Below are 72,089 nucleotides of genomic sequence, written 5' to 3' on the forward strand. Positions count from 1 at the left end.
CAAACAATACCATTTTTTTTTATTATTGGTTGTTCAACAAATTATGTTTTTATCTGGTTTAAAAATTCTAGTGCATTATCCAAACTTGCATACTTATCTGTTATTTAGATGAAAAGCAGTAGATTAGAAGTATCTTTTAGTACAGTAGCCAAATGATTGAGTTTCTTATGGCCCATTGTTTGCCTAAACCATGTAATGTAGATATTCCAGTGCACTAAATGACCGCTCACAGCTGGAACTGCTTACAGCTATTGTAAGTTCTGCTTGAAAAACCAAGCCCAGTGTAGAAAACATAAGATCAAGAAGTTTGTAAGCAATGGTCATGTCAGAGACAACACCCTCTTTCTTCTTTTTTGCCTAGAACTGTTTTGCTACCAGAATTTCCTCTTTACAAAGTTGGATTTTTGTGATGTGTTGCAATGTTTAGAGATTCCTCATTAAGAAAGTTATCAGCTGCTGAATTTTTTACTATAATAAACTCTGACATCCCACCCTTCAAAAACTAATTTTAGCGAGGTAGTGCCATCCCCAAACAGCGCTCAACAGCCTTCATTTACAAACTTTTCTTGATCAGTGATGTGGTTTACTTTGCAGATTTGAGCGTTTTATTGGGTGGCTCAACATCATACCAGTCTGTGTTCATGACTTTATTAATTTAGCATGAAATATGAGATAACTGTTTGGTCTACTTAGCACACATGAGACCAATCATCAGAGGATGCTCATTCTGTTGCAATTCAAAACTTACTATCATGGTCGTAGCTAGGGTTCGAAAATTAGTGAGTAGTGAGTTGTAATATTTTACATATTGCATTGTCATTCAAAATGACAATTGTAATAATATAATCTCCATATTCATCCGGAAGAAGGAGGCGGGAACCGGCGGACAATCAACCAACGTTTTAATGATTCAAAATAAACACAAAACAGCGCACCAGCCCCTCACGGACGACTGGTGCGCTCAAATAAAAAGCAAACATAAACTAAGATCCCAGTTATTATTGCCCCTCGTTCCCACATCTCTCGGCCCCGCCCCACTCGTCACATACCCCCATCGCCCCTCGCAGGCCGGGGGGATACTCCCGAGACTGCGCTCTACTATATATATATATATATATATATATATATATACACATAGACCTCACATGCTTAAGAACCTTTGTGTAAAGGTGCAGACTGTAGTCTAAGACTATCCCATGTTTTGAAATTAACTCACCGTAAATGTTCTAAAGGTTTTTAAGGATGCTTTGATATATTAAAATGTTAATGCTGTTTTACTCTGTCCTTTCATCTCCTTTTACAAACCAACATTTTACAGTTTCATTCAGTTCGCAATCCATCCCTTTCTGCCACCTGGCAGTAGTTTCGCGAATGATTTTAACACACGATTTACTTGCCGTTAACATCACAGCCCTATGGTGGCGGTACATGCGATGGTATTAACCATTCTGGTTGTCTACCTTCTGTATGTTTTACATTTGTTTATTGCATAACATTTTAATTATTTTCAGTTATATCAACTTAAGCAAAGCGATCAAATTCAACCACACCTGATCATATTTGTTCTGTGGTTCACAAACATTTCACATATATATTTATGGCATAACATATTATTTTTAGTTAAATCAGCTAAAGCAAATCAAGCAAATTTAACACAATTCTAAACATTAGTTCTAACCGAATTAGCCAGATCATGATTAGCACAATATCATCATCTTGGATCTGTCATTTGATCTCGGATGTAATGAGAAATATGTGAAGAACGGCAGGGCTCCAGACTGCGACCAAATGGTTGCATTTTGTGACAATTTTCTGCCTGTGCAACAAAATTTTGTGAATGGTGAACTCACCACAGTGTTCTTCAACTTGTAAGCGCTGCCGATTCTGTTGCTTGTGAGAAAAATCAAATGGCAAACAAAACTCAAAACTGCATAGCGCTTAGAGTGCAGAGTTTGGGTTACACTTACTGCATCAGCAAATATGTGCGTAGCAAAAATTATGCAAAACAATGGATTGTTTTAAAGCTTAAAACTTAAGCTTATTGCTTATCTTTGCAATTTACCTCACATTACACTATGGAGGCTCTCTCTTTTTTTAATCAGGCTATATGATTCCTCAATGTTTGCTAAACAGTCTGTAATTTATTAGTCAGTACAGTATATAATAAAGCATGTGGTGTATGCCAAGCCTCATCCTATTCATGTTTGTTAAAGGGATAGTTCACTCTCAAATTAAATTTTGGTATGTTTTAGCTTACCTCAAGGACATCCAAGATGTAGGTTTCTTTGTTTCCTCAGTATTTCCCATTTTGATATTTTTAGGTCAAACCATTCTTGTCTGTGACTCATTTAATGGAGGTCTATGGTCACCACCTCAAAGAGCATGCACAGAGGAGTCCAAATTAAACAATTCCCGATCATAAGTACACACTGATGACCTAAGACATGAAACAAGCGGGTGGTGTAAGAAAACAGTATTTATATCGTTTTTATCTCTTGTACACAACCACGTCCAACTGATCTGAGTGCGCGAGTGCTTTCTGATGTGACGTGCGCGCGCTCTGGCTTTAGTCTGCACTAGCACGGAAAGCGCCAGAAGTGATCTCTCGCGTGTGTACGTCACTCATTGTTTACACTTACTGTCTATGGTTTACACAGATTTCGGAAGTATTACCTTTCACTGTGAAGATCTAAACATATTTAGATGTACAGGAATTTGCAATGGAAGACGATTTCAATACATCCATAGCCAACGTTGAATTTTTTTCACAACCATATTTTTTTGAACCAGAATACACAGATCAAGTACTCAGGAGCGATCTGCTTTAGCAGCACGTCTTCAAGCCTCAGAGAGACAGAGATATCTTCAAAATTGATGGTGTTTTAGTACCAAGTAGTTTTGCACGGTGCACCGATACTTCAAAAGTATCGCGATTCTCGGAAATTAAAAACGTAACGATTCCTAAATTTATTAGTATCGATACTTCAAAGAATGACTGCGTTCCAGATTTGTAAGTGACGTATTTCGTGTTGGTGTGTGCAACGCACGCTTCCAGTGCCTCCCTATGGACGGCTGTGTTTTTTTCTCCTCATGCAAGCAGCAAAAAAGCACTACAGCGATTTGTTTGGTCAGACGGTTCATATATAATATTCACATTAATCGGGGATTAAACGTGGAGTTATGTTCTGTATGCTAAATATGCTGATTGCTGATCGAGATTTACATGCTTGGCTCACTGACCCTGTATACTCATTCATTTCGTTCATAAACGAGATGTATCAGTTCATTCAACTCATTCACGAATGAGAAGATCTCTCGATCTCGTTCAGTGAAGGGTGGATTCGTTCACTACATTCAACAAATCACATGCCCCGTCACATCTTGAATAACTCTTTGACAGAATGAAACAGTTCACAGAGCTGTTCACGAGCTGAGCATGCGCTGCTAATAGCGCCGAGCTCACGCTTCTCCGCTGAGTCCGCTCGGACGCTTCTGTGGAGGGAGGAGCTTCAGTGAACAAGAAATATGAGTCTAGTAGCAACGTATCTTCCGTGATGTCCCCGATGCGCGGGTCGGGGTGAGTAAAGAAATGTTACTTTATTTGCGGGCTGGGACGGGCCAAATAATTTCATAAAAGCTGGACCCGTGGGTTGGAAAAAAAACCTGACCCGCGCATCACTAGGCTGCACGTGCGAGCAGTGACTGGTAGAAAAAGATGACTCTCAATAAAGATGATGCTCATTAAAGCTCACTGGAGTTTTCTCCTCTGAAAGAAAAGGTTGAACGACTGACTGAATAAGTTACAATATCTGAGATATTGCTGTTAAATTTTATTTGTTTTATTTTGTTTTTTACTTGAATGCCATTGCTTAAATTGAAAATCTTTTGACATTTAATCTTCTGAGTTCAGAAACATTGTTTAATATAATCGTTGTTCATATTTTTATTCAAAGTTCAGAATCAAGATAAATTTATTACGCTTATGTTTCTTATGATAACTGAGATAATGCTGCTAAATTTATTCTTTCTTTACCTTGAATGTCATTGCTCTATTTTATTTTTTATATTTTGGTATTTCATATTTTGTTCTAATGTTTAATATATCTGCTGTTCATATGTTCATTTATTAGTGTGTTATATGATTTGAATGTTTCCCTGGTTTTAAAATAAAGCACAGCAATGATATTTGAGTGTATTTTCCCTTTTCAGGAAAAGTATCGAAATCGCAATTCTTGACTAGGTATCGGTATCGAAACAATAATTTTGGTATGTGAGATGCCAACAGAAGTGGAGAGCATATGTTGTCACAAATGGAACTAATTACGAATTAATTACAATTACTGCATTATATTTCCTGTTCACAAAATAAAATAATACTACTGATGAAAAACAGGTTAAACACTTTAGTTTCCATATAACTATATACTATGATCCAAGTTCATCAGAATACATTAATTCCCAACTGAGAAGTTAGTCGCAGAAAAAGAGACCAGTGGGAAGAAAATAAAATTAATACATGATTCCTGTTTGACGAAACTCATTCCACACTGATGACATATAATAGTTCTCTCAAATTAATCCTTGTGTTGATCAAGATCGTGTTGAAAATATGCCGTGTAATTTTCTCATGTGACAGTTACGGTTTGATCTTTGAGTAAAACTTTTTCCACACTGTTGGCAGGTGAAGGGACTCTCTCCAGTGTGAACTTTCATGTGGGCTTCAAACCTTCCTTGTAGATCGAAACTCTCTCCACACTGAGTGCATGTATAAAGTTTTTCTCTTGTGTGAATTTTTATGTGTTTGTTAAGGTTTCCTTTCTGAATGAAGCTCATTCCACACATTTGGCAGATAAAAGGACTCTCTCCAGTGTGAACTCTCATGTGCCCTTTAAGGTTTCCATGTTGACCAAAACTCTTTCCACACTCAGGACAGATGTAAGGCTTGTCTCCAGTGTGAACTCTCATGTGAACTCTAAGGCTTCCATGTTGACCAAAACACTTTCCACACTGTTTGCAGGTGTAAGGCTTGTCTCCAGTGTGAACTCTTATGTGCCTGTTAAGGTTTCCTTCATGAGTGAAACTGAGTCCGCACTGTTGGCAAGTAAAAGGCTTGTCTCCAGTGTGAATTCTCATGTGCACTTTAAGGTTTCCATTATGATCAAAACACTTTCCACACTCCGGGCAGTTAAAAGGCTTGTCTCCAGAGTGAATTCTCAAGTGCCTGTAAAGATTTCCTTTTTGAGTAAAACTTTTTCCACACTGTTGGCAGGGGAAAGGCTTTCCTCCAGTGTGAACTCTCATGTGGACTTTAAGGTTTCCATGTTCATTGAAACTCTTTCCACACTCAGGACAGATGTAAGGCTTGTCTCCAGTGTGAATTCTCATGTGCACTTTAAGGTTTTCTTTACTTTCGAAACACTTTCCACACTCAGGGCAGATGTGAGGCTTGTCTCCAGTGTGAACTTTCAAGTGCCTGTTAAAGTTTCCTTTTTGATTAAAACTTTTTCCACACTGTTGGCAGTTAAAAGTCTTCCCTTCAGTGTGAACTTCAAGGTTCCCATGTTCACCGAAACTCTTTTCACAATGAAAAGGGGTAAAATAGCCTGTAGTTCCTGTTTTATGAGCAGTCTTCTGTGAGAAAGTCTCTTTAATCTGTGGCCAACTCAAAGATTCTTCTCCGGTTTTAAAATCATGATGAGTCTCCTTTTGTTCATTCGCCTCCTTTTCACTTGGTACCATGTGCTCCACTTTCAGCGGCATGAGGTCTATGGTGGGAAAAAAAAACAAGTTTAATAGAGCAAAGAAATTATATTATAAAACATAGTTCTGGTTCTTGATTCGGATTGGTTGAGCCGTATTCGAAGCAGAGGTTAGCTTGACACTGGTTCTCTCAACAAAAAGTCTATTGTATTTTCTCTTAGACTTTTGGATTATCACAAAAAATATCATTTAATTTCATTATATATATTTTTTTACATTGAACATTACAAATAATTAAATTATTATTAATTGTGAATTATAATGGAGTTGTAAATAAAATATAATGAAGTAAAATATTAGGATTTAAAAACAATAGGTAATGCTATCAAGATTTCAAAGAGCAGGGTGAATTAAGGTTGATTGTGACGCTTCTCCAAGCCATTTCAATGACCGAAAGTGTGCCTTTCATATGATTTTGTAAACTATTCGATACACACAATAATAAAATAGGCTACTGTATAGTTATGGAGCTATATTGCATAACTGCATGTAAGTAGCTACTCCCCAACACTGCCAAGCGCTGCACGTTTCTGAAGCTCCAGGGATCATACAGTGGCTCCCTCAAGAGGTTTAAGAAAATGCTAGGTGTCATGGCAGTGTGTCCAGTGCTACAGTTGGGCCTGCTACCAACTGCGCCTGAAATGGACGCCTGATTATCAGGGTAGATCAGGCCTGTGTAACAGCAGGACACCTTGGATGAACATTCAATGGGTGGACCAGGGATTTGCCCTGGGAATGGTCTACAGAAGGAAGGCAGTTTAGACAAATGCTTACAACACAGGTTGAGGAGCTCTGTGCAAAGGGAAATTGATGTTCAGTCACTGGTCAAAAGCAGAAAACAGTCTGCACATCAACTACCAGTAGAGCACCTCTTGTGATGTGCCCAGCTCAACCTACCAGGCATACTGAACCAAGGAGTGGCCATGTTGTTACAAAACAAGGTCTCCTGAGAAGAGTAGATACACAGACAGTTCAGAAAATATTAGAAATGTTCGGAAATAGACCTCTTCGCCTCAGAAGACAATTCTCTCTGTCAAATCTATTATTCCATGGACAATGAAGTGCTGGCCTACAAGCTGGCTCAACCTCCTCTACGCTTTTTCCCAGTTGCCCTGATTCCACAGGTAATCAGCCAGATCAGTGAACAGAAACACAAAGTGCTCCTGGTGGCCCTGGTCTGGAGAAACCAGCATTGGTTAACAAAGCTGTCAAAGCTGCTTATAGCAGCCCATGGCAAAAATTTAATTTATTCTGAAGCGGTCTCATCAGTGCTCTATTGGGTATTACTTTTGATTGCTGTTACACATTTTAACTTTATGAAGGACAATATTTTCCTAAACTGATTAAATATAAATGTCTCTATGTCGAATTCTGACATTTGATCAAGATCAAAATCACTATCAACAAACTCCATCTGGCCACTGCAGAGGAAACACAGTAGCTGCATCAAAGTGCCATTTATATGTATTTACTCACTGTTAAATGAAAATAGGTTCCATTAATTCATTTACTCAAATGCATACGGTATTTTCCGGACTATAAGTCGCACTTTTTTTCATAGTTTGGCTGGTCCTGCGACTTATAGTCAGGTGCGACTTCTTTATCAAAATTAATTTGACATGAACCGAGAGAAATGAACCAAGAGAAAATATTACTGTCTACAGCCGTGAGAGTGGCTGTAGACAGTAATGTTTTCTCTTGGTTCTTGGTTGTAAATAAATGCGACATATAGTCCAGTGCGACTTATATAGGTTTTTTTCCTCATCATGACGTATTTTTGGACTGATGCCACTTATACTCAGGTGCGACTTATAGTCCGAAAAATACGGTAAATAATGTTATTAGATTAATGTTTTACTTTGTTGACATACAAATACGAAATGTTGGAAAAATGCAATGACACTTTCAAATATGAAATTAAACCACCAGTAGTTGGTGGCAAGTCACTGTCTTAATGAGTGAACCATTGATTCAAAAGATTTGTTCAAACAGCTGATTCAGTCAATAAATCAAGCTAATTACCATTTTTATAAATGGCTCACTGAGTCATTGACTTGTTCAAAAATGAATCAATTTAGTATTGAAACACTGTTGTGTGTTGCTCGGAGATGCACAACTGTTCTGCTGTGGCTTTGCTTAAAACTATTTACATTAGCGAAATGGAGCAAAAACGATCCATAATGCGTTTAAAATGCAAGTCCGTTTTTTTTATAACATTGATTTTATACAACTTTAGTTAAATAAATATCACATCTGCAATCAAAAGCTGAAAGTCAGAGAATATTATATAGAATATTTATCTTTTTTTCAACCGTAGTATTTTTGTTCATGTTTGCTTCTTTGTGTGTTGTGTTGCAAATTTTCCAAGTTCTTTAGATTTATTTCTCATGTCTCTGAGGCAAGTGAGCCTGGTCTCATGAAAATGTGTATCAATAGCTTTGATGCACAACTTTTTTTTTTTTACTGTGCATAAAATATGCACCTACCCCACAACCCTGTTTCTGTCAGTTTCTGCATGTAAATAGTACACTAAATGGAAACACACAGTCATGAGATCGGTTTCGGCAAGTAGCAGGTTCATTACTCCTACATATCTTAGAAGCAGCTGTGATAGTGATGTGTCGTTCGTGAACGAATCGTTCTTTTTGAACGAATCTTTTAGGTGAACGAATCGTTCTCGTTCACGTAATCCACTGACTTATATTTCTCGTTCAGTGAAGTTCCTCCCTCCACAGCAGCGCGGCGCTATAAGCAGCGCATGCGCAGCTCAGTGAACCGGGTAACTGAACCATTTCATCCTGTCAAAGAATTACTCAACCTCGAGCCAATAGCCTTCGAGTATGAGATGTGACAGAGCATGTGATATGTTGAATGTAGTGAACGAATACGCCCTTCAATGAACGAGTTTCATATGAGTCTGAACTAGATCTAGAGATCGTTCGTGAATGAAATGACTGAACTGGTACACATGTCGTTCGTGAATTAAATGAAATGGTACACAGTTTATCTCGTTCGTGAACTAAATGAATGAGAGTAAACCGGGTTAGTCTGCCATTTAGCATGTCAATCTCGCAAAATGCAAAGTGCACATACGCTTGTTTTGATATTTAGCAACCCCACGTTTAATCCCCGATTTATGAATGTGAATATATAATATACAAACTGTCTGACCAAACAATTAAAATGCTAATTAGGCAAGAAAACCTTGTGCTTTGTTCATCTGAACAACTTAATCAGACTTTATATATTGAATGCGATTATACACACATTCTAATAAAGCCAGATCAGTTTTTGTAACAAGTGAATACGTTCGTTGACTTAAGACATAGCACATAATACACTCTTTTTTGCCACCTGCTGGCATATTTTGTGTAATACGAAGAAATGGTCACTGAACGAATCAGTGAACGATTCTGAACGAATCATTTTGGTGAACGAACTGAAAATGAATGAATCTCTAGAATGAATCATAATTTCCACCACTAAGCTGTGACAATACCTAAAACACCAGCATGGCACATTTGGCATTAATAAACAGAGAGCAAAGTAAATATATCCCCAGAGCTTTTTGATGTCATATTGCCTTGGACTCGTAAAATTAAGGTTGAACCTCTGATATCACATGGATTATTTTACAGATGTCCTTGCTATGTTTCTGGACCTCGATCTGGTAATTACATTGCTGTCTATAGGAGGGTCAAAGATTTAAACAAATAATAATTAATCTGTGATCCGAAGATGAATGAATGTTTCACAGGTTTGGAACGACATGAGGGTGAGTAATTAATGACAGAATTTTGGGGTGAACTATCCCTGTGTATAATGTGTGTAAGATGGTAGAAATAGTATAGATATAGTTATATAGATAAAATGCAAAATAAGTTACAAGTACTTCTTAGGTTAAAATTAAAATTGTAAGGAGTAAAATGTATTTTTTCCTTCGGAAATGTAATGAAGTACAAGCATAAGAAGTTAAAGTTAAAACTACTTTAGTAAAATACAAATCCCCCTAAAGTAATCAAGTTAAGAAACTAAGTATTTTACACTCTTGAATGTGCTTAATTTTTATGCATTTTTCTGTAAAGCTTGTCATTTTAATAAGAATCAAGCAAGAATGAAAACCAACCTGTTTGTTCCTCAGTATCTTCTTGTTTGACTCTCAATGTTTCTTCAATCTTCACGTCTTCACTCTCCTCTTTAATAAACGTCATCTTTGTAATAGTGAGTCCAAACACACAGAAAACTCCTGCTGAGATCCACACACTGTCATGTTTAAGATGAGAATAATTCAAGATAAATCACTGGCTGTGTCTCAATCAGCTCTAGTTCAGTAGTCAGCACACTGGGAAGGGACTCAAAAGAGAGATAATGGCTTCAGCTAGTTCTGGTTTCACAGACGAGGATGAAGACTAGTCTCAGACAGAAATGCAAGTCTGAACTCTTTCAAACACAGTGTTGGGCAAGTTACTCTTAAAAGGAGTAATCAGTAATTTTATTACATTTTCAAAGTAATCACGTTACTGTTCTGATTACTTTATTTCAAAAGTAATTCGCAATTAGTTACATTACTACATTACCATTTTTCCCTATGAAATCCCAGCATACACGCTCCAATAAATCTTTATTATTAAAGCATTATCATTCACAGAACACTGTTATTTTTAACTCAAGCAAGCACAGGCTGCTGCATGCATGATTTGGCAGAATGCAAGCAAAGAGTGCTGCATTTATAATCTCTAAAAGACATCTCAGTTCATCACAATCTCACAAATCTCTGTTATAACACAATACATATATGCATAATTAATATTTCATAATATCTAATATTCGTGTTATAATGAGAGGAAACGTGAGCATGCAAAATTTCAGCACTGCATTGCTCAACGCTGCTAACACGTTATAGCCTAAACAGAAACTAATCGTTTGTGTTTTATACTAGTTCATGTTGCTTTTGCGCAATAGATGAATAACAGTCTATTTGTTTTAGATATGTTTAAATATTTCTATTTTACTAGAGTCAAGTGAATCATTTATTCTCCTGACTCCGGCACATATACGAGTCTCTACACTCGCCTAAAACCAGGCAATAATAATCAATTCTTCTCAATGAGTTCGTGTGGACGCGCTTTACTCTCTCAAAATAACGAGCATATAATCATTAGATAAAGCGCTACAATGTCACAGTCAATCTATTTTATGAAAATATTAATGAAACAGCTTTAAATCGCTTGTAAAAACTATTAAAAACCCCAAACGGTTTGCATTGATGTAAACACTCTTCATGTTTTAAAAGACAAACCTTTCTTCATCCGAAAACAAAACAGATGCAGGAGATCGACGCTGCCTAATGACGTCACAGCGCCGTACCAAAATAAGTCACAGGCCAAACACACACACCCCACACACAGAAGTCAAATATTGAAATATATTGATAATAAATTTTTTTTTAAATAGAATACAAATATTTTATAAAGTAAACGTTTTGAAACATATCAAAAACAAATATTTAAATATTTTTCACATACATTAAACATATGTAAATATATTTTTATCAGAAAAATGTACATATATTTATTTCCTTTATATGTAAATACATTTAGATATCAGATTATGCAAATATTTTAATTTGCAATATAGGTCCATATATTAATTTCTTATATTTGTTAACACATTACATTTTACATGAATGTACAGCACTCTCTTCACCCTCAATATTATGACTGATGTACCCTTGAGTTCGGCACCAAACCCCCAACTGCTCCCAGAGGGGCCGCAGCATAAATGGCTGCCCACTGCTCCGGGTCTGTGTTCACTGCTAATCAGTGTTAAAATAAATTTTGAATTTTCCTAAACTGATAGTCATAACCATCAGAATAAAATAAAAAAACTTTTGAAATTTTTCAGTTTTTGTGCAATAAATTTAGAATATAAGAAAGTTAGCTTTAAAAAAAAAAAAATTACTAAATAAATAAACTTTTCCATGGTATTTAATTTTTTTAGATGTACCTGTATAGTGCTGAAAAAGCAGATGAGTAGGTACTCTTGTTCAGTATTCGTGACTACGCCACTCCGATTTTATTTGGGTGGGACATCTCAGGCCGAGTAAAAGGGTTTTTCCACACGGCTACTCAAATAAATGAATATCATTAAAGCAGAATTACTATGAACACAATTTCAATTTTATTAACCAAATAATCAGGTAATTTTACTTTCAAACTGGCTAAATTTACTCAGGCTAGAATGGCCCATAACTGTAGAGGAGAAATATAAACTTCAAAAAAAACTCATTTTCATACATAGCACCTCAAGCATGAAATACCAAAACCACAACACACATGTGAGTGATGGTAAATATATTTCCTCCCTATATAGTTACACTGAGTAAAACTGCCAGTAATGGCCTAGTGTGCATATCAAATAAAAAAATAGTAATGGGACAAAAACCAAATTGAGAATAAACAAATAAACGATTCACAAAAACAAGAATACAATTAAGGCAGGGAAAACAGTGATCAGTTGAGCTGGACCGAAACAACTCTAAACAGAAAACATTAAACAAAACAATTTGTGAAGCCATGTTATTCAGTCCCACTTTATCAATCAGGACAACTATTTTTATTACTCCAATATAAAAAAAGAAAACCCACCATTACATTTTGAAATAGAAACCACGATCTATAAATATATTAAATAGATGTATTTGTAACGAAGAGGCTGAGGCAGAATGTGAATCCATTTGGCAGGTGAACAGGTCAAACACAAACATCAGTCCAATCAAGCAATATATCCAAAGGGGCAATCCAAGAGACGTGAACGAGATAACAGGCAGAATCATGATCAAACCGGCAGTCAGAATACTCACAAGGAAAATGCTCGGTAAGGCAGGTTAACTGGCAATACTTCGCAGACATGCTAAGGGACTGTTAAATAGTCCCAAACAGGAAATGACTGTAGAAGCAGAGGGAGTGGTGAACAGTCAATACTCCGGTGAGGGCTCCCTCTGCTGGCGTGGCGTTACAGAATCCCCCTCCTGGCACTCAGCGCGGATGTCCCCGTGGTCGTGGCACTGGTCGATCGGGTCTGGCTCGATGGAACTCCGCCGTGAGAGACGGATCAAGAATGTCACTGGCGGCTACCCATGGTCGACGTCGCTTGTTAGCCTGGAGTTCCTGTACTCTGACAGCTCGTTGTAGGCGGACGTGTCTCATACCCTCTCGCTCTGATGAATCCAGTCATCCATAGCGGGGCTGATGATGGTTCGCCAGACCGCGGGAACATAGGGGGTTGGTATCTGAGGACACACTGGAAAGGGGTCAGACCTGTTGATGAGTGAGTTAGCGAGTTCTGTGCATACTCTGCTCATGGGAGGAATTCTGACCACCGATGCTGTTCTCTGCTGCAATATGACCGTAAGTATCTGCCTAATTCCTGATTTAGTCTCTCCAGCTGACCATTAGCTTGGGGATGATAACCAGAAGTGAGACTGACATAAATATCCAGTTGTTTGCAGAATGCTCTCCATACTTGGGATGTAAACTGGGTACCTCTGTCACTGACAATATCCTCCGGTATTCCATAGTTCCTGAATACGTGGTGAAACATAGCCTGTGCCGTCTCTATGGCGGTGGGGAGTCCTTTCAATGGGACTAACCGGCAGGACTTGCAGAATCTGTCAATGATAACAAGGATTGTTGTGAAACCATGCAACAGCAGTAAATCAGTCACAAAGTCTATTGATAGGTGAGACCAAAGACGTTGTGGAATGGGCAGAGGTTGCAGGAGTCCAGAGGGTAATTCCTTGGGGGTCTTAGATTGAGCACAAATCTGACAAGCTTTGACGTGATTAGTGACATCCTTGGACATTGAAGGCCAACAGAATAAGTTACGTACTAGGTGTAGAGTGCGAGAGATACCTGGGTGGCCAGACCAGAGGAGTGGACCCACTGAATGACTCTGGGGCACAGAATTAGTGGAACATAATGGAGGTTAGGAGGGCAGTTGGTAGGAGCTGGATCTTGAATCTTTTTTCATTGAAACTCCTCCATGATATCCCAAGTAATTTGGGCAATGATTACTGATGGAGGAAGAATGTATTCTGAGGTTTTGTTGTCTATGAGGAGATCATACTGCCTGGATAGAGCATCTGCCTTACTGTTTTTGCATCCTGGGCGATAAGTCACTGAGAATTGGAAGCGTGTGAAGAAGAGGGACCATCAAGCCTGGCGAGGGTTGAGTCGTTTTGCATTTTTTTTACGTACTCCAGGTTTTTATGATCAGTAATCACTTGGAACGGTAGGACTGCTCCCTCGAGCCAGTGCCTCCATTGCTCTATTGCTGCTTTCATAGACAGGAGTTCCTTATTCCCTACATCATAGTTTTGTTCAGCTGCCGTTAACTTCCTGGAAAAGAATGCACAAGGGTACAGTTTACCCGGTTGACCATGGCGCTGAGAGAGTACGGCCCCAATGCCTTAGTCCAAGGCATCTACTTCCACGAGGAATGGTAAGTTGGGGTCAGGATGCTTGAGGACAGGAGCCGTGGTAAATTAAATTTTTAAGAAATTGAATGCTTGACTAGCCTCCTCACTCCACTTCTCAAGGGGAAACCTTCCAAGTTCAGATGATGTCAGTGGTGCTGCAACCATGCTGTAGTTTCTAATGAACCTTCTGTAAAAGTTAGCAAATCCCAGGAACCTCTGAAGTTCCTTGATAGTGGAAGGTTGGGGCCACTCCGTTATTGCCTTGACCTTGACCTTGGCCTCGTCCATCTTAACACCTTGATGAGTAATATGATAACCTAGGAATGATGTCTGCTTGACGTGAAACTCACATTTCTCTGCCTTGACATAGAGGTGATTCTTCAGGAGCTTAGTGAGGACGGTCTTGACATGAGAATGTCATCAATGTAAGCAATTACGTACTGGTTAAGCAAGTCTGAGGAAGGCAGTCTTCCACTTGTTGCCCTCCTTGATGCGAATGAGGTTGTATGCACTTCGTAAGTCTAATTTGATGTAAATCCTTGCTTCACGGAGCTGTTCCAGAGCTGAAGGGACCAATGGTAAAGGGTAGCAGAATTTTACCATGACGTTGTTTAATCCCCGGTAATCAATACAGGGCCTGAGTCCTCCGTCCTTTTTCTCCACAAAGAAGAACGCTGCTGCAGCTGGAGAAGTGGAAGGTCGGATGAGTCCTGAACTCAGGGCCTCCTCAATATAATCCTCCATGGCTTGGGATTCTGTACGAGACAAGGGATAAACACGACTTTTGGGAGGCATGGCATTGGGGAGTAATTCAATACTACAGTCCCAAGGATGATAAAGTGGTAGCTGTGTTGCCTTAGTTTTGCCAAAGACCTCTGCAAGGTCATCATAACAGGGGGGAATATTTACAGTCTTGGTACTCGAGGGACTTGGTACTCTAGAGACGTGAACGAGATAACAGGCAGAATTGTGATCAAACCAGCAGTCAGAATACTCACAAGGAAAACGCTCGGTAAGGCAGGTTAACTGGCAATACTTTGCAGACATGCTAGCACATGTTAAATAGTCCCAAACAGGAAATGACTGTAGAAGCAGAGGGAGTGTTGAACAGTCAATACTCCAGTGAGGGCTCCGTCTACTGCCGTGGCGTTACTGTATTAAAATGCTTAATATACTACCCTCACAATAAAATATAAATACCTATAATATATAAATAATATAATATAAATAGATTTTAGCAGATCACACACACTATTAAAGGGCTACAATCATCACCATATACTTCCATAGATTGTGATCGCTCACGTACATTGTGCGGTTCATTCAGCATCTGCCACTCATCCAGCCCAAGGTAACCAACATGAGAATTTAACACCTAAAAGAGCAATTGCCTAAACACACACCACTGACCTCATCCCATGCCATTTACATGATCATAGGTCACTGGCTTTTGACCAGCGATACCGAAGCCCGCACTAATTTAAATACCTCACCAATACAAAGGACCAATAAATAAAATGTTGATAGTCTCTTAAAAATGGATAACCTTAAAAAAAAAACTACCAGTGATTGTTCTCCCAGCGATCGACAACAACCTGCACGCCAAACCATTGAACGCAACTCATCTCCTAATTGGAAGTACGTGCGTATTTAAAGGTAAATCCTACATACCATAATAGGAACATTAGCACCTCCCCGTGGCTTGGCTACACTCAGGGTAGGAAACATGTCGGGATCAAGAAGTTTGTAAGCACTGGCCGTGTCTGAGACAGCACCTGCTTTCTTCTTTTTTGCCAGGAACTGTTTCGCTACCAGAATTTCCTCTTTACAAAGTTGGATTTTTGTGATGTGTTGCAATGAGGTTAAGAGATTCCTCACTAAGAAAGTTATCAGCTGCTGGATTGCAAGCTTGAATGCCCTTCATGAGCTTTACCCCAACACCAAAAAATCTGTTGCTCAGTTCACTTATCATGCGGTCATGACATGGATACTTAAGATGATGTTTAAGTTGGTTGCCATCACACAGTCCTGGTGCCTAAAGTGGAATCCAATGCATAATCATCCACCCGCCTTTGGTTACGGCGGTGAACAGGCAGGATCTCGGAGATGTTGTTGGACTCGCAAATTACTTTTGTCTCTTTGTAGAACTGTTCTGCTGTTTCTTCACTGGTCTGCTTTAAGGTTTTTTAGTGTTTCAATGACAGCTTCTTTGTAGTGTGTAGCTTGTGCCAGGACCACAGATTCTTTCTGGAGATACTTATGGAGCCTCTCTGTAACAGATAGCAAACTCTTGAACATTACAAGGACGTACACATTTGAAAACCTAGACAGTTTTGACAGGAGCCCAATTGCTATAGGTGTAGCAACTTTTTCCAGGCATCTTAACAAAGCAGTCAGATTTTAAAGCACAACTTTGACTGAGTTGAGCTGGCATTCCCATCTAGTTTTAGAGAGCTGAATAAATTCACTGTTCTCTTAACCAAGTTGTTTCAGTCTGTCATGAAATGCCTGTTGATTGACCATTGATGCACTAAAGAAGGAATACACATTCCCTAATGTTTCAAAAAAAAGTCATCTGCCTCTGGTACAGCCCTACAAGTGTGACAAAGTACCAATTTCAGTTCATGGGCATAACAATGAATAAAACTACTTCAGGGTGCTTCTCACGGAAACAAGCTTGAACTCCACTAAATTCAACCTTTAATACTGAAGCCCCATCATAAATTTGAGCCACACAGAGGACATCATTCAAACCTTTCAGTCTTAGCATGCATTCAGTTGCCTTTAGCAGTGACATGTACTGTAATGTACACATACAGCAAGCAGCTCAACATGGCCATCCCTTGCTTCATCTGTCAAATGTTGCTGCAGCTGTCTGGGTGGCTGGTCTCAGACGATCTTAGAGGTGAAGATGCTGGATGTGGAGGTCCTGGGCTGGTGTGGTTACGCGTGGTCTGCGGTTGTGCCCTTACGAAAGGAAAATATATTTACCAATATATTTCGTAAAATATATTTACCAATATATTTCGTAAAATATATTTACCAATATATTTTGTTAAATATATTTACCAATATATTTTGTAAAATATATTGTGATATATTGTAATATATTATTTTCTTTTTAATTTGTAATATTTTATATTTTGAATATGTTTAATAATATATTGATGATACATATATTATATAATATATTGCAAAATATACAAATGCTTGCCGCTTTCAATATATTGCAATATATTGGAAAAAAATTAATATATATAAGAATATATGCCTAATATATTACATGATATTTTCCAATGTACTGCAATATATTTTTGTTTCATAAGGGTGAGGCCGGTTGGATGTTTTGCCTATTTCTATGAAATGCCTTTGGAGGCGGCTTATGGTAAAGAAATTAACATTCAATTAATTGGCAATAGCTCTGGTGGACATTCCTGCAGTTAGCATGCCTCAAAACTCCCTCAAAACCTGCGACATCTGTGGCATTGTGCTGCATGAGAAAATTGCATATTTTAGGTGTTCGCCACAGGATTCTCAGATTTCTTCTCCTTCAGCGACGTCTCTGTCTCTATGCTGATCCAAAGCCGCTGGCTATTGACACACCTTCACAGCTGGAATCGAGAACGCTTAGCACGGCTGACCTGCTTCTCAAGCTGAGCTTGGCATTGTTTCAAATGACACGCCATTACTGTGGTTTGTGTGGGTCTCCCGTGCACACCGCTGATGGCCACATTGACTGTGTTTCCTGCTTGGCGAAATCCCATGTGGAAGCTGCACTCATGGGAACTGATTGTTCTCACTGCGAGAACTTCAGTCTCGCCTCTCTCTAGTCATTGGTTTGCTTTCTTTTCTGAGAGATTGGCTCTGCGCCTTGCTCCCTCTGGTTTTCTTCTTCCCAGGGACCTGGGAAAAAACAGTGGGGCAGAGGTCTTGAGCGATCGTCTGCGACTGAGTTCACACCGGCATGCCTTACTCTCACTTCAGAAAGTGTGTTCTCCCATTTTTTTCTCCCAGTCTGATCAATGTCCCCCTGCTGGTGCAAGCAACCTGATCTCATTTAAAAGAAGTGAGGATGAGCTGCTTGATGACAGAATATCATTAACAGCTTCTGATGCAGGGGAGCTATTGGGCTCAGTGACTAACCCCACCCCCTCACCATTATCTGTGCCCAGCGCCACCAAAGATGAGCTTCTCCATGTCCTCTTGAAAGCGGTCAAAGACTTAGGTTTAGAGTGGTTTCTGCAAGCAGAGCCCTCCCTCAGCCATCTGGATGAGGGGTTCCTGCAGGGGCAAGGCCAAGCCCCCCTCGTCAGTGTTCATCTCAGGTCATCCCGGAGGTCCATGACGAGCTCACCAGATCGTGACATGCTCCCTACTCCACCCGCCTTCATGCTCCTACTTCAGCTGTCGTTACTTTCAGGGGTGGAGGGGGAACGACAAGCTGTGCACCACTGCCCGCCCACGGCTATTGGTTAGAAAACAAAAGCTCCTCACCCATCCAAGCCATGTAGGACCACTTCAGCTCTCACTGGACGCGCCTACAATTCAGCTGGACTGGCTCCAGGTCTTCCAAGCCAAAATCTTTCCTCGGACAAATCTGGCCTGGACCCGCACATTAAATATGGCATTGAACCTGAATATCATTTTGTATTTTGCATGGATTTGACAAAGACTGTTATGTAAAAAATTAAATAAACCATCTGACAGGCATTATACTTAAGTCTTTTAACATGCTTTATTTTTAACTTAAACATTGAATGTGTGTGTATCTGTGTAAATGTTTTGCTGTGTAAATGAATGCTATGCTCTGCCTCGGAACAGCTGTATTCTGCGGGCTTTTGAACTATCTACTAAATAGTCAAATATACTTTAGGTACTTGGCTCGCCATGACTCTACACTGAGCACTCCCAGGACACTCAGTCACTCATCAGACATGGTTGTTCTTAAGTGGTTCTTGATCAGTTTCAGGGTGTTAACAGGAAGCATTTCTTACAGGTATTGCAATGGCAATTTTGCACAACCTGAAAAGTTCATGGAACACTTCATTGAAAGGTTCCAGAAAGATAGTGAACTCCAATATTGTGGTGACGTTTTGCATGCCTTCTTTCCTTTTCCTCTGTAAAATCATTTTGGCTTGGTGCAGCTCATGCCTCCAATCATCTAAGTTTGACTCGTAGATCTCTGTGAATGAAAAAAGAGGTGACTCTTCTAGAAAGCTGTTGCTATTAGGATGGAGTGCTTGAACACCTATCATTATGTTTCAGATGGGCTTGGAGAAATATTTCTGTAATTCCCCAATCACAGTCAAGGACTGGATAGATGTTCTTTCTAAAACTATTCTTGTCATCTTGGTCACTTCTATGTTCGCCCACAGTGGATGTCACTACAGATCCTTCTAGTCTAGAGCTGGTCTTCCGTTGGCTTTGTTTCTTCACATTTTCAATGCTTATGTCACAAGGTGACGATCTTTAGGGGCGGAACCAAAATTCGGGAAGTTTGGTTCCGCCCGGAAAAACAGAACACCGGAACTTCCGGTAGCGCCGTAAGAGGGAAAATCAGGGAATTCGATGCACCTGTGCCTAGTTAGGGACAGCGGTTGGTGATTGGAGGATACGCTGGACAAGGCAGTACTTAAGGCCAAGTTATTTCACAGTCTGGGAGCTCTTTCTGGTGTGTGTGAAGCACTGTGTCGTGCCCGTCTTGGTGCGCTGCTGGTGGCTGTCTAACTCTCTCTCTCTCTCTCTCTCTCTCTCTCTCTCTCTCTCTCTCTCTCTCTCTCTCTCTCTCTCTCTCTCTCTCTCTCTCTCTCCCCCTCCCTCCCCCTCCCTCCCTCAGGCTGGAATTGTATGATTGTGAAGACATCGCGAACCTTAAAGGTTGAGAAGTGAACGGATTATTCGGCGAATTGAGACGACGTGAAAAGGGGGATTGGAAGCGGCATTGATGTGAGTACTAAGAGCAAGCCGAAAGTGCCCTGTATATTGACCTGGTGTTGTGTAGATCTCCCCAGGAGGAGGAGGGCGGCCCTACCCCTAATATAGCGTGGTGGGAGAGCCGAAGGAATACTTATTGGAGTAGTCACAACGACGACATCACTAGCTAGGCCGCATATTCCATCGCCAGATCCAAACTAAGCGAAGTGAAGGAAGACGGGTGTCCTTTTCGTACACTGAGTGTGGTGGGTGAGTCTTCGTGCTGTGAAAACCTATAATTTTGACGTGGTGCTGTATATTGCTGTGGGTTGCTGTGTATTGCCGTGTGTCCTGTCAGATAAACCCCCGCCTTCACGCACTTCGTCGCGGGAGGACAAGGAGACTGCTGGTTCTAGCCTAGTTCAGTACAGTATATGTTGTGAGCGTGCTTCAGATCTCCGGAGATAGCACGGTACGCTGTGTTCAGCCCAGAGGTGAGAGCTATTCAAAGCAAACTAACTGTGCTTTGTGTCCAATCTGATACCTGTGGAGAGAAAAGGAGAGAGAGTGAATAACACGAGGAGGAATAGAGCGAACCCTGTACTTACAGTACGTTGTGTCCAGCCCAGAGGTGAAAGCCATCCAAAGCAGAGTAACTGTGCTATTGTGCCCAAGTTGATACCTGCAGAGAGGAGGAGAGAGAGTGAATAACACGAGGAGAGACCGAGGAAACCTGTACTTATGCCGCTGCCTGTGGAGAAAGAGAAAGCGAGTGAGCACCCAAGGAACGAACTGTGTGAACCAGTACTTACTTTGAGCTGCAATCAGCGAAGAGGTGAGAGCAAAACCAAGCCGAATTAACTGTGCCTTTGCATCCCAGCCGTTGCCTGTGGAGGAAGAGAGAGAGAGTGAGCACCCCGAGAACGAACTGTGTGAACCAGTACTTACCGTGAGTTGTATTCAGCGAAGAGGAAGAAGGAGGGCGCTACGGATACCTAAGACTCTGGCCGGGCCCCGAGTCCCACGCCCCGGATCCCCGTGGCCCCCTTGCTCCCTGACCTCTTCCCGGCCATAGCCCACCTGGAGGGCCGAGTCAGAGTTTAGTTTTAATTACCCTTTCCCTATTCCCCAAGCTATTTTTAAATATTTAAATAAAGATTTGTTTTATCACTTACTTGTTCTCGTGTTGTTTGGCCATTGGGTTGGCTTTGGGGACCTCCTCGAGGTGGAAGTTGAGAAGGGGTGTGGCTTAGTCAGAGCATAGCCCGCCCCTGGGTGTGACACTTATTTCACTTTTGAGCTACGTTTAGGATTTCTCTTCAAAGCTATTCACAAAAGGCTTCTTCTCTGTACTTCTGAAATGTGCATTAATAAGCTCAACAGTTCTAGTGCTAGGTCTAGTGACGGTAACTGAAGTATATCGGATAGAAGCTTGGTGTCAACCAGCACTTTGCAGAATGTTGCTAGAAACAAAATAAAAAAAGGACAATTTGGGCAATTTTGCCTCCACAGACCTGCCCCCATTTGTCTCTCATTAGCAATATCTTCAAGGACACACAGCACTGCATGTAACTTGTCTGTCATATTACGGCAGGCAAAGTACCTGCATGCCCAACTTGTGTTGCTAAGCTTCTGAAGCTTTCTAGGGTGTCCTCCATTCATGTCTTACTGCAATCACAGCACCCCTGCCATGCCCCTGGTTGTAAGACATTAAAGCAGCACCAACTGCTTCTCATTCTTCATATGGTCGCTGCCCGATGAAACTCACGTATGTCCAAAACGGTTACTTTTCAGGAAGTGAAAAAAAACACCATATTTCAAAAGCAGTTGAATGTAACGTTGTCATACTTGGTACGGCATCTTTACATGTGACCATATTCTTGCCAGTGTAATGATATAATCCACATTTGACCAAAATTGAGTTTAAATGGACATACAGTATTGTTCAAAATAATAGCAGTACAATGTGACTAACCAGAATAATCAAGGTTTTTCGTATATTTTTTTATTGCTACGTGGCAAACAAGTTACCAGTAGGTTCAGTAGATTCTCAGAAAACAAACGAGACCCAGCATTCATGATATGCACGCTCTTAAGGCTGTGCAATTGGGCAATTAGTTGAATTAGTTGAAAGGGGTGTGTTCAAAAAAATAGCAGTGTGGCATTCAATCACTGAGGTCATCAATTTTGTGAAGAAACAGGTGTGAATCAGGTGGCCCCTATTTAAGGATGAAGCCAACACTTGTTGAACATGAATTTGAAAGCTGAGGAAAATGGGTCGTTCAAGACATTGTTCAGAAGAACAGCGTACTTTGATTAAAAAGTTGATTAGAGAGGGGAAAACCTATAAAGAGGTGCAAAAAATGATAGGCTGTTCAGCTAAAATGATCTCCAATGCCTTAAAATGGAGAGCAAAACCAGAGAGACGTGGAAGACAACGGAAGACAACCATCAAAATGGATAGAAGAATAACCAGAATGGCAAAGGCTCAGCCAATGATCACCTCCAGGATGATCAAAGACAGTCTGGAGTTACCTGTAAGTACTGTGACAGTTAGAAGACGTCTGTGTGAAGCTAATCTATTTTCAAGAATCCCCCGCAAAGTCCCTCTGTTAAAAAAAAGGCATGTGCAGAAGAGGTTACAATTTGCCAAAGAACACATCAACTGGCCTAAAGAGAAATGGAGGAACATTTTGTGGACTGATGAGAGTAAAATTGTTCTTTTTGGGTCCAAGGGCCACAGGCAGTTTGTGAGACGACCCCCAAACTCTGAATTCAAGCCACAGTACACAGTGAAGACAGTGAAGCATGGAGGTGCAAGCATCATGATATGGGCATGTTTCTCCTACTATGGTGTTGGGCCTATTTATCGCATACCAGGGATCATGGATCAGTTTGCATATGTTAAAATACTTGAAGAGGTCATGTTGCCCTATGCTGAAGAGGACATGCCCTTAAAATGGTTGTTTCAACAAGACAATGACCCAAAACACACTAGTAAACGGGCAAAGTCTTGGTTCCAAACCAACAAAATTAATGTTATGGAGTGGCCAGCCCAATCTCCAGACCTTAATCCAATTGAGAACTTGTGGGGTGATATCAAAAATGCTGTTTCTGAAGCAAAACCAAGAAATGTGAATGAATTGTGGAATGTTGTTAAAGAATCATGGAGTGGAATAACAGCTGAGAGGTGCCACAAGTTGGTTGACTCCATGCCACACAGATGTCAAGCAGTTTTAAAAAACTGTGGTCATACAACTAAATATTAGTTTAGTGATTCACAGGATTGCTAAATCCCAGAAAAAAAAAAAGTTTGTACAAAATAGTTTTGAGTTTGTACAGTCAAAGGTAGACACTGCTATTTTTTTGAACACACCCCTTTCAACTAATTGCCCAATTGCACAGCCTTAAGAGCGTGCATATCATGAATGCTGGGTCTTGTTTGTTTTCTGACAATCTACTGAACCTACTGTTAACTTGTTTGCCACGTAGCAATAAAAAATATACTAAAAACCTTGATTATTCTGGTTAGTCACATTGTACTGCTATTATTTTGAACAATACTGTACGTGCATATTTTACAGTAACGGTGGTCGATACATGTTCTTCCGATCATTAATTAAAATGGCCAAGTCGCATTTCATATTGACAGATGAATATGCTCAATTTATTAAACAGCCTACGTCTTAGTTTATTAAATAGGCTTAGTTTATTTAATATTAATTATAAAGTTATTAAATGTCTCTTGCAAACTATGAAGGGACAACGAATCAATACACTGACATGGTAATGCTAGACAGATACTTTGTTTGCACAGTCCTACCGTAATTTTGTCACTCCTAGACGTACGTCTGGCGTCAGGGGGGACGCGTTTACCTCGATGAAGGAAAGTCATGTCTCACCAGGCTATGTTTATTTGGCAATATATTGCAGAAAAGTGAAAATTAAGACGCAGTTCCAGTAAACTCCAATTACCAGTTCATGTTTATTCTTCAGGTGATTCAACCAATACCAACTAATCAGACTCAATACTGACATTACAGGTGGAATTATAAAATAGCAACAGGCCTTAAAGGGATAGTTCACCCAAAAATGAAAATTCTGTCATAATTTACTCACCCTAAAGTTGTTTCAAACCTGTATGAATTTGTTTTTCTGCTGAACACAAAAGATATTTAGAAAAATGTCTGTAACCAAACAGTTGCTGGACCCCACTAACTTCCATAGTAGGAAAAAAAAATACTATGGAAGTCAATGGGGTCCGTCAACTGTTGGGTTACAGACCAAACAAAATATCTTTTCTTTTCAGAAAAAAGAAATTCATACTGGTTTGAAACAACTTGAGGGTGAGTGAATGACGACAGAATTTTCATTTTTGGGTGAACTATCCATTTAATGCAAGATTTTAATCATGTCTTTCTGGTCAGAATTGGCTGATATGAATTCCAAAAATTTGATACAGATAAGACCAAGTCATTTTAAAACATGCACATAAACAATTACATGACAATACACAATAAATAGAACATTTAATTAATAAATTAATCAGTAAGTCAGGACAGCCCATTCATCCAGGTAGTGAAATTGCATCACTCATGGTCAAGTGCATTGTAAAATGGATGAAAGTCCTTGGGTAAAACATGTTTTAATTCTTGAAGGTGCTTGAACTTCATGGCTTTAATTTTTGGGGCGGATGTATAGAGTGGGGCGACGATGACACGCGTCTTCCTCAGGGATGGGGATGTGAAGGGTTGCCAGTTGTCAGAGTGTAGTAATTTAAACTCCATACTGCCATCCACATTGTATCTAATAGATAGATAAAAAAAAAGAAGGGGGGAGGGGTGTCGGGGGACATAGGTCACAGAGATAAGAGGGAAACAAAAGCAGTTTTAGATATATGAAACCAAATATTTTAATATTATATGGCTAATGTTTCATCTATTTGTGAAAAAGTGTGTTAAAAAAAAACACCTGACTGCTCGAAGGTCATGCACCGTAGGATCTCCAACTTTGCTACCAGGTCGGACTGACTTACAGATGTTGACTTTGCTGAAGTCTTGGAAAAAGCTGTAACCAACATTCTTCACCTCGTATGGTTTTGGACTGGAACGAGCTCCTCGAATAACTGCAGCATACTCAGCTGGAACATGTATGTCACGGTTTCTCAACTTCCTCTCAATCACACTTTGCACAGAGTCACATTCCATTTGTGTGTGACCTCTTTCAAGGTACTTCTGTGTCACACGTTTCTTTTTCTCAGTAGCAAACTTAAAGAGGGCATTGCTCAGGACCAGATTTCTGTTTTGATAGCCACACCCATCACTCCAAAGGATGAATTCATTGTAAGTGGGGTGTGCTTCAAGGTAATCCACAATGCAGGAGGGGGACTCCTTGGCAGAGACCCCAGCTTCACCCTCATGACAAAGGTAATTTTTTGCTTCATGTTATGCCATATTGTAGATGGTAAAATTATGGACACCAAGCTTCATTTTGTAGTACAGGGCAGACACTTGAAGCTTTGGGCACAGGAGAAGGCCCTGCAGATCCATGCATGCAACCAAGGTGGTGTTGTTTGCAAGTTGTTTGTCCTTTACCTTTTCTGCTCGTGCATCGTCCTTTTTAACACAGTGTTCCTCCCACACGGCAGTCTCGATGTTCCCGGCTTTGAAGGCACAGCAAGTGTCACACTGATCTTTCTTCTGATGGAACTGAGAAAGATTTAAATCGTTGAAGGTGTTAGTGAATACTTGCCGTGACAGAGGCTGGATGCTGTGGTCTGCACATGATTGCTTATACTGTGTGTGGAGATGACTGATGGACTTCACATACATTCTCCTCTCTTTCCATTCCAATTTCCCCCCAAAATACTTCAAAAGTTCCTCCCTCTTCCCTTCATCAATGTCGGAGCAGTGTAGTTTTCTTTAATTTCTTGCAGGACACAGATTGGCACCGGCCGCCCATTTTTGTTTCTTTTTTGATGACAAATTCATTTTTTTTCCTTCCAAGATAATATTAGCCCCTCATTCTTTTCCTTTTCTGGATGTTACCCTTCCAAGTGTCTGGGTTGGCCTTCTTTCTTGACCTTCCCCGATTATCAATGGCACCTTCATTTGATTAAAATAAAAATTAAATAAAAATGATGTTCTACAAATGCACATTTCTCTTACATGGTTTCTTAGCATGTGGATATGTGTGTGTGTGTGTGTCAGTGTAGGCATGTATTTAAGTTTGGCATTGCTGTTTGTGTGTGTGTGTGTGTGTGTGTGTGTGTGTGTGTGTGTGTGTGTGTATGTGCACATGCGGCTGAGCCCACTAGTAGCTGACAGAAATGTAAAAATAATGACAATAAATTACTCACCTTCATTGACAGGTGTGTAATCCGGCTCATTTTCTGGATCGTGTTCAAGTGAGTCTTAGAATAATAAAGAGGAACACATTTAGTACAACGAATGCACTGTTCACGTCATTCAGGTATAAGATTGCATTCATTTTGACTGGTAATCGATTAAATATGCTAGATTTGTAATTAGTAATGGGCTTTAGTCTTTAAGTCCTACTCAAAACTAATGTGAGGTGGAGGCTGTAGTATAGTCTAATCTGATAAGAAGAAAAAGAAGAAGAAGAATACTTACCCTCACTGGCAGCTATTTCGGAATGATTATCTTTATCACTTTCCAGAGAATCTAACAACAATAAAGATAAAATGCATTTAGCACACTGAATAGCCTACAATGTTTGAATAATTCAGAACTGAGCTTGCATCAGTAGCTTTGACCAGCACAGTAACTATACATTTTGAATTCTCTGTGATTAAAGGGATAGTTCGCCCAAAAATGATATTTAAGCCATGATTTACTCACCCTCAAGCCGTCCGAGATGCATTTTTTTTTTCAGACGAACACATTTTCAGTTATTTTAGAAAATGTCTTCGATCTTTCAGTGGTTATAATGTGAAGCAATGGGGTCCGGATGCTTCAAGTCCGAAAATGTGCCTGCATCCTTCACAAAAATAATCCATCCTGCTCCAGGGGGATAAACGAAGGCCTTCTTCCCTCTACGGTAATCCGTGCGGTTTTGTCAAAAAAATATACATATTTAAAACTTTATAAATGAAAATAACTGGCTTCCGGTGGCGGTCGGCGCGCGTTCATGGAGATGGATGCTGGCGTATAACGTAGGACGTAGCCCAGTTATTTTCATTTATAAAGTTTTAAATATGTATATTTTTACGACAAAACCACATGGATTACCCTCAGAAGGCCTTTGTTTATCCCCCTGGAGCCAGATGGATTACTTTTGTGAAGGATGCATGCACATTTTGGGACTTCAACGATGTGGACCCCATAACTTGACATTATAACCACTGAAAGATTGAAGACATTTTCTAAAATAACTGAAAGTGTTTGTCTGAAAAAAGATTGACATATGCATCTCAGACGGCTTGAGGGTGAGTAAATCATGGCTTAAATATCATTTTTGGGTGAACTATCCCTTTAAAATGTTTTAATTTAGCCACATACGATTTAATGGGTTAGTACTTGGAAATGCAACAGCAGTTTCTTGGATCAAGGGAACCAAAATAACATGTGTGACAGGCTTTCATCTTAATGTGCAACAAATCAATAGGCTTTAGGTTGCTGTATGTAGTTGCTACTGGGAGAAAATAATTTAAGCCTAAAGTACCTACCCTCTTTGGCAGCTGTCTGAGAACTGTCACTTTCAAGTGAATCTAAGAATGACAGAGAGGAAAACTAGTTAACATTTCAGTAAAGAATATAATGTAGACTTAATTGTTTGGCTGACTCAATTCTATTTTCCTACAAACCTTCCTCCTCATTGCTGACCCTCGCAATCGCCTCAATAACAGCCCTATCATAGTTAACATTCATCAATTCACAGAGCTCCTCTACAGAGACAGACATCCTGAAGGAAGGGAGAAAAACAGATCAGAAAAAATATAGCGCTATGCCCAGTCAACATTGCTTCACTTCACTTCGGAAATTCGTGCGTTATAATCTTCACAATAAAAACGTAGCAAGATAACTCTAGTGCTGGACATTCTCAGCCTCTGGCAAGCGGTGATAGCAGTATGAGTGAGGCATGTGACAGTCATGACAGTAGCATTACAGGCTATAATTTGATCAGTTTGACTAAGAAAAAAAAAAGTTTGAATATGATCAATGAGACCGAGTTTATTTACATACTACCAAGCAAACTAATCTGCGAAGAACTAGATTAGAACTAAACTGTGGAGAGCTTCAGTGTCGTACTTTCATCACCCACGTTCACAAATGTAAAAATAAAAATAAATATTTGGTGACAATTACTTCATCTAGAACATTTATAGTTAAATAATAGTTGTGAATATATAATAAACTTGAGAACAGTTGTCAAAAACAAATACTGATACTTTACCTCAGTGTTATTCAGCTATCCAGTGCTGAGCTTCGATGAAACTTCACTAGACCGGCGAGATGCTTCCACAGGGCGGGAGATACGCGGCGTGATTGACAGCTTTGACACCAAATGGATATACGTGAAAATCTGATGACATGATTTCAAAACTTTTCATTGGCCATTTAGATATGTGAAGCATACTGTATATGGAAATGAACCTGGACATTTAATCCGTCGAAAAATCTCAAGATCAGCAAAATGGACATACGTGGTTTTCATCGGACAGCGACGATATACTGTTTGAAGCATGGAAAATGCTACTGGAATATGGAAAGTTTCTCAGTGCCATTGATGCTGGATCTAACTGGCAGGTAACTGCTTTTCTGCATTTATCTCTAATCACATGAACTGTCAGAGAGAGGGCTTTTTTGACCAGTAGATTTAAGGTGTATTCAAAGCATGGAACGAGTCTAATCTAAAGAAGGTTTGCACAAAAAGTCACGTATGAGGCATGGTCTGTGACGAGGTATGGGACTTTGTCTTTTATTTAAAAAGCAAAGACTGTTTTGCTGCAATTAAGTGATAATGTGCACCACAGTAGACAACTTGACTGATGTAATGGCATGTTACTGCTAAGCATGCATCCATATTTATTCACTATTCCATAGTGTTCACATGACAAATGTCAGATTTACAGTGTTGTATTTTATACTTCATACCTTGCAGCATTACAAAAGCTTCCTAATCCTTACAAAAGGCCTGAAGCCCTGATCTTGCCTCACTGAAAATGGTGATCAACATCCCTTAGTTGCAGCACTTGGAGTTTCAACTCCCTTATTTGAAATAAAACATTCATAAAGGTTTTGAAGCTTTAAGAAGCAATATGTCAAAAGTGTTCATCACTACGCGGTGTACATCAGTGGACACACTTCTCCAGAAAGCCATATCATACTTTATTTCAATTTCACTTCAGTTTTTTTTGTATATACACCTGTGGACACTACAATTCTGTTTTGTTGGTGTGGAACAAATGGACTCCACGCTTTATTGTGTTGTTTTACATTTCATTATAAATGCTTTCGCCAACCTTGGGAGGCAAAGTAGTTTAATGATGGGTTCTGGCGTCACCAATGACGTTATAAATATGGATCACGTGTAACTTGGATCAGGTGTTATGAGTACATCTCATAAGATAGATTGGTTGGATCTTTAACTTGTAAAACCTATTTCTATATCATCAACACAAGGAAGACACACGTCATAAAACAGATTTTATTAGCAAAAGATAGGCAAGAGTAATCAACAACTACTAAATGAATACCAAAGGGTCCTAAAATCTGGAACACACAGATATGGCAAAAAGCAGAAGTAATTTTTGTCTTCTTCTTGCCTTCTAAGAGGTGTCTGGCTGTTGTCCCGGCATCTTTATCTGATGGCGCTGGACAGTTTGATAATGTTAGTCCACCAAGATCAGAGACAATTTATCAGAGACATGCCACTTCCTCAATACTCAATACAACTATATGAGGAAAACCCGTAACGGCAAAGATGGCAGTTGTATGCACATGTCCCGCCCTTCCTGCTGGAAAGCCAATCATTTGCTTTTAACAGTCAAGCCAGGAAACATTCACAATCCACATAGAAGAGGGTGATAACAATGTAAAGGCATCGGACTACCAAGGTAGTTAAAGCATTTTATATTGACCACAAAAATGTTACCTTACATTCTAAGTAAAAGATACAAAATATGTTGTGTAATCAAGGTACTGCATAGCTAGCAAGTCAGCTTTCCTACATAGCTAACGCTAACTTATATAACGTTAATGATAAGCAGAAACATACAATCAAATTGACTCTAGATATCCGTAGTTAAATACCTAATTTGTGTGGAACAACTTAAATGAAGATGCAGACCAGTTATAGTTGTACAAATTGAGTATTTATTTTGGCCATGCTTAACTGGTAAAGCACGTCAGTTGGCTGTGTGTGGTGTCATTATATAAAAATTATTTGTGTTTCTGATGCTGTGAGCACGGAGACTGCAGTGTATACCGTAAGTTTGAAAGTGGTTAGCTTAAATTATTAATATGAATAAACAATGCTCATAAACGGCTGCTGAGGTCGTATTCTCAAGTGAAGCGAGTTGAGGCTTGGACCCGGAAACAGCGCTTCTTACGTCATCACTTAACAACCAAATATCATATATGGTCTAGCTGTGTGACACGTTAGCCTAGGCTAGCAAGATGTACAATGACAATAGTAAGCAAGCTAACATTACTGAGAGTCTAACGTTAATGGTTAAAATATTTAAAACGTTACCTTTTATTCTCCTTTGGGAAGGCGAAAAAGGATCGCCCACATCTTACTCTGTTATTGCACCCATAGAAGGCACATGAACATGGCATATGTACATCTATTTTAGTTTAAAGTTATGGAGTAACTTGTACATGTATAAATCTCCGTCTTGATGCTAACGTTATTTTTGTCCACCAAAATAGGGTACTGTTTGAAAAGGCGGCAGATTTGATATGCAGTGTATGTGTGCGTTGTGTAAATCTAGATGGCAACGTTATATAAATTGTCTCTGGTTATGTACTGACTGTATCCCTAACATCAATAAGCACAGCATTTCTTCAAGGGTTTTAAAAAATGATTTTGTTTTAAAAGACACATAACTTTATACAATGAGATTACCAAAAAATCTGTCCTCTGGCCCTGCTTTAAACTGGGCCTTGGAATGTACTGTCCATTACTGTTATTCGTTTCATCTTTTTAAACACTCCAAACCTCAAATGACGTAACTTGACCCCATTTTAATGTAATTTAACCAATTTGGCTGATTCTTATGAAATGTAAAATAAAATACTGCATTGTGTTGGTTGCTTGTTGTGAACAGTGAGCTAACACACAGTGTCGTTGCGCTACGGACAACCCAAGTTTGAATCCCAACTCAAGAACCTTTACTGATCCCACCCACCAATGGCATTCCGACTTCGCTTCCTGTCAGCACTGATATGTGATATCATAAGAGGCAAAAATGCCAAAAATAGAGCTTTAAATAAAATAATGCATAGACCAGGGATGCTCCAACCCAGTCCTGGAGGACCAGTGTCCTGCAGAGTTTAGATCCAACCCCAGTTAGACACACCTGAACCACCTAATTAAGCTCTTACTAGAAACCTCCCGACAGGTGTGTTGATACTAAGTTGGAGCTAAACTCTGCAGGACACCAGACCTACAGGAACGAATTTGGGCATCCCTGGCACAGACTTTACTGTATGACAGTCATTTTTAATATATCTACAAAAGTTTTCAGTCAAGAGCAGGAAATGTTTTTTTATTTAATTAACTTTAATAAAAGTGAAACAATGGAATTAGAGGGAGGAGGAACAATCGAACTCTGGTTCAGACCAGGCAAGCAAACAAAGTGTGAAAGCACCTTTAGAATGGGAATGGATCGGTTCCTGACAGAGAAAAGAAAAGCCATAAATCAAGTCACACAGACCCAGGCAGGTGCTGGACTTTTGAAAGCTAAATGCAGATAATATGACAAGGCAAATCTCGCTCTTGGCTTTAAAATACTTTTTTTATAGGTATTGAGGCGGGTGGGGGGCGCGACCAAAAAAGTTTGAGAACAACAGCCTTACAACATCAAACTAATGAATGAAAAAAGGCAACAGTTTTGAAAACAAGACACACACACACACACACACATATATATATATATATATATATATATATATAACAATAATAGGATTAGATAAGTCGACTTTCAACAACTTCACCTAAGGGACCTTTAGACAGTGCTTTTCCAACAGTGGTGAATTATTTGCAAAAGTGATCTTCTTCCAATGTGTTAATGGCAGTAGGCAAACCAACTTAAATGCTGCATTCCCGCCACCTACTCGATAGGAGTGTGGAGTGCATAATGGTTGAAAGTTTGATCACTATATAAATAATGTAAATAATAATAAATAAAAATAACGCTAACTACCTAACTACATACCTCAGTATCAGTCTTGTTTCTTTTAAGAAAATAATTCATGAAATAATCTTGATCGTTTTGGTCCATTTCCTAACAGAACCTGAAGTGACAAATTATTTATTCCAAACAACCCTAAAGCTTGAATTAGTTGAAATCTTGCTTACCTCACATTACATTATGAATGCTTGAATTTTTTTAAGGTTATCCGATTCCTCAGTGTTTGCTAAACATTCTGTAATTTATTAGTCGGAAAAGAGCGACCAGTGGGAAGAATTCGTCTGAAGCCCTGAACTGAGCCCTGGGGCCTCATTTATAAAGCTTGCGTACGCACAAAACGGGGCTGAAAACATGCGTACGCCAGTTCCTGTGCAAAAGGTGGGATTTATAAAGAAAAACTTGACGTGAAAATATGTGCACCCACACACACTCTGACCCATGCTTACGCACATTTTGAAGACAAAGCAGTTTGGCGACACTGATGGTGAGTTGAGGAACTGACTGCGGATAAAGGGAATTAACCCTTTGCAAAATGGCAAAACTTACTTTGACATATTTCAAAATTTACAATACTCAAAGTTGCTCATAGGTCCCGGTCACCCCCCCTCCCCAACAAGAAGGACATCATCAGGGAGCAAGGCTCCGTCAGGAAGTAATGCGCCATTTGTGAAGAACAACAGTGTAAAGGTTCATTTTTTAACAGGATCTTTTAATGTAGATGCACAACCCTTATTTGCTTAAGCTCATCTGCGATTACAGTAATTGCATTAATGGTGTCTCTCTGTGTCTGCAGAACAGCCTCAGTCAGCACCCGGCCACTTCCCGCCGTGCCATAAGGTTGGGACGCACTTGTGCTGGGGACCTCGGGAAACTCCATAGCCCCTGCAGACTCTGCGCTGGGAGTTTCGTCACACTGGTCTCCCGCAGACTCTGCAAGAATAAGGACTAAACCAATTGTACACTCAAAAAAAATAAATTGTTGAATGAACATGATTTATTCGTAGCACCCATTATGCATCTTATCAAATCAAGTAAACTTGCACTGCTTCGAATAATAATTTAGTTACAAATAACAAGAATGAATCATTTAACATAAGTAAACGTGTTATATTCTTATTAATCAGACATATTTGTATTTTGCAAATCAAACAAGTGGCTAGTTGACTTTTTTGAGTGTATAATTTATTTTGTTTAATTGAGCACACATTTTATTTACCTGGTTCCCCTGTATCCAGCACATCTGTGTCTCCCTCCCTCTCAGACACAATGCCACACACACTGGTTTGGCCAAGAATCGAGGCCATTCGGGTCTCCATTGGGGACGCCTTTGCCCCCACCAGTCGCACACACACTCTGTCGGTGAGAGGCAAGCCATTTCTTTGCTCCCACCTTAAGATCGGACCACTTCTTTTTTACATCTGGAACCGTCCTGTTTGCCGAAGCAACTGCGTTTACCGCAGAAGTGATGTGTTGCCACTCTAAATATTTTTTTTAATTGGTAATTCCACTGCTGTGGCCACCAAACAAAATAGCCTTCCTTTCGTCCACCTCACTCACAAGAACCTCTATTTCTGCCTCAGAGAAATTTCGCTTCTTGCTTTTGCTCTCCATTGCTGCCATGATTTTGTTTTTAAAAAAACAAACATTTCCTTGCTCCTTTTAATATGCATGGCCAATGAGGTAATTTGCATTGTCTATATATGGTTGAATGTGGGCGGATTAAGGGCGGTAAATTATTATTTTTTTTTGCGTGCGCAAATTATCAGGTAGGCTGTGATTTATAAAGTGAAAACTGCGTGCAGGTGTGCGTACGCATGGTTTTATAAATCTGAATATTTTTTTGCGTACGCTATTTTTGGCTTTTGTGCGTACGTAGAGTTTTAGTAAGGATCCTACGCACAGTTTTATAAATGAGGCCCCTGGTCTTCACTCCTGCTTCCTACACAAAATAACATTATTACATGATTCCTGTCTGAGAAACTCCTTCCACACTGATGACAAAAAAAAGTTCTCTCAGTTGAATCCTCATGTGTTGATCAAGAATGTGTAGAAAATAGGCCGTGTAATTTTCTCATGTGCTTGTTACAGTTTGATTTTTTACTAAAACATTTTCCACACTGTTGGCAGGTGAAGGAACTCTCTCCAGTGTGAACTCTCATGTGCCTGTACAGAGTTCCATCATGAGTGAAACTGACTCTGCACTGTTTACAGGAGTATGGTTTCTCTCCAGTGTGAACTCTAATGTGCCTGTTAAGGTTTCCTTTTTGAGTAAAACTTTTTCCACACTGTTGGCAGGTGAAAGGCTTCTTTCCAGTGTGAATTTTCATGTGGGATTTAAGGTTTCCTTTAAGAGTGAAATTGAATCCACACTGTTGACAGGTGAAAGACTTCTCTCCAGTGTGAATTCTCATGTGCACTTTAAGGTTTCCATTATGATCGAAACACTTTCCACACTGTTGGCAGGTGTATGGTTTCTCTCCAGTGTGAACTCTTATGTGCCTGTTAAGGTTTCCTTTTTGAGTAAAACGTTTTCCACACTGTTTGCAGGGGAAAGGCTTTCCTCCAGTGTGAACTCTCATGTGCTCTTTAAGGTTTCCATTACGATAAAAACTCTTTCCACACTCAGGGCAGATGTGAGGCTTCTCTCCAGTGTGAACTCTCATGTGCCTGTTAAGGTTTCCATTACAATCAAAACTCTTTCCACACTGTTGGCAGGGGAATGTCTTCCCTCCATTGTGTACTTTCAGGTTTTCATGTTCCTTGAAACTCATTTTAGAGTGAAAAGGTGTAAAATAACTTTCAGTTTCTGTTTTATGAGCAGTCTTCTGTGAGAAAGTCTCTTTAATCTGTGGCCAACAGAAAGATTCTTCTCCAGTTTTAAAATCATGAGTCGTCTCATATTGTTCATTCTCTTCAGTTTCATTCAGTACTATGCGCTCCTCTTTCAGCGGCATGAGGTCTATTATGAAAAAAGACAAATTAAAGTTAGCCAAGTTAAACAGCAAAAAGAAACCTACATCAAAACATTATTATAAAAATGGATGGTTCTGGTCCTTGATTCTGATTGGTTGAGCCAAACATTCACCTTCGATTGAGCAGCCATATTGAGCGTTGCATTTTCCCCATTCAAAACTAAATGAGTGACATGTCTTGGGTATTCTATATTTTTTAGCTAGATAGTTTACACTAAACTGAAGGAGGTGATGCATATCATTCTAGAAAACTTACTCAACCGCTCAGAGACTGCAGTACTTTACAAATACAAGCTTTTCTGAAGATCCACGATAATATGAAAATTGCACCTGTAACAGTTCATTGGCATTTTACTAGTGATAATGTCATTATGTAATGTAATATTTTTGAGTTATACGATTTTTTAAATAACAGAGTTATGTCATAAATATTTAACCCCTAGTCATCATTGCTGTTTTTAAGTCACTTATTTGCATGGTGGGGAATTAAACTGTCTCAAAACACAATTAAGTCTTTAGAAACTCTTATTAAAAACAGAATTAGCTTGAGCTGTTACACATACATACAATTCATGCATGTGCTGAAGTTGAGTAGCAAAAATGGCAGTCAACAGAGATCTTGCAAAAGCTATAGAGAATAAAATAATTGCATTACTTTAGAAAATCTAAAGCTTTAAATCATTTTAAATCACCAACATTAAAAAAGTCTTATTCCTTAGCTTAAAGTGTGATGTAACACAACACTTTTGAGTTTGTTGAAGAAAAACCACAAAATCTTCAATGTAAAGCCAAAGACTTGAAAGATGACCCGACGAAAAGGAGGAAAACCATTTCAATCCAGTGTGTAAGGAGAACACTAGACAAGTACGGCCTTCATGTGGAGACATCTCAATGAATACCACTCTTAAAAAGAACAAAAGGCAAGAAGAACAAAAAGCAGACATGAACTAGCTAAAATTCATTTGTGTAGACCTGTGGAGCTCTGGAAGAAAGTTTTATGGAGTGATGTGACCAAACTGGAACATTTTGGACCCATGGATCAGCGGTATGTCTGCTGCAAAACAGGCAAAGCTCATAAACAGAAGAACACCATCTCCATCGTCAAACTTGGAGGTGTATAAGCCCTGTTATGGGGTTGGCTTTATTCTGATTTTGTGCAAAATTTGACTTTTTGGGTGTTGAATAATTTTAAACATGAATGTTTAGAGCCAATTTTGAATTTCTCTAGAAACTCTCTCGAATACTTTACTGATGCCTTTGTTGAATTGTTTTCATAAAATTTTGTTCTGCGCAGCAAAATGTCTAGCAGGTAATGGGGGTTGAATAATTTTGATTGCAACTGAATATAGGACACCTCAAAAAAATGTAAGTACATGCAGTTATTAAACCCTTGATCTAAAAACAAGCATAGTCTGGCACAGGACAAATCAACCATTTGTCTAAAATATCAGAAAAAGGGTGATCTAATGAACTATTTCCAGTTTTTCTGAGAAAATTTCATTTAAGGATTTAAGCTCCATCATAATACATAAACTGTGCTTATTAAATTTACTACTTTTGAAGTGATTGTGGCTACATCTCTACTGTAGTGCTGTTAGATCAGTAGCTGCTGTTCCACTGTTGGGCCAGTGCGAGCAAGTGCTTTAAACAGGCCATGCGGGGCTAATAGCCTCTGACCTGTAGTACCGAGGCCAGAATAGCACTGCATTTCCACCAATGGACCAGAAGCTGCGCTGCGCTACACTAAAACCCCCCCTTACATGCCTCTCAGGAACAATGTCGTGCAACTCCATAATTTCACCAACAAAGAGAAGTTATCAGAAAACTAATAAGAAACAAGTCACTGGAACTAGCGCAATCACAAAATGAACAGGATAAAATCAGCCATTTGTTTGCATGCTTTGTTGAATATTTAAATCCAAAAGTCTGACCATTGACCATGTTTATGGCAAGTTAATGCCTAGCGTGCAGCCTTTTGCATTGTTTATAAATATTTCTGCTTTGTATGGTGATTATAATCCACAAAGGATCAAATTATTTCAACCATTCACTGCTGACTGAAAGTGAGTTTTGAGCTCAATTTATTTTAATTAGTTAGATACTCCGGTAGATACTCTGCCTTTGTTAATAACCACACTCCTCTAGCCCCAGCTAACCCGTTTTGGCCCAAGGTTTTCGTTGGGCACAAACGAGGCACGGTAAAGCACAGGAAGTGACAGTGGAAACGAGACTGGCCCTGGCATGCACTAGCATGCCCACTTTTGCCCAAGAGTGGAAACGTGGCTAGTGGTGTAGTCAATAACACTACGGCATGCAGCAAAGTCTTATTCACTAGATAGAAAAGAGTAAGTACATCGAAAGAGTAGTGCTTGTGCTCAGAGATGGTGGTGCAAATGTTGTAAAAGGCATGCGACTGGGAGAAATGCCAGACTTCAGCTGCTGTGCTCATACCCTGCAACTTGTGGTGACTGATGGCATCAGCACCAAATAATGCCATAATTCAAGCTGTGCCAACATGGTGGAGCTCCACTCTGCACATGCTGCAAAGAATGTTGGAGCAGAAGCGTGCACTGAGTGTTTATGCAGGGGAACATGGGATATAATTTCATATAATTCCCGACTGCAGATCAATGGGATATAATTTCAAATCTTGTAAAGACACTGGGTCCCAATGAAGAAGTCACCCTTGAAATGAGCAAAGCTGAATCATCTTCCTCATGCATTAGTCCAAGCATTGCTGTGCTGAAAATGCCCCTTCAAGTAGACATTCCCAAAACAAGAGAAATTTGAGCGCTAAGGCAGACAATGCAGAGCTTGGAAAAAAGGTTTTCCAAAATAGAAGAAAACAAGTGTTTGATGTTGGCAACCCTGCTGGATCCTCATTTTAAAGCCCATATGTTTACAGCAGCAGACACACTGGATAAAGCCAAACTGGATAAAGGTTTCTTTAAGTACTGGTGGTTCCGAGGACCGGGCAACCTGGATCTTGACGCATACAGCACTATGATATCTGCGAAGCAGAAAACACAGATGGAATCTTAATTTCCGGTCACGATAATTAAAATTACATTTTACCGTGATGGAATTTGTCAAAGTTAGCATAAATTTTTCTAATCAAATCTCCATATGGATCAGTATCTGTAAATGGTTGAAATATGAATCCTGCATGTTCTGCGTGTCTCTGTGTGAATGAATGAATAGCAGAGACGTGCGGGTTTGTTTACTACATAGACTGAAGCGTGTGACTCTTTGTGAAGACGAACGACTCTCCGTCGCTTTGCTGATAGCGCTGTTTCTCACACATGCAAAGAGAGATAGAGTCTTACCACGCTGAATCGACACGCTATATGTAAACTATATTTTTGTTGTCTTCTCCTGTCAAAATAATGGAGTTCATTTAGAATTATTTAACCTTTTCGAACAAGCAGAAGATATTCCGGTTTCTCCGGTAGTGGGCGGAGCTAATGCACAAATGGCAATTTCATGAAAACATCCACTATATTAAACTGCTGTAAAAATGTATCAGATAATTATTTTTTTTTTTTCATAAATCTATTAATCAACCTCAGTCCTGATCAAAACCATTTTTTTTAATCCAAGATATTAACTCTTTAATTACCAAGTTCATAAATGATGTCACTGATTTGAAAAAAAACAAAACAAAAAAAAAACACAAAATTACATTATTTTCAATTTAAAAAAGTGATTGTGGACTGGATATTTTTTTTACCTTTTATCACAGTCTTGGGCATGTCAAAGATTAATAACAAGATTGGCTTTGATGCATTGTTAGTTTTAGTGCAGCATTAGATTTAAATTTTTTCTCCCTCATTTACATAAAAACAGTGTGGCTGTTTTTGCCCCATTCCATTATAACAAAATTTTTTGATTGCAAAGCCATGACAACATATAATCACGCATTCTTGATCGTTTGTGGTTTTCCCTGTTGGGAAGAGGTAACATTTGTTATTTTTACAGTTGATCACTAGGTGGGACCATTAACCATTTAGATAGGCCTGTGCAAAAATGGCTTAATTTCTGGCTTGTATATGGAGTTATATGGAGTATAATAGCAAATTATAGTGTGTGTGTGTATGAGTGAGTGAGAGAGAGAGAGAGAGAGAGAGAGAGAGAGAGAGAGAGAGAGAGGGTGTGAGAGAGACCTTTGTGCACTTGCCTTGATGTATCTGAAAAAATCCAAATATGCACCTCATGCTCTCAGAACTACATGGAGTAAACAATAAAAAAAGAAGTGGGTTTAAAACCTTTAAATCCTGTAAAAAAATCTACTTTGCATCAAATTTATGAGCATAATGTATTATGAACCAAAATGTAGGGCTGCCCCCGACTAAAGATATTCCTAGTCGACTAACACTCCTGCATTTTAGCGATTAGTCGAATTCATTTATGATATTAATATAAAAAGTTGCATATATACAAGGAAAGGTATAGTCCAAGTTGAAGTTTAACACTTCCATATGACAGAAAATGCTAAAGCATGATATTAGCGCGTTCAAAATGAAAATGAAATGCTTAAAACAGAATGGTAAAGCGTTCAAAGTATACAGCGCTTATGGACACAAAAATCAGTGGCCAGAACGTTATAGGCTAATTATAACATAAAAACAGCAATCAGACTGCCTGTGCATTTTAATATTTTATTATCAAAAATACAAACTGTAACAGTTAAATATAAAAAAAAAAAAGTTTTGAATAAAATAAACTAAAATTCGTTCTTTCAAATAAATTAAATAAACTTATTAGTAAATTAGGCCTAGTACAAAAATTTATATAATTTTTATATTGTTCAAAAGGAAAAATTTACAACAACGAACAATTTAATAAATGCACAGGGCACAACGCCAAAACTTAGAATAAAAAAAGGAGGAGGCAAACAAATCAACAGCCTAAGTATTTGATTAAATTGTTTAGAACAACTATATTTAAGACAAAATGTGGAACAAATAGTTTAAAGAACACTAACACAAATCGAAAATATCAGAGTAAAGCCGCAAACTGCCATTAAAGCTGCAGTAGGGAACTTTTGACGCTCTAGCGGTTAATAAACAGAACTGCTTGCGTCTTGCAGAAGAACATTGTAGCCGGAGCTACTTCTCTCTGCTTATGTCTATGAAGAATCACAAAGGTACTGGGTTACTCCGCCGCGGTACCCCCGAAGCAATCTAAAATAGTCCGAGTATAAACACTTATTATAGGTGTACCCTAGTGATTCAGAAAGATTGTTCTCTGCGGCCGGAATAATCGTGAACAGATTGCACTCCCGTTTTGTTCCCAAGCAGGTGGACATGCTCATTTTTTTTTAAATAAAAAAATGAAATAGGTTATCGTTATAAATACAGACTAGGGCTGTGCAAAAAATCGTATGCGATTTACATGCGCATCTCATCAGTAAAGACGCTCCTGTAATTAGAAGTATATCTACAGCACGTGCGCTCAGATCAGGGTTGCCAGGTTTTCACAACAAATCCTGCCCAGTTGCTTCTCAAAACTAGCCCAATCGCGCTTCCAGGAGGTTGCCCGATAAAAAATTGCTTCCTGGGGTTAAAATATAAATTTTTTTTAGCAGGGTTGCCTTGGTAAAATTTGCATTTTAGGTGCCAAATATCACATTATTTGTATTGGGATCGCTTAGACCCGCGGACATGAAAAACAACCACAGACTTGGCAACACTGGTTGGCATTTACTACACCAAGCCGTAATTCACTGGCAATCTACACAAAATCGATGTTAAAATCGATTTTGTGTTAGATGTCGGTAGACTACGGCTCTGTGTAGTAACTGCCGCTCCACCTGAACCAGTGTTGCCAAGTTTGCGATTGTTTTTTCATGAGAGCACACACTCAGCACGTTCCTCTGACCATCAACGGTGCGACTGTGGAGAGAGTGAGCAGCACCAAGTTCCTGGGTGTGCACATCACAGAGGACCTCTCCTGGACTGAAATCACAACAGCATCTCTACTTCCTCCGCAAACTGAGGAGAGCCAGAGCCCCGGCCCCCATCATGTACACATTGTACAGAGGCACCATCGAGAGCATCCTGACGAGCTGCATCACTGTGTGGTATGAAGCCTGCAACGCGTCCTGCTGAAAGACTCTGCAATGCATAGTGAGAGCAGCTGAGAAGATCATTGGTGTCTCTCTCCCATCCCTCCAGGACATTTATGGAACCCGTCTCACCCGCAAAGCCCTTCTCTTCATTCTGCTACCATCAGGGAGGAGACTGCGGAGTCTCCAGGCCAGGACCAGCAGACTGAAGGACAGCTTCATCCATCAGGCTGTCAGGAAGCTGAACTCGCTCCCAAACTTGCCCCCCCCCATCCCTCTTCTGCCCCAGGCACCACTCCTCAACACTCTCACTCAGCACTGCTTCTCCTCAAAGCTGCTTTCTGAGCCCTCTGCTGTATGCACTGTACACCTACAACTGTTCTTTAACTGCTCTCCAACTCACCCAAACAACCACATTATAAAATATGTGCATGACACCACAATGGTTGGATGTATCTAAGACGGGTCAAACAAATCTCACACTAGCAGGCTGACAAACAGCTTTTTCCCCTGGGCCAGACGAACTGCCCCTACCTTCAAATTCACCCCATACCGCCCTGAAGAGCAGACAATCAGCCCATCTCCTCATAACTGCACTCTTGCAATTACAATTTTTAAGATTTTAACCTTTTGTTAGATCTAAATTATATGTACATGTAAAGAATATATATTATATTTGTATATATTATAATATTATTTTATTTTATTAAGGGAACATTGCTTGTTTAGACTGTTTTGTCTTTTGTCCTGATGGATGTTGTTTCTTGTTGGGTTGGGGGAGCACCCTAAATTTCGTTGTACCTCCACAGTGCAATGACAATAAAGGCCATTCTATTCTTAATGAACCAAATGTGATGCAGAAGCCAGAAACATGCAGAAAGAATACAAGAATGAGTTTTGAAACATTGATAAGTCACAGAATAAAAACTTTTCTGAAATTAACTGAAAAGCTGCAAGAATACTTTTTATTTATGACTTTATTCAACAACTCGTCTACTCCACATCAGCCTCTGGCACCATTTTTGAGAGCATTAACCGAACGTAAAAAGCGTATGCTGACAAATTGTTAAATAAAATAGTTGGTTTTATTTTGCACACAAAAAGTATTCTTGTAGCTTCGTAAAATTACAGTTGAACTCCTGATGTCCCATGGATTTTTTTACAGATCTTGGATATGTTTCAAAAATATCATGGTTTCCTGTAGAGACTGACATTTTAATAAGAATCAAACAAGAATGAAAACCAACCTGTTTGTTCCTCAGTATCTTCTTGTTTGACTCTCAATGTTTCTTCAATCTTCACGTCTTCACTCTCCTCTTTAATAAACGCCATCTTTATAATAGTGTGTCCAAACACAGAAAACTCCTGCTGAGATCCACACACTGTCATGTTTAAGATGAGAATAATTCAAGATAAATCACTGGCTGTGTCTCAATCAGTTCTAGTTCAGTAGTCAGTACACTGGGAAAGGACTCAAAAGAGAGATAATGGCTTCAGTTATCTCTGGTTTCACAGACGAGGATGAAGACTAGTCTCAGACTAAAATGTAAGTCTGATCTTAAAATATGTCTGTGCAGTTGTTTTAAGATGCTCAGGCACTTTAAGTAAAACCAACTTAAATAATTTGACTATGGTCTAATCCTGGTTAAACCTAAGCCCTGTCTGTGAAACCAGGGGACAGTTTCAATAAGGAGGATCATCCAACTCTGAGTTTAAACTTGAACTCTGAGTTGACTTACCCTGAGATGGGAAACTCTGAGTTTTCAGTTACAGAACAGCTGAAATGAGTTGGTTTAATCAACTCTAAATTGACTGACTCCCGAGTTAAGCGCGTGCACCACAACTATAAAAAGCCATTATCAATGGAGCGCCGATATTACGATTCACCATGGCAACTGCTCCCGCCAAAAAGCTGTATGTCTGTCATATTTAACCTTATGTGTCGAAGGAGGGCGGAGCTACAGTAGATTTGCACTTAGCAATAGACACTCAGAATAATCTTGTTTTCCATTTGCATTAAGATTATTTTTATTACCACACTGGCATATCATTTTACTTAAGTAAAATGCACTTAATTTAGATTCCCCCAGGAAACAAGTATCTTATATTAATTTCTTATATAGAAAATAAATCTTTATTTTTGTATATTTTATATATATGTACTAGCGGGGGGGGGGGGGGCAGTAAGAAGAGGAAGAGCATTTTTCCAGTGTGTATCAATGAAGTGCTTAAAAAGGGGGAGGAGACCGAAAGAAACTCTGGGTTTACCGAAGAAAGCCTGCTCCTGACCAGGTTAGGATCAGAGAGTAAGTTACTACGATAACTGACTCTAAGTTGCTTTCTCAGGTTTGACAAACCTCCCATTTTGAAACAGAAAACCCAGACTTTCTCTCATTTCAGGGTTCATACTCATAGTTTTTACTTAACCTCCTGTCTGAAATGGGCACCAGGTCATAAGTAAACAAAAATCACTATAAACATGCACAAGACATTGATAAAAGTTTAACTCACAATCGCGTTTGTTTGTTGATATCGTTGTGTTTACACGATGTTGTCAGCGCTCGCTGAATCGAAACAGAGAATCATTTTGGGAAGAAATTGACTCGGAGTTTGTGTTTTCTCCATCAATACTGTGTTCATGTCGACGCGCTTTACTCGTTCAAAACAACGAGCATATAAAGCGCTACAATCAATATTAATGAAATAACTTTACATAGTTTGTAAAAACTGTTAAACAGTCCCAACGGTTTGCATTGATGTAACACTGTAAATGTTTAAAAAGACAAACCTTTCATCAGTGGAATAACAACACAAGCAGGAGAGCGACGCTGCCTTATGACGTCACAGCGCAGTGCCAAAATAAAAGTCCTGTTCGCATGCCAACATATCAAGAGTACTGAAACGCACACCCCAAATAGAAGTCACATGGATTGATTCAAATATATTAATTTGCAACATATTTCCATATTAATTTATTATATTTGTTAACATATTACATTTATATGTAAATACATAAAAATATAAATACACATCTATAAATGTAAAAATATTTTAAAACATCCAAATCGCATACATGTAAATACTCTTAAACATTTAAATATTTAATCAATGCACCTTTTAACTGTACATTGCATATAAGTAAATACACGTAAAAAAAAAAAAATTCACAGAATATATTCCCGTTTACTCAAACTGTATGTAAATAAATTAAATCTACATATATGTAAATGGATGCATTTTATATAGATTTTTAAGTTGCCCCTTCATAATAAATCAAACAGAAATTGTACACTGAAAAAAATTATGTCTGCATCGTCTGGAGACTTTTACAGTGACCATATTAGTTGACTTGACTTATTGCCTTGTATCCACATGTGCAATGACAATAAAGTTGAATCTAATCTATTCTAATCTAATATAAATAGTTCATTTATCAACCCAAGCTCAGCATATACCAACACAAATTATGAATGGTCACAATGTTTCTGGCTCACAAATAAAATATTATCTTTCTTTAAGCATCTAGGGTCAAAATATGAATTACAAATATGCAAGTCTTAGTAGGCATTCATCATGTGGCATTTAAATATTTAAGAGCCACCATTAATCATGCACACAGTTCATCAACTAATCACATGCTCCCAAAAATAATACATCATCTAGTCACGCCCTTACCAACATTTTTTTTTTTTTTTGGACAAATCACCATTAAAAAAAATAGTTTTTTTCAATGCAGGCTACATTATAATGCCAGTAGGTGGCAACCAGAGACTGTCTTAATCAGTTTGTTAACCACTGGAAGAATACTATGACAAAGATATCACTTCTGTAATGACGAGTCCATCTGCAGCTTTATTATCATAATGATCAATACAGTATGGAGGCAGAAACACTATCACGACCGGTGATACAAGGATTCACGTCTTTTATTAGGGGTTAATCCACAGAGAATAAACAGTGCAAGCATGAGTCGAAAACCAAAACATCCATCCAAACATAAACTAAACATGAACACAGGGCAAGGACACAAACTGATGGATATGAATAAATGAGGACTCCGTGACACATACTAAGACAGACCGGGTTAAATACACAAGGAGAGACAAACGCTAATGGGAATGAGACAGAGTGTAATGATTAGCAACTAATGACAGCTGGGTGCAAATTAAGCAGAGGACGTGAGGAATGTGATTCATAAAGTGACAGACACCGTGGGGAAGGAGGACACCTAGTGGATTCCCAGGGAATACAACCCAGACACTGTGACAATACCCCCCCTCTACGGAGCGGCTCCCAGATGCTCCACGACAAGACATAAAACAGAGACCAGGAGGGAGGCGGACAGGTGGAGGCTCAGGGGGAGGGACGGAGGGCCAGAAAAGAAACATGGGAAACAGACACCAGAAGTTTAAACACAAAACAGGGAGACCAGGAGGGAAGTCGACCGGAGGAGGATCAGGGGGAGGGACGGAGGGCCAGGCTAACAGAGGGGAACTGACAGGAAACACAACAGAAAACGAAAAACAAAACATAAGTCCATGAAAGGACATCACGTGGCACCCACCAGGGCGGAGCAGAAGACCACCACAACCGTTTGGTCAGGGCAGACGCTCCCCAGGATGGAGCAGAAGACCACCACAACCGTGTGGTCGGGACAGATGCCCCCTAGGGTGGAACAGAAGACCACCACCTCCTTGTGGTCGGGGACGGATGCCCCCCAGGGCGGAACAGAAGACCACCACCTCCTTGTGGTCGAGGCCGGAGTACCCCAGGACGGAGCAGAAGACCACCACATCCTTATGGTCAAGGCGTAAGCCCCCCAGGGCGGAGCAGAAGACCACCACAACCGTGTGGTCGGACCAACGGGAGGACGAAACTCTTGTAATCCCATGGTGGTGACTTGACACTGCTCATGAAGATTATTGGTGACTTGCATTTGTACATGAAAATCATTGGTGACTTGTATTTGTACATGAAGATCATTGGTGACTTGTATTTGCTCATGAAGGTCAATGGTGACTTGCCTTTGTTCACGAAGATCAGTGGTGACTTACTTTTGTTCATGAAGATCACCGGTGACTTGACTCAGTCCTTGAATATCACCAGTGACTTGACTCTGTCCTTGAAAATCACCAGTGATTTGACTCAGTCCTTGAAGATCACCAGTGACTTGACTTGACTCTGAAAGGTCAACGGTGACTAGCCTTGTCTCTGGAAAGTCCATGGTACCTAGCCCTGGCTCTGGAAGGTCATCAGTGACTAGCCCTGACTCTGGAAGGTCAGCGGTGACTAGCCCTGACTCTGTAAGGTCAGCGGTGACTAGCCCTGACTCTGGAAGGTCATCGGTGACTAGCCCTGACTCTGCAAGGTCATCGGTGGCTAGCCCTGACTCTGGAGGGTCATCGGTGACTAGCCCTGACTCTGTAGGGTCATTGGTGACTAGCCCTGACTATGAAGGGTCCACGAACACCTGACTCGACTCTGGAGAGTTCACTGGAACCTGACTCGTCTCTGGGGGTCAACAGGAACCTGACTCGACTCTGGGGGGTCAACAGGAACCTGACTCGACTCTGGAGAGTTCACTGGAACCTGACTCGACTCTGGAGAGTTCACAAGAACCTGACTCGACTCTGGAGAGTTCACTGGAACCCTGACTCGACTCTGGAGAGTTCACTGGAACCTGACTCGACTCCGGAGGGTCAACTGGAACCTGACTCGACTCTGGAGAGTTCACTGGAGCCTGACTCGACTCTGGAGGGTCAACAGGAACCTGACTCGACTCTGGAGAGTACACTGGAACTTGACTCGACTCTGGAGGGGTCAACTGGAACCTGACTCGACTCTGGAGGGTCAACTGGAACCTGACTCGACTCTGGAGAGTTCACTGGAACTTGACTCGACTCTGGAGGGGTCAACTGGAACCTGACTCGACTCTGGAGGGTCAACTGGAACCTGACTCGACTCTGGAGAGTTCACTGGAACCTGACTCGACTCTGGAGGGTCAACTGGAACCTGACTCGACTTCAGAGGGTCAGCTGTGACTGTCATCCTGTGCAGCGGCGCTGGGCAAGCAGCCATCTTGGGCCATGACTCTGGACAGACAGCCATCTTGTGGTGTGGTGCTGGGCTAGCGACCATCTTGTGCTGTGGCGCTGGGTTAGCGGCCATCTTGTGCTGTGGTGCTGGGCTGGTGACCACCTGGTGTTGCGGCGCTGGGCTGGCGGCCATCTTGGGCTGTGGCGCAGGCTCAGCAGCCATGACATGAACAGTCTTGGGATTCTCTAGGATCGTTGACAGCATGGAGAAATAATCCAGCAATGTGTCAGCGGCCATCTTGGGCGTTGGCGCTGAGCTGGCGGCCATCTTGCACCGTGGCGCTGGTCTAGCGGCCATCATGGGCAGTCCTTCTCTCCTTCCGCCATGGTGAGACGGTGGCTCTGATCCATCCCACATGAGCCCCGAGTCGAAGGGAGGCCATGGCTGAGAGCGATGCTGAGGCTCCTCTCGACCACTCCCGCCTCGGCGACCTCCCCTGGTCCCCCGAAAAACCACCAGGCAAGTTCCCTCAAACCCATTCCTCCCCCGCTCTGTGACTGGGGAGGAGACACAAGCAGACATGCGTCAGACCTAAGCAGAGGACGTGAGATTCATAAAGTGACAGACACCGTGGGGAAGGAGGACACCTAGTAGATTCCCAGGGAATACAACCCAGACACTGTGACAAACACAGAAGAGGCAGATAATTCAAAGTCCAGGAGAGAGATTGGGACAGGCTGATTAACATTCACAAACCAGAGAACAGGCGTGAGGTCAGGGCAGGCAGATAAACAATCACAGTCCAAGTAACTGTTAAGGGGTCGAGGCAGGAGGTGAATTTTTTTTAACTCATCCGTCTAAATTATACTAAGCCTTAAAGTTCTGCATAATTAAGGGCGTGGTCACTTGAGCAGCTGCCGTCGAGCTAGGTGGGCGTGGCTTCAGCAACCAGCTCCCACCTTTTTGCCCATTTTCGATTGTCCGATAGAGTCACTCGGTGATGTGCTGCCAAGATGTTGACAGCCACTTATGTCCACTTTGAGCTTCAAAAATGCTTTTCTGAAATCTATGGGTGTCGCAAAGACATGTCTGATGACTTGGGTTGATTTGGGTGGGGTCTGAGCCGATCGGCCATGATGGTAGGACACGCTATCTGTTGCCAGGGGCAACGCCTTCAGAACTTCACAGGGGCATTTCAGAGCACTTTAATTTTTGTGCATTTTTAATGTCAGCGGAACAGAGACAGATCTACGAATACGAGAAAGAAAAGGAAGAAAGTAAAGCAATATAAAGAGATAAGGTGAAACAAAGGAAGGGGACCTTAAAGGAACAAGCTCAAGCACGAAACAGCAGTATTTGGACAAGCTCTCAGGCATCCAAAATATCGACCTATACAAGCTCCCTGCAGCGGCACAGAGACCTGGACCATTTACCTCCATGCACACATATGGACATTGTGAATTATATTGTTTATGATATAAGTCACCTTCCATTCACACTGTTAATGGCTTTAATCTAACCAGGACATTTACATCTTGCAATCACACATTTAACTACGTACAGACCTGGTACAGTATGTGTCATTGGGCTAAAATCTAATTATAACTAAACATACACAGCTTTAGCCTACATCAAAACATGTTGGAAAAGTTTGTGTACATTGAACATCTTGTTACAATCTAGTCTTTACGAAACAGTCGCAGTTATTTAAGTTACTTTGTAATTTTGGTCAAGAAGTGCATTCTAAATGCAATGTGTAATTACAAAACGCTAAAATGCATGTTAATAAACTTACTTTGGCCAGTACAACACTTTGATGACAGGTATTGTAAGCGCTGCTTGAAAAACCAAGCTCAGTGTGAAGCAGATGAGTAGGTAATCGTGTTCAATATTTGTGACTATGCAACTCCAATTTTATTTGGGTGGGACATCCCAGGCCAGGTAAAAGGGTTTTCCCACACAGCTACTCAAATAAATGAATATCCTTAAAGCAGAATTACCATAAACACAATTAAAATTGTATTAATGAAATCATCAGCGAATTTTCCTTCCAAACTTGCTAAATTTACTCAGGCTAGAATGGCCCACATAACTGTAGATGAGAATATAAAATCACCCTCAAATAAAAATAAAAATAAAATTAACACATGAGAATAACACCTAAAATAGCAATTGCATAATTGCACACCACTGACCTCATCCCATACCGTTTACATGATCATAGGTCACTGGTTTTGACCAGCATAGCCTAAGCCCCCATTAATTTAAATACCTCACAATTCCAATACAAATTACCAATAAATACAATGTTGATAGTCTCTTCAAAATGGATAACCTTAAAAAAAAACTACCAGTGATTATTCTCCCAGCGACCGACAACAACCTGCACGCCAAACAATTGAACGCAACTCATCTACTAATTGAAAGTACGTGCTTATTTAAAGGTAAATCCTACATACCATCATAGAAACAATAGCGCCTCCCCGAGGCTCGGCTACACTCAGGGTAGGAAACATGTCAGGATCAAGAATTTTGTAAGCACTGGCCGTGTCTGAGACAGCACCTGCTTTCTTCTTCAGGAACTGTTTCGCTACCAGAATTTCCTCTTTACAAAGTTGGATTTTTGTGATGTGTTGCAATGAGGTTTATAGATTCCTCACTAAGAAAGTTATCAGCAGCTGGATTGCAAGCTTGAATGCCCTTCCTGAGCTTTACCCCAACACCAAAAAATCTGTTGCTCAGTTCACTTATGCGGTCATGACATGGATACTTAAGATGATGTTTAAGTTGGTTGCCATCACACAGTCCTAGTGCCTAAAGTGGAATCCAATGCATAATCATCCACCCGCCTTTGCTTACGGCGGTGAACAGGCAGGATCTCTGAGATGTAGTTGGACTCGCAAATTACTTTTGTCTCTTTGTAGAACTGTTCTGCTGTTTCTTCACTGGTCTGCTTTAAGGTTTTTTAGTGTTTCAATGACAGCTTCTTTGTAGTGTGTAGCTTGTGCCAGGACCACAGATTCTTTCTGGAGATACTTATGGAGCCTCTATGTAACAGATAGCAAACTCTTGAACATTACAAGGACGTACACATTTGAAAACCTAGACAGTTTTGACTGGAGCCCAATTGCTATAGGTTTAGCAACTTTTTCCAGGCATCTTAACAAAGCAGTCAGATTTTAAAGCACAACTTTGACTGAGTTGAGCTGGCATTCCCATCTAGTTTTAGAGAGCTGAATAAATTCACTGTTCTCTAAACTTAAAGTATGCCTGTTGATTGACCATTTATGTACTAAAAAAGGAATACACATTCCCTAATGTTACAAAAAAATCCTGTGTGACAAAGTACCCATTTCAGTTCATGGGCATAACAATGAATAAAACTACTTCAGGGTGCTCCTCACAGAAACATGCTTGAACTCCACTAAATTCAATCTTTAATACTGACGCCCCATCATAAATTTGAGCCACACAAAGGACATCATTCAAACCTTTCAGTCTTAGCATGCATTCAGTTGCCTTTAGCAGTGACATGTACTGTAATGTACACATACAGCAAGCAGCTCAACATGGCCATCCCTTGCTTCATCTGTCAAATGTTGCAGCAGCTGTCTGGGTGGCTGGTCTCAGACGATCTTGGAGGTGAAGATGCTGGATGTGGAGGTCCTGGAATGGAGTGGTTACACATGGTCTGTGGTTGTGAGGTCAGTTGGATGTCCCGCCAAATTCTATGAAATGCCTTTGGAGAAGGCTTATAGTAGAGAAATTAACATTCAATTCACGGGCAGAAGCTCTCGTGGACATTCCTGCAGTCAGCATGACAACTGCACACTCCCTCAAAACCTGCGACATCTATGGTATTGTGCTGCGTGAGAAAATTGCATATTTTAGGCGTTTGCCACAGGATTCTCAGATTTCTTCTCCTTCAGCAACGACTCTATATTTCTACGCTGATCCAAAGCCACTCCCGTTGACACACCTTCGCAGCTGGAATCGAGAACGCTTAGCACGGCTGACCTGCTTCTCAAGATGAGCTTGGCGTTGTTGCAAATGCCACGCCATTACTGTGGTTTGTGTGGGTCTCCCGTGCACACCGCTGAAGGCCACATTGACTGTGTTTCCTGCTTGGCGAAATCCCATGTGGAAGCTGCACTCATGGGAACTGATTGTTCTCACTGCGAGAACTTCAGTCTCCCTCTGGTTATCTTCCTCCCAGGGACCTGGGAAAAAACAGTGGGGTAGAGGTCTTGAGCGATCTGCTGCGACTGAGTTCACACCGGCCTAGATCCCACATGCCTTGCTCTCACCCCAGAAAGTGTGTTCTCCCATTTTTTTCTCCCAGTCTGATCAATTTCCCCCTGCTGGTGCAAGCAACCTGATCTCATTTAAAAGAAGTGAGGATGAGCTGCTTGATGACAGCATATCATTAACAGCTTCTGATGCAGGGGAGCTGTTGGGCTCAGTGACTAACCCCACCCCCTCACCATTATCTGTGCCCAGCGCCACCAAAGTTGAGCTTCTCCATGTCCTCTCGAAAGTGGTCAAAGAGCTAGGTTTAGAGTGGTTTCTGCCAGCGGAACCCTCCCTCAGCCGTCCGGATGAGGGGTTCCTGCAGGGGCAAGGCCATGCCCCCCTCGTCAGTGTTCATCTCAGGTCATCCCAGAGGTCCATGACGAGCTCACCAGATCGTGGCATGCTCCCTACTCCACCCGCCTTCGTGCTTCTACTTAAGCTGTCCTTACTTACATCGATGGTGATGAAAAGAAGGGGAATTAAAAGCTGTGCACCACTGCCAGCCCACGGCTATCGGTTGGAGAACAAAAGCCGCTCACCCGTCCAAGCCGTGTAGGACCACTTCAGCTCCAAGCCAAAATCCTTCCTCTGAAAAATCTGGCCTGGACCCGCATATTAAATATGGCACTGAACCTGAATATCATTTTGTATTTTGCTTGGATTTGACAAATACTGTTATGTAAAAAAGAAAACAAAACATCTGACAGGCAATATAATTAGTCTTTTAACATGCTTTATTTTTAACTTAAACACTGAATGTGTGTGTATCTGTGTAAATGTTTTCTGAATGAATGCTATGCTCTTTGGAACAGCTGTATTCTGCGGGCTTTTGAGCTGGCTACTAAATAGTCAAATATACTCAAGGTACTTGGCTCTCTGTGACTCTACACTGAGCACTCCCAGGACACTCAGTCGCTCATCAGACATGGTTGTTCTTAAGTGGTTCTTGATCAGTTTCAGGGTGTTAACAGGAAGCGTTTCTTACAGGTATTGCAATGGTAATTTTGCACAACATGAAAAGTTCATGGAACACTTCATTGAAAGGTTCCAGAAAGATAGTGAACTCCAATATGGTGGTGACGTTTTGCATGCCTTCTTTCCTTTTCCTCTGTAAAATCATTTTGGCTTGGTGCAGCTCATGCCTCCGGTCATCTAAGTTTGACTCGTAGATCTCTGTGAATGAAAAAAGAGGTGACTCTTCTAGAAAGATGTTGCTATTAGGATGGAGTGCTTGAACACCTGTCATTATGTTGCAGTTGGGCTTGGAGAATTATTTCAGTAATTCCCCAATCACAGTCAAGGATTGGATAAAAGATGTTCTTTCTAAAACTATCCTTGTCATCTTGGTCACTTCTATGTTCGCCCAAATATTTCACTTTTGAGCTATGTTTAGGATTTTTCTTCACAACTATTCAGAAAAGGCTTCTTCTCTGTACTTCTGAAATGTGTCCTGAAGTGCATTAATAAGCTCAACAGTTCTCGCTAGGTCTAGTGACGGTATCTGAAGTATATCGGATAGAAGCTAGGTGTCAACCAGCACTTTGCAGAATGTTGCTAGAAACTAAATAAAAGGTCAATTTGGGCAATTTTGCCTCCATAGACCAGCCCCCACTTGTCTCTCATTAGCAGTATCTTCAAAGACACACAACACTGCATGTAACTTGTCTGTCATATTACAGTAGGCAAAGTACCTGCATAGCCAACTTGTGTCACTAAGCTTCTGAAGCTTTCTAGGGTGACCTCCATTCATGTCTTGCTGCACTCAAAGCACCCCTGCCACGCCCCTGGTTGTAAGACATTAAAGCAGCACCAACTGCTTCTCATTCTTCATATACTCTTTGAAGCATGGAAAATGCTACTGGATTATGGAAAGTTTCTCAGTGCCATTGATGTTGGATCTAACTGGCAGGTAACTGCTTTTCTGCATTTATCTCTAATGACATGAACTGTCAGAGAGAGGGCTTTTTTGACCATAGATTTAAGGTGTATTCAAAGCATGGAACGTGTCTAATCTAAAGAAGGTTTGCACAAAAAGTCATGTATGAGGCATGGTCTGTGATGAGGTATGGGACTTTGTCTCTTATTTAAAAAGCAAAGAAATAAGTGATAATGTGCACCACAGTAGACAACTTGACTGATGTAATGACGTTACTGCTAAGCATGCATCCATATTTATTCACTATTCCATAGTGTTCACATGACAAATGTCAGATTTACAGTGTTGTATTTTATACTTCATACCTTGCAGCATTACAAACGCTTCCTAATCCTTACAAAAGGCCTGAAGCCCTGATCTTGCCTCACTGAAAATGGTGATCAACATCCCTTAGTTGCAGCACTTGGAGCCTCAACTCCCTTATTTGAAATAAAACATTCATAAAGGTTTTGAAGCTTTAAGAAGCAATATGTCAAAAGTGTTCATCACTACTGCGGTGTACATCAGTGGACACACTTCTCCAGAAAGCCATATCACACTTTGTTATGCTCCACGTGTATTGTTTTCATTGATCTGTGCAAGTCGGTGTATTGAGCACATGTCGGTTGTGCTCATTATCTTCTCTTTGTTTCTAGTTTACTCTCTCTGCTCACAGGTTGCTGTGATTAGCCGAGTCGGACGTCAGTCATCATTAAGGCGCTGCTTCAGAGCCAATCGGAGGCTGCCCAGCTGGTTAAAAGTATTATGTGTTCATTCATGCGTTCTCTCCGGAGCACACTGAGAACTCCTCTGTAGTAAATCAAGCTCTCTGTAGTGGCATGAGTTTTCTGCTGTAAAGTGGAGTTTTTGTCTATGTTTCTGCCTGCAAATTAAGTTGTGTGCTATGTGCTTTGTTTCTTTGTATTTCTAAATATTTGTTATGCTCTAACATGGGTGGGATTAGTTTGTGTCTACCTTTTCATTCGCTCGGAGATTGACATTCTGCGAAGAGAACGCAGGTTAGTATATCGCGATATACACTGCACCCGTAGCAGATGATTTGTTAGACACACCAGGTAAGAAGTGAGCGCCATCCCTTGTATTTCTGTTTTTGTAGGTAATTTAGTTAGGGTGCCGGATGCACCGAAGATTTCGGTTAATGTTCTACATTTTTGTTTTGGTTAGATTAGGTTTAGATTCAGGATTGTTTTGGTATATTTTGCACTTTCCTTTGGCGTCACTTTTTGGTCTTTTCCCATTTTTTGGTTTTATAACATCACATTGTACCAAGCGCACATTATTGTTGTTTTGACTGGGTCCAATGGCCTTTTGGCTTGTTGTGAATAAAGCCAGTTTATTTTTCACTTTAAAAGAGTCTGTCATGTGTTTTTCCACCATACCCCCACCTTCAGCAGTACGTTAATATATAAATGTTATATATAAATACAACTATATGAGGAAAACCCGTAATGGCAAAGATGGCGGTTGTATGCACATGTCCCGCCCCTCCGGCTGGAAAGCCAATCATCTGCTTTTAACAGTCAAGACAGGAAACATTCAAGCCTTTCGGCTGGTTCCACTGACGCATGTGCACAGTTAAGGTTTTGTGACAGCCTAGACGATTTGGCGACAGCGAGTTGGTGATTAGATGGAATCGACATAGAAGAGGGTGATAACAATGTAAAGGCATCGGACTACCAAGGTAGTTAAAGCATTTTATATTGACCACAAATATGTTACCTTACATTCTAAGTAAAATACACAAAATATGTTGTGTAATCAAAGTAAGTCAGCTTTCCTACATAGCTAACGCTAACTTAGATAACGTTAATGCTAAGCAGAAACGTAAAATCGAATTGACTCTAGATAACCGTAGTTAAATACCTAATTTGTGTGGAACAACTTAAATGAAGATGCAGAATTGTTATAGTTGTACAAATTGAGTTATTTATTTTGAACGTGCTTAACTGGTAAAGCACGTCAGTTTCCGCTGTACTGTGGTGTCTTTTTTTTTTTTACAGTGTGAAGCTTGGTTGCAAGCTCATGTTCCTTACAAGTGCCTCCTTTTCGCAACTGTCCTCATCCGGTATGTCCTACAATGAGAAATATCGAATTTAGTGAATCGTGAAATATTACAGAAACCTCTATTCATTTTGCATCATGTCAAGTCATATTCAGTGATTACCTGCTCATTAATCATTATTTGCTCTTTATCCAAGGTCTTCATTTTTCACATTCACTCTAGGGGTCAAAAGAGCACTTTAAGATAAAGTTGCATTTTAATTCAGCAGGTTGTAATTAAATGACCAAGTAATAAACAATTTCACCCAATCATTATGTTGCTTCAGGAGCACAAAAGAGAGGTTATGTCTTTTGATTTTTAAACAAAAATGACATCAATATTTCAGCAGAATTGCAGATTTTACGTAACAACTAAAACAGTTTACTAAAGTAAATAATTATTTTGATATGACATGATTGGGATTGTCATGATATTATTGTGTGTACTCTTCCAGTAATAAAGAGTTATACACTGGCCATACCTGCTCACTGCATTTCACAGGAGTAGACTGCAACAACTGAGTGGCATTATCAGGAATGAAGTTTGTAGCACTGCCCTGCAAGCTGATGATGTTGGCCACTGATGCACTCCTTAGTGCTGCAGCAAATTCCTTGGCAGTGGGGTGAAAGCGGTGTCCTCCCTTGTAAATATGAATCATTGTAGTGTCTAAAATGCATATCACATGGTAATTCCCCTTTTTATTTCTTTATTTAGTGCCCTTTTATTCCAAATCATAGAAACGGCTGCTTTTCTGTGTATTCAAACACCCATTTTTCCATAAGGACTTTTAATGTTTTGTTTTTAACTGTAAAAATGATTTGTATACGTTATATACAAGTTTACATATATATTTCTTAATTCATTTTGTAATTGACGTTGGAATTGATCAATGTGATCAATAATGACTGATATTCACAAAGTAAAAAGAAAGATATGTCATTGAATTTTATTCAGGTTTCAATTGGTTTTTATTTTAATCCTCTGACCAATTTATACTCTATCTCAATCATATAATTACATTTCATTAACAAGAAAGTGCAAAACAAAACTGCATGTTATGATAACATTTGATCATCGTTTCTTTAAAAATATAACTTTGAAACCTCAAGGAACACATTTAATAAAAGAGAACATCTTTTATATGAAACAGTGTTAGTGCAAATATTGTGCAAATATTAGGCCAAGAAACATTAAGGGAAGAATTCAATCTACTGTTCAATAGATTCAGTAGTAATAGTAAGTCAAGAAAGGGTTAGGTACTCTGCCCTTGCAACTGGATCACTATTTTAACAAGCTCTATGCCATGCTGTTTTCTCCTTGCTTGATAATGGTATCTACAATTTTTTTTTTTTAAAGTAGATTAATTTAAATTTGCAATTATTTTAGTATCAATGTTGATTATACAGTCCTATATTCTTGAAGAATAGGACTCATACCATAATAAATATATATACATATGTAGACTGCACCTTTAAACAACTGGAAGCTTTAGATATTTATTCAAATGTATTTAATATTTTCAAAAACATGAACATGACTTTTTTTAGTTTGTTTAACTGTAACTCTGATCGCGACACCTGACATATTGGTCGCACAACCTGACATTTCAAACTCAATTCAAATCTAACAGGCATTAACTTGTACACCTATAGAAATGTTTGACCCTGTGCTCAAGGTTATAGACACATTTTTTTAAATCAAATGCACATTTTTACAATAACAACACATTTTCAAAGTTTTCCAGGGGTCATACCACCTGACATGATAAGTTGAATCAACCTCATCATTACTCAAAAATGTCAAATTATCTAATATTTATGGAAGGGTGACTAACTTTAGGCGTTTCTTAATGTCAAGGATACTTCCTTGGCAGGACTGGTCCTTCCAAGTCACTTCCTTCAGAGGCTAAGCGAGGCTCCTCTTTAGCATTCGGAGAACACGTAAATGGAACAGGATAGCAAGTGCACGTAATTTCGTCATTACGTCAGTGAAAATGTCCGTTTGAATAACACTATGAATGGTATCGTTAAATTACTTTGGACAACTTAACTAGTTATTTATAAAAGAAATGCCGATGACACAACCAAGCTAACAATTGTTAAATGACAGGTCTGGTTCTGTTAACCATTTGTATTTGTATAATTTACAATATCAATATGGTAGTAATTTGTACTGGCATTTAAATGTTAAACTTTACTTATATTTACTACAGTTATAACAAATGTTTGGTAACGTAAATAAAACCGTTAACGCTCCGACTCTGCTAACGTTCGACATTTTTGAATTTTTGAACAAGATAGCAAAGCTGCGCGCATAGGATTGTGGGTGATTTGAGAGCGCAAAGGATACACAAATGCATCCTTTCCTGTGTATGGGATATTTTTCGAACGAAGGAATCCTCGACATTGGAACATTCCTTCGATGGATGTTGATGACGTAGCATCCTCAAAAATACTGGCTTCCGAGGATCCTTCCTTGACATTGAAAAACACATTTTGTTACTGCATTAAAGGGGTCCTCTGGAGTCTTCTGTGTGATGTCATATGCTGTCACATGGTTTTCTTAAAGGAACATTGTATAAAATTGCATTTTTATGTCAGTCGCTCTCCCTGACATTAGTAGAAGTAAATTTTCCAGATGAAAGTTTTTTAAGTAATAGAATTGTTTTGAAATAGCACCGATACACTATTTCCCCTCGTTTATAAGGAATTTTACATAAAATGATGCCAAAATATTTGATTAAGAATTTATTGAGAAAATTAACATTTATATCTCAGTTTTGTTCTCTGCTTGTATTTTTGGACTGTCGCACCACCTGACCTTTTTGGTCTTCCAAACACCAAAACTCAAAAAATCGATTGAATTTCAATAAAATGAAAAGGTTTTCTTATAAAGGACATATTGTAGATCCTGTCACGCTGTCAGTCTTTGTTTTCCTGGGTGTTCCCTAGTGAGCTCACTTCTCCTTAGGCACTTCACCATTGGCACTTTAATTCCGCTAGTCTGGTCCTGTCTTCACAGTAATTGCACTCCAATTAAAACGCACAGGTTCTGGCAATCCTTTGTCATTAGTCTCCCTATATATAGCTGTCCTTCTCTGTTGTCTGGATGGAGTCCTTACCCTATGTGTACTTATGTTCTCGTCTCCCGAGACTTCCCCTTACCTTCTCGTTCCCGTTGCATCCGGTTCCCGCTTTTGTTTTGTTTGTCTTCCTAGTACTGTTTTGTTTTGAATTACCCTTTTTGTTATTAAAGACTACCTGCATTTGGATCTACCCTCTCTTTGTGTTTTCCTTAAACACACAATCATCACAGAAGGACTCCATCCGCTGCCGTCCAGGAGGACGTTCCCGAACGGGCCGCTGCCGTCCCCGAGGCGGTGCCTGAGCAGGTTGCTCCCGTTCCCGAGGCGGTGCCCAATGCTGTTCCGGAGGCCGAGGTGGTCCCCGAGGCGGTGCCCGATGCTGTTCCGGAGGCCGAGGTGGTCCCGGAGGCGGTGCCCGATGCTCTTCCAGAGGTCGAGGCGGTCCCCGCTGCTGTTCTGGAGGCCGAGGCGGTGCCCGAGGCCGTTCCCCGAGGAGGTGCTCGATGTTGTTCCGGAGGCCGAGGCGGTGCCCAAGGCCGTTCCCGGGGCGGTGCCCGCTGCTGTTCCGGAGGCCGAGGCGGTGCCCAAGGCCGTTCCCGAGGCGGTTCCCGAGGCGGTGCCCGCTGCTGTTCCGGAGGCCGAGGCGGTGCCCGCTGCTGTTCCGGAGGCCGAGGCGGTGACCGAGGCCGTTCCCGATGGGGTGACCGAGGCGGTGCCGGAGGCCGTTCCAGAAGCAGTGCTCGAAGCAGAGGCGTTTCACGTCTCCACAGGCAGTCCAAAGTCAAGTCAGGTGCCCATTGACGGTCCAGAGTTGAGTCAGTTCCCGGTTGACCCTCTAGAGTCGAGTCAGGTGTTTAAGGACCCTCCAGAGTCAGGGTTAGTCACCGTCGACCTTCCAGAGTCAGGGTTAGTTACCGTTGACCCTCAGCTAGTTCCGAGACGAGTCAGGTGCCCGTTGACTTTCCTGAGTTGAGTCAGTTTCCGGTTGACCCTTCGGAGTCGTCTCCGGTGTTCATGGACCCTCCAGAGTCAGGGTTAGTCACTGTCGACCTTCCAAAGTCAGGGTTAGTTACCGTTGACCCTCCAGAGTCAGGGCTAGTTCCTGTTGACCATCCAGAGGCGAGTCATGTTCCAGTTGTTCCTCCTAAATCAAGTCAGATTTTTATTGACATTCCAGAGTCTAGTCAGGTTCCGGTTGACCCTTCAGAGTCGAGTCAGGTGCTCGTGGAACCTCCTGAGTCAGGGTTAGTCACCTTTGACCTGCCAGAGTCAGGATTAGCCACCATGGAATTTCCAGAGACGAGGCTAGTTACTGCTGACCTTTCAGAGTCAAGTTTAGTCACTAGTGATCTTCAAGAACTGAGTCAAGTCATCTGGGATTTTCAAAGACTGAATCAAGTCACCGGGGATCTTCATCCTCTCGGGGGTCTGGCCAAGAGGACGTGGTGGTCTTCCGCTCCGTCCTGGGAGACTCAGGCCTCGACCACGAGGATGTGGTGGTCGTCTGCTCCGCCCTGGGGGACTCCGGCCTCGACCACGAGGACGTGGTGGTCTTCCGCTCCGCCCTGGGGGGGCTTCTGCCTTGACCACATGGGTGTGATGGCCCTCTGTTACGCCCGGGTGGGCATCACTTAATGTCCTCCATGGACCCATGTTTTTGTGTTTTGGTTTTCTTTTGTTTATCTCCTTCTTTGGACCTTGCCCTCCGTCCCTCCCCTTTATCTTCCGCCGGTCCACCACCCTCCTGGACTCCTTGTTTTGTGTTACATCTCTCCTGCCTCTGCCTTTCCATTTTACCTGGTTGTCCTGTCTTTGTCTCTCCATTCCACCTGGTTGTTTGTCTCTGTCTGTCCATTCTATCTGGTTCTCCTGTCTCTGTTTTCTGACCCTCCGTCCCTCCCACTAGTCCGCCACCGCTTCACCTCCCTCCTACCTCTTTTTCTGTTGGGTTTTCCTGGGTTTTAGGTGGAGCATCTGGGAGCTGCTCCGTAGGGGAGGGGGTAATGTCACGCTGTCAGTCTCTGTTTTCCTGGGTGTTCCCTAGTGAGCTCACTTCTCCTTAGGCACTTCACCATAGGCACTTTAATTCCGCTAGTCTGGTCCTGTCTTCACAGTAATTGCACTCCAATTAAAACGCACAGGTGCTGTCAATCCATTGTCATTAGTCTCCCTATATATAGCTGTCCTTCTCTGTTGTCTGGATGGAGTCCTTACCCTATGTGTATGTATGTTCTTGTCTCCCGAGACTTCCCCTTACCTTCTCGTTCCTCCGAGTTCCCCCCGTTGCATCCGGTTCCCGCTTTTGTTTTGTTTGTATTCCTAGTACTGTTTTGTTTTGAATTACCCTTTTTGTTATCAAAGACTACCTGCATTTGGATCTACCCTCTCTTTGTGTTTTTCTTAAACATACGATCGTCACAGATCCATTTGATATATTACATGTATTTATTCAAATTATTTTTAGGAAAATAATGAATTCGGACACAAAAAATACACGTCATGTCATTGACCCTATTACTGATAAAGTGCAAACCTGCTCATATTTAAATAATGTAGAACAATATTGACCATACCTTTGATATTAGGTCCTCTGGCCTGAAATTATCTTCACAGACCACATATCTGTTTTTGTCGTGGGAGGACAGATCTCCCCTCCTCACACGATGAAGCCATTTCTGTCTCCTGTGTTGATTTAATATTTTATTTAATTCACCATCATAATGCTGCGTCAGGCTTATTCTTCATGTGGTATTTCATAGTAGGACCAAATGTTTTTTTTTTTATATATTACTTGACATTTCATTTCCTAATATTAATGCTAAAATGAGAGGTGCTTTATGCAAAGAAAATTACTCGTTCATGATCAAATTCATGTTAAATGCTTAAACCTGAGTAGAGCACCATAGAGATAAGTGTTTTAAATGTCTTCTCTGTGTATCTGAACTGTGTTTTAAGCTAAATCGTATAGTCTATATGGTCTAGCTGTGTGGCATGTTAGCCTAGGCTAGCAAGATATACAATGACAATAGTAAGCAAGCTAACGTTACCGGGAGTCTAATGTTAATGCAGGGTATCTGCACATTTTTGATCAACACATTTAATGACTTTTAAGACCTTTTTAAGACCTTCAAGAATTAAAATTAAGACCATTACCACGGCAAAAATATATATATAAAAGGACACTCGACAAAGCTGTTCAGGTTAACAAAGCACATTTGTATTTGAGCAACAGTGCATATTTAGCAATATAAAGTGCACGTCAGGCAACTGCCTTCTCAATACTACAACAATAACGTACAAACAGTGTGTAAACAAATCAAATTGAAAATGACAAGTTAAACACAGTCCAAAAAATCGATGGAGTAAAAAAAAGGAATTAGTGTCCAAACAACAGCAAAGAACCCCAATATTCTTGCACAATTTTTACTGTTGATCCGTTACGCATCTCAGTTCAGTAGAACGAAGCTGCCTTGAATTACACTTGACAGAAGTTCCCTTTTTATGTACGGAACAAGTCCAAATCGAGCAAGATAAGAGGTTTTGTCCTTGCCACAACTAAATGTTTTTGCACATTCCTAGTCAGGGAACATTGCCCTGAAGACGGTGCTCACGTCTTCATTGGATGTATAGGAGTGATGTCGGCTAATCGTGTGCAAAACCCACAGCATTTCGGCCTTCAGTATAGTGGTTGGAGAGAATGTACCGAAGGCATTACTTGTACTGGGACCCAAAGACACCAACGCGGGTGTAACGTTAGCGTTTGAAGTAGATACCGATGCTGCAAACAACTGAATGGGGACAGTTGTTGCCTGACTGTCGGCATAGCGCTTGTACTTCTCCCCTTTCATATGTGCATCAAGGGCTCTGCAGCCCATTGTTCCCAATTGTATGGTCTTTTTGCAAAGTCTGCACCGCACTTCGTATTCCGACATTTTTTGTAACCAGCCGTGATATTTCTCATCATCGAGCCAGTTATCATTAAACCTACACTTCCCCATCTTGGCTTGCGTCTGTCACGCTCATAGCTGAAACACTTCTTCGTCTGTTTCTATGACAGGCCTACGGGGAAAACACTGCCCCCTAAATGAAGTATGATGCCTGTGTTATAGGCACACACTACTTTCTTTTTGCTGTCTTTAGACAGGGACGTGCGCTGGTGAAATTACGTTAGCATGGAAAATATTTTTTTCCGATATCTTTCTTTCATTCTGCTCAGATGAAATTTAATGCCACTTTTCGAAAATTTGCGAAATTTAATACATTTTAAGACCTTAAAAAACGTATATTTTATTTAAGACGTTTTAATACTTTTTAAGGATCCGCGGAGACCCTGTAATGGTTAAAATATTTAAGACTTTACCTTTTATTCTCCTTTGGGAAGGCGAAAAAGGATCGCCACATCCCACTCTGTTATTGGACCCATAGAAGGCAGATAAACGTGGCATATATACTTCTATTTTAATTTAAAGTTAAGGAGTAACTTTAGAAATGTACAAATCTCTGTCTTGATGCTAACATTATTTTTGTCCGCCAAAATAGGGTACTGTTTGAAAAGGCAGCAGATTTGCTATGCAGTGTATGTGTGCGCTGTGTAAATCTAGATGGTAATGTTATATAAATTGTGTCACGCTGACAGTCTCTGTTTTCCTGGGTGTCCACTAGCGAGCTCACTTCTCCTTAGGCACTTCACCATAGGCACTATAATTCCTCTAGTCTGGTCCTGTCTTCACAGTAATTGCACTCCAGTTAATCGCACAGGTGCAGGAAATCTATTGTCATTAGTCTCCTTATAAATACCTGTCTTTCCCTGTTGTTTGTATGAAGTCCTTACCCTTCGTATTACCAATGTTCTCGTCTCCCGAGACTTACCCTTGCTATCTCGTCCTCTGAGTTCCCTGTCCGTTCCATCCGGTTCCCACTTTTGTTTTGTTTGTCTCCTTGGACTGTTTGTTTTGGATTACCCTTTTTGTTAAATAAACGTACCTGCAATTGGATCTCTCGCTCTCCTTGGGTTTTCCTGGTGCACGATCATCACAGAAGGACTCCATCCAGCGGTGTGTCTGCTCCAATTTCCTCCCCAGCCATCAAGCGGGAGAGAAATGGCTTTGAGGGTACTCGCCAGGTTGTGTTCCATGGAACCAGGGGAGGTTGCTCCGGAGTAAGCAGTCGAGAGGAGGTCCGGCAGAGATCTCCACTGTGGTCTCCCATTGACCCAGGGTTCGGATGGAGCCCATTATGGACAGAGAGGGGAGAGGAGATGCAAATCGGCTGAGCCAGCGCCGCTGTGCAAGATGGCCACCAGTCCAGTGCCGCTGCACAAAATGGCCGCCAACCCAGCGCCGCTGCGCGGCATGGCCGCCAACCCAGCACCACAAGGCAAGATGGAAGCCAGCCCCACGCCACAGCACAAGATGGCTGCCAACCCAGCTCCAAGAGGCAAGATGGCAGCAGAGACATTTTTGTATGATTTCTCCAGACTGTCAAAAATCCTAGATTCCCAAGACTGTTCAAGTCACCTCTGCGGAGCCAGCACCACTGCAACAAGATGGCTGCCAGCCCAGAGCCACTGCAGAGGAAGGCAGTTACAGTGGGCTTTCCTGAGTTGAGTCTGATTCCTGTTGACCTTCCAGAGTCAAGTCAGGTGCCCGTTGACTTTCCAGAGTTGAGTCAGTTTCCGGTTGACCCTCCAGAGTCGAGTCAGGTGTTCATGGATCCTCCAGAGTCAGGGTTAGTCACTGTCGACCTTCCAGAGTCACAGTTAGTCACCATCCACCCTCCAGAGTCAGGGTTAGTCACCGTTGACCTTCCAGAGTCAGGGCTAGTTTCTGTTGACCCTCCAGAGTCGAGACAGGTGTTCGTGGACCCTCCAGAGTCAGAGGCAGTCACCGTCGACCCTCCAGAGTCAGGGTTAGACACCATTGATCTTCCAGAGTCAGGGTTAATCACCTTTGACCTTCCAGAGTCAGGGTTAGCTATCATGGACTTTCCAGAGACAAGGCTAGTCACCGTTGACCTTTCAGAATCAAGTCAAGTCACTGGTTATCTTCAAGGACAGAGTCAAGTCACTGGTGATCTTCAAGGACAGAGTCAAGTCTCCGGTGATCTTCAAGGACTGAGTCAACTCACCGGTGATCTTCATGAACAAATGCAAGTCACCAATAATCTTCATGAGCAGAGTCAACTCAGCACCGATCTTCTGGAATCCAGTAGAAACACCATAGGATTACCAGAGGTTCGTCCTCCCGTTGGTCTAGACACACGGATGTGGTGGTCTTCTGCTCCGCCCTGGAGGGCTTCTGCCTTGACCACATGGTTGTGGTGGTCTTCTGTTCCGCCCTGGTGGGCATCACGTGATGTCCTTCATGGACATATGTTTTTGTTTTTATTTTCTTTTGTTTTTCTGTCTGTTTCCTTTGGACCTGGCCCTCTGTCCCTCCCCCTGATCCTCCGCCGGTCCACCACCCTCCTGGACTCCTTGTTTTGTGTTACACTTCTCTTGTCTCGGTCTTTCCATTTTACCTGGTTCTCCTGTCTCTGTGAACTATGTTTTCTGGCCCTCCCTCCCTCCCCCTAGTCCTCCACCGCTCCACCTCCCTCCTAGCTTCTTTATCTGTTGGTTTTTCCTTGGTTTCAGGTGGAGCATCTGGCAGCTGTTCCGTGGAGGAGGGGGTAATGTCACACTGTCAGTCTGTTTTCCTGGGTGTCCACTAGTGAGCTCACTTCTCCTTAGGCATTTCACCATAGGCACTATAATTCCTCTAGTCTGGTCCTGTCTTCACAGTAATTGCACTCCAGTTAATCACACAGGTGCAGGAAATCTATTGTCATTAGTCTCCTTATAAATACCTGTCTTTCCCTGTTGTTTGTATGGAGTCCTTACCCTTCGTGTTACCAATGTTCTTGTCTCCTGAGTCTTACCCTTGCTATCCCTGTTAGTTCCATCTGGTTCCCTCTTTTGTTTTGTTTGTCTCCTTGGACTGTTTGTTTTGGATTACCCTTTTTGTTAAACAAACGTACCTGCAATTGGATCTCTCCCTCTCCTTGTGTTTTCCTGGTGCAAGATCGTGACAAATTGTCTCTGGTTATGTGCTGACTGTATTCCTAACGTCAATAAGCACAGCATTTCTTCAAGGATTTAAAAAAATAATTATTGTTTTACAGAACACATAACGTTATACAGTGAGATTACAAAAAAATCTGTCCCTATCAGGGGTAGACAAAGCAAATAAAAGTGAGACAAGAAAATAATTCAAAATATTGTACTGCACACTGATAAAACAAATGTCACTGAGCACAACACCGTAATTCTGGATAGAGGCGTAAATGAAGTTGGTGTCATGAACCATTGCAATTGTGGGGGGAAAATCATTTTAACTTTATTTTGGGGCAAAGTCATCAAACTTTTACAACGATATTTATAATATTTCTATACATGCAGTTTTTATGTCCCGGTGACCAGTGGAAGTGCAGTTCTTTTTCTCTGCCCATTCATTTAGATAGGAGCCTGGGCTTCTTAGTCTGAAATAGCTGCCTGGAGGCGTTGCCAAGATGGCGGCCGAGTGGCATGACTTGCCTAAAATGACTTTGACCAAGATCCAATCAAAATGTAGCAAACCTTTTTTCACTATAGTTGTCAGAGAGGGGCCCTGCCTTAAACTGGGCCTTGGAATGTACTGTCCATTACTGTTATTCGTTTAATCTTTTTAAACACTCCAAACCTCAAATTATTGAACTAAATCCCATTTTAATGTAATTTAATCAATTTGGCTGATTCTTATGAAATGTAAAATAAAAATTGGGCGTAAACTAGGGATACTCAAACCCAGTCCTGGAGGACAGGTGTCCTGCAGAGTTTAGATCCAACCCCAGTTAGACACACCTGAACCACCTAATTAAGCTCTTACTAGAAACCTCCTGACAGGTGTGTTGATACTAAGTTGGAGCTAAACTCTGCAGAACACCAGACCTCCAGGAACGAATTTGGGCATCCCTGGCACAGACTTTACTGTATGACAGTGATTTTTAATATATCTACAAAAGTTTTCAGTCAAGAGCAGTAAATGTTTTTTATTTATTTAACTTGAATGACAGACAGTAGGTTAGGCATACCTCATTAGGCATATACCACTTTTTTTTATATTGTCCTAGAATGTTTTAAATAGTCATGCACACTGAAAGACATAAAAATGTACTGATATACAAAATATTTATTCTACTGACATTTTACCAAATGTTGCCGCAACCAAAAAAGTTTGAGAACAACAGTCTTACAACATCAAACTAATGAACGAAAAAAGGCAACTGGTTTGAAAACAATACAATACATATGTATAATTTTTTTTTTTTCCTTTTACAATAATAGGATTAGATAAGTCGACTTTCAACAACTTCACCTAAGGGACCTTTAAACAGTGGTGAATTATTTGCAAAAGTGATCATCTTCTTCCGGTGTTAATGGCAGTAGGCAAACCAACTTAAATGCTGCATTCCCGCCACCTACTGGGTATGGAGTGTGGAGCGCATAATGATTGAAAGTTTGATCACTATATAAAAAATTAAAATAATAATAAATAAAAAATAACGCTTACTACCTAACTACATAACTATTCTTTTAAGAAAATAATTACTTCATGAAATATTCTTGATCGTTTTGGTCCATTTCCTAACAGAACCTGAAGTAACAAATGATTTATTCCAAACCATCCTAAAGCTTGAATTAGTTGAAATCTTGCTCCTTCATATGCATCACACTTTAGAAGTACATGTTCTACTGACTCTGCATGACCACATTTGTCACTATTTCCAGTTTCATGCTTCCCGATTATATGCAAACACTAATTTAATGAACAATACGCATTCTTGACATTAAAATGTGTTCTTTCCTATTGCCATTTCTTCTGTAATTTCTTTCTAATTTCATTTGCAATTAACCCTTTTACTTCAGTTTTACTCATTGCCACTTTAATGTAAATTTGTGCATGTTTCAGAGCCTGTTTAGCCAGATGGTCTGCTTCATCATTTCCTTCTACACACATTTGTGATGGTACTCACGGGAAATTTACTATAAGGGCAGACTATATTATTCTAAATATACCGTAATTCCTCAAATAAAAGCCGGTGCCTTTATTTGCCTGAACTGCAGAAGGTAACAGGGTTTTATTTGAAGCAGGCTTTTATTAGAGGCAGGCCTTTATTTCTAATTCCATCTGTTTGATAAGTAATTGTTTTAAATAACCTGTTTTAAATTAAAAGCCATAGCGTTCCAGTGGACAGAGATCATAACATTAGCACAGAATCAGTTAAGAATCGATCACCAAAAGAATCAGTTCATTTCAGACGCTCTGTGTGTCAGTCTGCTTCACACTGAATCGCACATGTGCAGTATCATCAGCTCCTCGCTTCTCGAATCGGATGCATCTGACATAAACAGTTCTCGGTTCAGTGTACTGGTGACCCGAAAACCGATGCAACTGGTTCTTGACTCAAGAATGAGAAATGCTCCAGCAGTGCGCGTGTACGTTCGTTATCTGGCTCTGCTGCACACATTTTCCCCGGCTTTTATTTAAGACCAGCCTTTATTTGTCCGTGTTGACCACACCCCCAATATGCTATGGCAAGTTTGTTCAATGTATTGCTTTACTGCTATATTTTTTTACATATTTCTTTCCTTGTTATTTTTTTCTTTATATAGCTGTATGTTAACTACAGGCACAGGGAAAAGCCAAGGAGGAATTGTAAAAGTGATCTTATAGAAACTGTCTCAGGTTACGAATGTAACCATAGTTCCCTGAGTAGGGAACGAGACACTACATCCTTTAGGGGAACACCTCACGTGACCCGTGTCTGAAGCATTCATTGAAAACCCCCCTCTTGTTGGCCAGCGACAGCCTCCGACGTCACTACTGGCGTGACTATAAGCAAGCACCGGGAGAGCATGTCATTATCTTCTTCGTCTGAAGCTTGCGTCCTAAGCATGGCAGGGAGCTAGAGGATGTAGTGTCTCGTTCCCTACTCAGGGAACTATGGTAACATTCATAACCTGAGACAGTTCCCTTTCGAGGGAACTTCGAACTGCCTCCTCTAGGGGGGACTATGGGGAACAGTATACCCACACCGCCATGCTGAGGGGAGTGCAGGCAAGAATCAGGGCGAGTACTAAGTACCAACTCTACCATTTCCATGGGAGTTGGCCCCGGGAATGCTTAGACGACTGTCTGTGACAGTACCCCTTACGGCCAAAAGGCCTAAGCTACATACCCAACTTAATTGTTAGGGCCTCGGCCCAGGGTAGAGCTGAAGGCTTGGAATCAGGAAAGATTCTTTTAAAGCGATACGGCTAAGAACCTAGCATTTCTACCAAGTCTTGCCTGTCACACAGGGGCTACCGCTAGCTTACGCATAAGCTTGCTGAAAGAGCTGTCTTGACAGTTCTCTAGTAGCAACAACTTTTTGGAGAGGTATCCAAGGATACATAGGTGTGGTGGCGCCCAAGATGAACGGGGCTTTTACCAACTCAAGAAAGGGCACGAAGCAGCCGCGCGAAGCCCTCACCATATAGGATTTTAGAAAGAACGCAGAATACTACCGTGCAAACACAGTGTGGAATGTAGTAGAAGGAAATCCAAGGCACTCTTCTTTAGAAAATTAAAAAAAACCTTTATTGGACTGGCTATTTCATGATAGAAAATTTAAAAGACATAGGGGAAAAAACAACCCACGCGTAGCGGCACAAACAGCCTTCTTCAGGGTATGAACACAGTGTGGATTTCAGAAAGTGTGCAAAAGACTTTACGCACACACTTACCATAGCATGGATTTTCAAATACTGTTCTAAGGAGGGACTCTCGTGGCACTCTGATAGAGCAGCTCATAGATGGAATGACACATCTCAAACAGTATGAATGAGAGTCATCAACTCGGTCTACGGAAACAATACTGGAGCGCTCTGGGGAAAAAAACAGAGAACTTCGTCTCATATGAGAGGAGAACTCCGAGCTCAGAGTAGCGCGCTCATAGGCGACCCTTTTTTGGAAAAAGGGGAGCGCTGCTAAATTACCACGAGAATCACCCAAATAGCCCCTCATGTTGAGGGAAGCGATGCTTGAAGTGTATAAACAAATACACACTGGCTGAATGGAGCCCAAGGAACCAAGGTCTAATCATCTCAAGAAAGGGAACGAAGCAGAGCGCGTAACCCTTATTGTACAAGATTTCAGAAAGTTCGCAAGAGTCTTGCGTACAAAGCTTTGCGTGTGTACTTAAAGGTTCCTAAGCATCGCAGAGGTGCTGAATCGCACGGGAGAGGCAAGCTCAATTTTACAAACCTCGGTGAGGGGAGCATCACCTGAGGCAGCATATACAAGAAGACTTTTGTAACTGCCACCTCTATTTCCCGCTAGATGCGACAGCACCACTAAGCAGCCAGGAGACCCCTCAGGGTGACCTGGCCGGACATCCATGAAATTCCCTGCAATGCTGTGCCAGGCCTGATGATCAAGGAGGCTCCCTCAGAAACCTGTGATCTCAGCCGCCTAATACCAGAACATGAAGCCAGATGGCTGGTGCTGGAAAGTGTTTAGCAAACACTGTAACTGAGCACTGCAAAGGAAACTCACAGAGTTTATTAGTAGACACGTAACCACCAGCAATTTAATACACATAAGTATATACAGAGAGGGTTACATTTACTCACCCACCCTCCTGAGCTGGAGCCCCACTCAAGGGGCGCCTCCTTTTAGTCTGGACCATCAGTAGGGTGTTTGCTATGAACAAAGAACCATGAAAACATTATAGGTCCAGCTTAGGAGAGTGTTATGCGAGAGGTTTCCACCTTACCTCGATCAGGTGGAGAGCTGGTGGTTACAAGGGAATTTGGAAGGGGAGGATAAAAACAGAAGTTAACCCTCTGAAGTCGATTAACGCATATACACGTTATGAGGCAATTTTTCCTCAAAGACATCGCGTGTGTGCTCTTCACCCAAACAAATGACGCAAAGATTGCGTGTGTCATCAGGTGTCAAATAACGCAGACACGGATGCACACATTGTCTAAACGTTAGTTGTCAACATGATAAACAGAGAAAGCTCGCCCTTAACAGTTCTTTCAGATGTACACTTCAAACCAAACAGTCAGTGAAGACGAAGATAATGATGTGCTCTCCCGGTGCTTGCTTATAGTCGCGCTGGTAGTGACGTCGGAGGCTGTCGCTGGCCGACAAGTTGGTGTTTTCTCAATGTATGCTTCAGACACTGGTCACGACGAGGTGTTTCCCCTAGAGGACACAGTTCGAAGTTCCCTCGAAAGGGAACTGCAAGTTTTATCCTCAAATAATCATAACCACTAAAATTGGTGTCAGGTGGGGCAATTAGCCTGGAGTTGGATTTAAAAATGTACTGGTTGCATTTGAGCAAGTTTATTATGGTTTATACTCCAGGGATAGGCAACATAGGTCCTGGATTGCTGCTGTCCTGCAGAGTTTAGCTACAACCCTAATCAAGTTAGGGTTGCAATTAAGTTTTCTTTAAAGGAACACTCCACTATTTTTGAAAAGAGGCTTATTTTCGAACTCCCCTAGAGTTAAAGTTTATTTTTTATCATTTTCGAATCCAATTTAGCCGATCTCTGGGTCTGTGGCACTTTTGGCTTAGCTTAGCATAGATCATTGAATCCAATTAGACCACTAGGATCTAGCTCAAAATGAGAGAAGACTTTCAATATTTTTTCTATTTAAAACTTGACTCTTCTATAGTTACACAGTGTACTACGGCAGACGGAAAATGAAAAGTTGTGATTTTCTAGGCCGATATGTCTAGGAACTATTCTCTCATTCTGGCGTAATAATCAAGGAACTTTGCTGCCATTCCATGGTTCCAGCAGGTGTAATGATAATACACAGTGGCTTAAAATTTGCCAGCTTCAACTCTCCATGTACACAAACTAGCTGGGGACTATTTTTAGGTGATGCGTAATATCATGATATCCAATATCTGGACCTGGGGCCTGTTCTTCTTACGTCGCTAACTCAGTTAGCTGGGTTTGAATGTTGACGATTTGGCATGATCTTGGATCGTTTGGTTCTTTGAAGCTCATCCCGGAGCTGCTGTCATAGCAACAGGTCCATAAGCTTA

General features: G+C 40.8%; 2 protein-coding genes and 1 long non-coding RNA gene across 10 annotated transcripts; all 3 read right to left on the reverse strand.

Moving 5' to 3' along the window:
• Window positions 1-4,280: 4,280 nt before the first annotated feature.
• On the reverse strand, window positions 4,281-44,427 carry LOC113047461 (gastrula zinc finger protein XlCGF57.1-like). 5 transcript variants are annotated; one of them, XM_026208845.1, is made up of 3 exons: window positions 44,082-44,427; window positions 9,887-10,023; window positions 4,281-5,765 (listed from the first exon to the last, which is right to left on the reverse strand). In XM_026208845.1, exons 2-3 carry the CDS (start codon window positions 9,969-9,971, stop codon window positions 4,591-4,593), a joined length of 1,260 nt encoding a protein of 419 aa, XP_026064630.1. In that variant the 5' UTR covers window positions 9,972-10,023; window positions 44,082-44,427; the 3' UTR covers window positions 4,281-4,590. The 5 variants fall into 5 exon arrangements, with proteins under 5 accessions (XP_026064630.1, XP_026064631.1, XP_026064629.1 ...); XM_026208846.1 differs by lacking the exon at window positions 44,082-44,427 and adding an exon at window positions 15,238-15,288; XM_026208844.1 differs by lacking the exon at window positions 44,082-44,427 and adding an exon at window positions 11,060-11,154.
• On the reverse strand, window positions 32,334-44,428 carry LOC113047474 (gastrula zinc finger protein XlCGF8.2DB-like). 4 transcript variants are annotated; one of them, XR_003276254.1, is made up of 5 exons: window positions 44,359-44,415; window positions 44,082-44,134; window positions 42,818-42,952; window positions 33,748-35,490; window positions 32,336-33,461 (listed from the first exon to the last, which is right to left on the reverse strand). XR_003276254.1 is itself a non-coding variant. In XM_026208860.1 (3 exons), exons 1-3 carry the CDS (start codon window positions 44,363-44,365, stop codon window positions 34,568-34,570), a joined length of 1,065 nt encoding a protein of 354 aa, XP_026064645.1. In that variant the 5' UTR covers window positions 44,366-44,424; the 3' UTR covers window positions 32,334-34,567. The 4 variants fall into 4 exon arrangements, 1 of the variants encoding a protein (XP_026064645.1); XR_003276253.1 differs by lacking the exon at window positions 44,082-44,134 and having other exon boundaries at window positions 44,359-44,424; XM_026208860.1 differs by lacking the exon at window positions 44,082-44,134 and having other exon boundaries at window positions 32,334-35,490; window positions 44,359-44,424.
• An 11,381-nt stretch (window positions 44,429-55,809) lies between these two features.
• On the reverse strand, window positions 55,810-56,687 carry LOC113047533 (uncharacterized). The gene is made up of 3 exons (XR_003276292.1): window positions 56,358-56,687; window positions 56,000-56,055; window positions 55,810-55,907 (listed from the first exon to the last, which is right to left on the reverse strand). It is a non-coding gene; the product is annotated as an uncharacterized LOC113047533 (long non-coding RNA).
• Between the last annotated feature and the right edge of the window lie 15,402 nt (window positions 56,688-72,089).

This window comes from Carassius auratus, chromosome 28 (genome assembly GCF_003368295.1).
Source record: "Carassius auratus strain Wakin chromosome 28, ASM336829v1, whole genome shotgun sequence".
Classification (NCBI taxonomy): domain Eukaryota; kingdom Metazoa; phylum Chordata; class Actinopteri; order Cypriniformes; family Cyprinidae; genus Carassius; species Carassius auratus.

Excerpts from the sequence above, each read along its gene's own strand:
- LOC113047474 (XM_026208860.1), bottom strand. Across the intron at positions 35,491-42,817 it reads AGATACTGAGGAACAAACAG|ACCTCATGCCGCTGAAAGAG; the intron begins GTTGGTTTTCAT and ends TTTTCATAATAG.
- LOC113047461 (XM_026208842.1), bottom strand. Across the intron at positions 5,766-9,886 it reads AGATACTGAGGAACAAACAG|ACCTCATGCCGCTGAAAGTG; the intron begins GTTGGTTTTCAT and ends TTCCCACCATAG.